Source organism: Scomber japonicus, chromosome 5 (assembly GCF_027409825.1).
Source record: "Scomber japonicus isolate fScoJap1 chromosome 5, fScoJap1.pri, whole genome shotgun sequence".
NCBI classification, from domain to species: Eukaryota; Metazoa; Chordata; class Actinopteri; order Scombriformes; family Scombridae; genus Scomber; species Scomber japonicus.
Window position 1 is genome coordinate 35546 of NC_070582.1, and position 72089 is coordinate 107634.

Sequence of the window (72089 nt, forward strand, 5' to 3'; positions counted from 1 at the left end):
GGACTCAGGCCCAAAACAGGGACGGATGCACTTACAGCTGTACTGTTTTTTCCTTACCACAAACTCTGTCAGTGTGAGATGTCTGACTAGAGACTTCAGGGCTTTTCTGAATTTCTTACAGTTCCTTATTTCCTTCCCTATGCCCTCCACATCCCCTTCCGGATCCTGGTATGTAGGACATGTGTCCATGATACTAGTGTTTCCGTCTGGGTTTCAGGTTTAAAAAGGTGCATTCGGTCTGGTTTCTGGACTTTGACAAGTGACCAGAAAAATCTCTGTGTGTTAATTACCAGAGTACTCACACTGCACAATTAAAGCTCCTCCGGGGGGAGGAATAACCAACTCTGCTCTGTTCAGGAACTCACTAAGAAATAAAACACTCGCGCAGAAAACAAACTAACCTCTCTCTCTCCCTCTCTCACGCACTTTCGCGTCTTTTTTCTTGCGCGCTCCCGCGCATTTTCTCACACACTCGCAAACTCACACTATTTCTCCAGCAACCCCCCTCCCTTAAGAAAATTAAATGAAACTCAAAAAAATCTTTCTCAAACACCAAAATTTTTTTTTGAAATCTTCCTTTATTCTAAAGCAACACAAAAAAGGTTTTTAATCCTTTTTTTCCTTTTTTCAATTTTTTTCCCTTCCCCTTTAAAAGTAAAATAAATGTAAGAAAAATAAAAAAATTAACCAAAAATGTCCATTTCTCTCCCTTAAACCCCATTCCCTTCCACAGGTATATTGGAAATCAACGAAAAAAGACATGGAGGATTTCATGATTCTTGTAAGAGCCCTGGTGCAATTCATCCTGGCGCACTATAAAAACTTGATGCTCCCACAGGAGCCCACAGACCCTCTCCCAGCATTTTTGCGGGAAACAGAGGCCTACCTCATCAGAGCGGTTAATCCATTTAACCCCCTGGAGGAAACAACACTTTGCGCACACCAGAACACAAAAGCCTGGTCATCAGCCACTCTAACACTCCTAAAAGATCACTACAACCAAGTACAGATTAAAGCCAGAGCAACAATTTTGACTCTGTTTGTCCCGGACTGGAAAAGGGCCCTCCTCGTAGCTTCCCGTAAGGCCCGACAGCAATCAAAGGGATTAAAAGACATCTCAATTGATGCGGCCAGTACCATGCTCACGGAGATCATGTCACCTGAGCCTACCCCCATGCTGGAAACACCGGCAACCACTTCCGAATCACGGAACCCAGACACTCCCCCCAGTCAGCCAACCTTAGAAACACCCCAGGGAAATCAATCGGAGGAAACTCCCTACCCTACAACATCCCGGTCAACACAATCCACCCCTAACACCCCTCTGAGGAGTCTTTGCTCCCAGGTAGATTCACCATCTTTCCTACTGGAACAAATAGCGAACATGAGTCCACCAACAGACAACCGGGACAACTTTTCATCAGTAGCTCTGGTCCCACATTCCCTAATGCCACGGTTGTCCTCACCCACCGGAACTGGACACACACCATTCCCATTTACCCCAAAAATCCAAATCATTAAGAGGAACAATATCACACTGTCCTCTGGAAATGGAGACGGACAACAACAGAAGCGAACCAGATTGAATTTGGGCACCCCATCCAATACCCCCTTGTACACCCATCATCCTCACAATGGGGACAAGTACGGTAATTGGTCACTGGAGCCCAAAAGATCTTTCCTTCTTGTTGGAGATTCTAATTTGGCACGCCTCCCAAGCATCCCAGACAACAGGGTTCAAGTTGACTCCTTTCCAGGAGCAAAAATAGCACACGCTACACATTTTCTGAAACACAGAACAACCCGGACCACAGACGTCAAAACTGTGATTTTATCATTTGGCATTAATGACAAGGAGTCCACCAATCCAACCCTCATCAGAAAAAACATCACTTCCCTTTTCAGTGCGGCTAAGACTGCGTTTCCTAACGCAGCCTTATACATGCCGCTACTTAATGCAAGCAGAAATTTGGACACCAAAATCCAACACAACATTCAGCAAATAAACGACTTAATTAAGGAACAAGGATCATTTATTCCACGACTACAGTTAAACAACTTCAAAACAACAGCGGATAATGTACACTGGACGCCACACACGGCCCAGGAAATGTGGAACCACTGGAGGACTTTTTTAGATTAAAAACACGTCCTTCTCCCCACCAAGAAAAGGACAATACAGTTATTAATTTATCCACCCAACATAGCCTCACTTCACACCAGTTAACACTGCTCAGGAAGGGCCTGTCATTCGTACCAACAATGACAGCAGCAACAACAGCTCGCCAGGACCTGGGACTCTCATTAAGAGCTTACCACCGACGCCTTAAACTGAGAGCACACTTTGGTACAAACCAACCCCAGCAAACAAAGAAAACATTTACCCACCCATCAGAATGGGAACCGGCTCACTCCAGCCTTCCCCCATCACTACAGGAAATGTTCAAGAAGGACAAGTTGGACCTCTCACACCTAAAATATACACCAGAGCCCCCAAACTTATCACCGGAGGAACAAAAAGCACTGGGTGACCTTATCAGAACCAGAGGTTTAGTCATTAAACCCGCTGATAAAGGCAGCGCCGTCGTGCTAATGGACCAGTCGGATTATGTTTCGGAGGCTCTCCGTCAACTCAATGACAAAGAATATTACATACCCCTACCGGAACCAATGTATCCACAGACGGCAGAAATAATTAAAAAAGGAGTTAACGGAACTACTAAACAATAAAATCATCAATAGAAAACAATACACTTACCTCATCGGAGATTCACCACCACGAGCCCGTTACTTCTACCTCCTGCCAAAAATACACAAACCAACAAAAAAATGGACGGTACCAGACAGAATCCCACCAGGACGACCCATTGTTTCAGACTGCGGCAGCGAAAGCTACGGAGTGGCTGAATATTTAGATCACTTTTTAACCCCACTATCCATCTTACATAACAGTTATGTAAAGAACACCCAGGATTTCATCTCCCGAGTGACAGCACTACACATCACGGAACCATGTTTCCTGTTTACCATGGATGTTAGTAGCTTATATACCAACATTGAAATCCCCTTGGGTATCCAAGCAGTCAAAAACATCTTGACTCGCTACCCTGATCCACGGAGACCGGACGACGCACTCATAAGACTACTGGACATCAGTCTGAGGCGTAACGACTTTGTCTTCCAGGACAAACATTACCTCCAGATCAAGGGAACTGCAATGGGTAAACATTTTGCACCAGCATATGCAAATATCTACATGGCAGAATGGGAGGAAGGCGTCTTCCAAAAATGTACTCTACTGCCAATAGCATACATGCGCTACCTTGATGATATTTGGGGTATCTGGACTCATCCCAGAGAAGATTTTGACATCTTTGTGCAAACACTAAATTCCCATCATACGTCCATCAAACTGGAACCAGAACTGCATGAAACCCAGGTCAACTTTTTGGACACAACCACATTTAAAGGACCAGAATTCAACACAACCGGAAAATTGGATGTGAAGTTATATTTCAAACCAACAGATACACACTCACTCTTACACAAGAAGAGTTTCCATCCAAAACATGTTTTCACTGGCATATTAAAATCTCAATTATTACGCTTCTCAAGGATCTGCACAAGACCCCAGGACAGTCTGACGGCAAGGAAAATCCTTTTCAAAGCACTCAGAAGGAGGGGATACTCAAGATCATTTCTCAGATCCTCATTAAAAACAATCACTCCAACCGCTCAAAATACACCAGACAAAAGGCAGGGAATCCCATTAGTCGTCCAGTACTCCTCTTTTGGGATACAAGCTGTCCGTACCCTCCGCTCCAATTTTGAGAAATTGTTGGGGGACACAGCTTTAGGACGTGAATGCAGGGTCCTACCTGCCTACAGAAAAAGTCCTAACTTACAACAGCTACTAGTTAGGGCTAAACTTCAACCAGCCACACAACCCACAAAACGGATAGACAGGTTCAAAACAGTGCGCAACTCAAACACCGGATACTCATATGCAATACCTCAGAACCTTTCCAAAAAACAAAACAATTGCATTTACATTATCAAATGTAAAAAATGCAGCAAATTATATGTCGGAGAAACGAGGAATGCACTTAATGCACGACTGAACCAACATAAATATGTCATCCGGACCAGAGAAGAGACCACCTCCCACCTGGCCATACATTTTCGGGAACATGGAATAAACAATTTAACCCTAAAACCTTTGGAACACAACCCAAACTGGACCACCACAGACCGATGGAAAAGGGAAACACACTGGATCCGGACTCTGGATACCCTACACCCAAATGGATTAAACGACAGGAAACCTTGCAGGACCAAATAGAGAGAACCAAGGAACAAGGACATTTGGAGAACACAAAACAAGGTGCGCAGGTGGTCGAGTGGTTAGAGCGCATGCCATATACGCAGCCGACCCCGGTTCGAATCCCAATTGGAGGTCCTTTGCTGCATGTCACCCCCCCCCCTCTCTCTCCCATGTTTCCTGTCGATCTACTGATTAATAAAGGTGTCTATGCCAACAAAATCTTTAAAAAAAAAAAAAAAAGAGAACACAAAACAAAAACAACCCCCCCTTTTTCCTTTTTATCTTCCAAAAACAATTTTATATATGCTTTTCTGTTAATTTCACACATTTTTTTTTTTTTTAAATATTTTAATTTTTTTTGATTTTTTAATATTTCAAACCTTTTAATTAATATTTTTTTAAAAAAACCTTCCCTACTTCTACCCTCTTAACCTAAGCATGTCAACCTAAACCCCCGCCCCCCCTTCAGCCCATCATACTTGCTTCGTATCCATGTACTTCATATATATATATATATATATATATATCTATATATCTATATATCTATATATATATCTATATATCTATATATATATCTATATATCTATATATATATCTATATATCTATATATATATCTATATATCTATATATATATCTATATATCTATATATATATATATATATATATATCTTGCTCTCGCTTTCCCCGAAACAAAAAACAATTCCTTTCAAACATCGCGCCTTTTGTTTGAAACTTTTCCTTTATTTTAAAAGGAACACAAAAAACTCTTTCCCCCCCTTCTTTTTCCTCTCCAAATACTATTCCCCCCCCCCCCCCTCTTTCTTCCCATTCCAAAATAAAAGTAAATTTAAATGTAAAATAAAATTTAAAAAAATAAAAAAATGTTTCCATTTCTCTCCCTAAAAACCCAATTCCCCTCCACAGGTACTTTGCGAACGACGAGTAGAGACACCATGGAAGACTTTGTGATTCTAGTGAGAGCCTTAGTGCAATTCATCCTGGCCCACCACAAACTCTTGATGCTACCACAAGAGCCCACAGACCCTCTCCCAGCATTTTTGAAAGAGATAGAGGCCTACCTCATCAGAGCGGTTAACCCGTTTAACCCCCTGGAGGAAACAACGCTTTGCGCACACCAAAACGCAAAAGCCTGGTCATCAGCCACTTTAACACTCTTGAAAGATCACTACAACCAACTACAGATTAAAGCCAGAGCAACAATTTTGACTCTGCTTGTCCCGGACTGGAAAAGAGCCCTCCTCGTAGCCACACGCAAGGCCAAACAACAATCCAAGGGCCTAAAGGACATCTCAATTGACAGCCAAAACCATGCTCACGGAGATCATGTCACCGGAGCCTAACCCCATGCTGGAAACTCCAATAAACACCTCCAAACCAAGGAGCCCAGACACTTCCCCCAGACAACCAACCGTTGAAACAACCCAGGGAAATCAATCAGATGACACTCCTTACCCCACTACATCCCGATCAACAGACTCCACCCCAAACACCCCTCTGAGGAGTCTCTGTTCCCAGGTAGATTCACCATCTTTCCTACTGGAACAAATAGCAAACATGAGCCCACCAACAAGCAAAAGGGATGACTTTTCATCGGTGACTTTGATCCCACGCTCCCTAATGCCACTGTTGGACTCACCCACCGGAACGGAACACACACCATTCCCATTTACCCCAAAAATCCAAATCACAAAGAGGCACAACACCACACTGACCTCTGGAAATGGAGATAACCAACAGAAGCGTACTAGATTGAATTTGGACATCCCATCCAATACCCCTTTGTACACCCATCATCCTCACAATGGGGACAAGTACGGTAATTGGTCACTGGAGCCCAAAAGATCTTTCCTTCTTGTTGGAGATTCTAATTTGGCACGCCTCCCAAGCATCCCAGACAACAGGGTTCAAGTTGACTCCTTTCCAGGAGCAAAAATAGCACACGCTACACATTTTCTGAAACACAGGACAACCCGGACCACAGACGTCAAAACTGTGATTTTATCATTTGGCATTAATGACAAGGACTCCACCAATCCGACCGTCATCAGGAAAAACATCACCTCACTTTTTAGTGCGGCTAAGACTGCGTTTCCTAACGCAGCCTTGTATATGCCGCTTTTGAACGCAAGTAAAAATTTGGACACTAAAACTCAATATAACATCCAACAAATAAACGACCTAATTAAGGAACAAGGATCATTTATTCCACCCATTCAAAAAAATTAATTAATAATTAAAATTCCAATTTTTCTAATTTCTTTCAAATTTTCAATTTATTTTTTCAATTTTTTAACCTTTCCAAAAATCAACCAGTTACAAGCAACACCAAAACCCACCATTTCACCCATCCATTTCTCATTCTTTCTACTCACTTCTCTTATAACATGGATTATGGAGCAAGTGGGAGGAGGGATGTGTACTGACCTGCGACGGCCCGCGCTATGCCCGGTCCTGCCAGCACCTAGTTTGACATCGGTCAACTCAGGGGGAGGACCTAGAGTTGATCTCTACTAACACCTAACCCTAACCCCTAACCTTAATTCGGATTATAAAATTCATAAAAGTAGAAATTATAAGGGTCAAAATATTTTTATTTGGGAAAGAAGGGGTTAAAAAATTCATGAGTTAATTAATATTTGGCATTATAAGGGTTAATAAATTAATGAAATACATAAATAATTTATCATTTCATAAATAAGACATTTCATTATAATACATGGGTTTTATTCATTCAATTTAATTTGATTCGGTATTTAAGGGGTTAAAAACAAGGTTTATACTATCGACGCCAACAGCGCTTATATAAGGAGCGCAGAGCTGAGAGAGCTCATTTCAACCCCTAACTTTAACCCTAACACCGAGAGAGAAGCAGCGAGACCACTCTAGTTATTTAGTGTGCAGCCTGAGGAAGACTCACCTTCGTCGAAACGTCGCTTTTTTTCATTTTTTTTTCAAAATTTGCACACAAAGAACCTTCCTTAGTCCTTTATTACAATTTGATTTATTATTTTTGGGTTAGGATGGACGGAGGATGGACGGAGACTGGACAGTGGTCCGTTACGGTCGGCGGCGCAACAGGGCCCGCCGACAGCCTCGGGACCAGGGGAACGGACGTCCATGGGGGACGGACCGTGCACGTGCCTCCTCCTCCGGGAGGAGGACCTACTTTTTCTCACCCCCTAACCCTGCGTATGCAAACATCTACATGAGCGAGTGGAACGAGAAGCACTAGCCAAATGCACATTTCAACCTACATTTTACTTTAGATATCTGGATGACATAACAGGAGCTTGGCCTCATGGAATAGCTACACTCAACAGTCACCACCCATCAATAAAGGTTAAATTTGAAATCAACGACAGTCAAATCAATTTCCTAGATACAACTGTTTACTTTCAAAAACCGCACACTAGTGTAAAAAAACTACTCACCAAGGTCTACTTTAAACCAACCAATACACATGCTTTACTCCATAAAACTAGTTACCACCCGAAACACACCTACAGAGGAATAGTAAAGTCACAAATTATCAGGTTTTATAGAATATGTTCAGAAAACACTCACCTACAAGCAGCAATAACCACACTTTTTTCCACCTTAAAACAGAGAGGATATAGCACCCGGTTCTTAAGGAAAATAAAAAACTCCACACTCTCTGCTCTCGCTTCCACTCGCTCTGACCCTGCTCCCCTGGACCTAATCAATTTTCAATCATCCGCAGGTTTGCATCGGGGGGAGAACTGTCCGGCTAACGGGACGGCCGCGTCACGGGAGCCCCTCCTCCTCCCCCTCATAACCACCTTTTCACACAGCTACATCCCTCTACATCAACAGTGGAAAAATAACTTTATGGATACACAGAACACATGCAACCTATTTGACAATTACAAAATCATATCTGCCACACATAAAAACAAGAATCTTAAGGACATATTAACCAGATCACTTTTTTCAGCTACAGGGCGAGGACGACGGACCCGGACGCGTGTTGTCCATTTCCATCCCTCCAGTTCAGTGACCATTATTTACAGTAGGAAAACATTCCCATGGACACATCACACAAAATACCAATAACACGGTTTACTGTATTATCTGTTCACAATGCCAAACTCTATGTGGGCGAAACTGGTAACACCATACAGGTCGGACTCATACAACACCTTTATAGCATAAGGAAGGCCGAGGCAGCCACACCATTGGTCCAACACTTCCAAATGCACTCAATTGACAAACTGTATATATTCAATCTTGAAAGCGTCCCAACTTGGACCCCTGGTCAGAGGAGGAGAGCGGAGGGAACCTGGATCAGGAAACTTCAAACCATTACACCTAATGGCCTGAATGAACGCCTCTTTTCAAATAATCCATAATTTTGTCTTCCACAGATCTGCAGTCCTTGACACAGCACCTATTACAAAAGTGTATATACATAGTGGACTATATACACATGTCCATATGTGTACCACAAGAAACGGCACCGATACCCCCCTTATGGGAATTGGTATGGGGGACGGGATAACGCCCGGGAGATGGCCCATGCACCACACCCCCCCTATCCTTTTTAGGGGGAGGACTTTCACCTCACCTAACCCCTAACCCCTAACCCCATTACTAAAAACAAGTGTACATATATTCAAACCAGGATGCTAAACAAAGATGTGACATTTGGGAAAGCCCAGAACATGTAAAGTCAAACCTAATGAATGTCATTCTTATATATCAATTTTGAACACTGGGTTTAAAAATTATAAATTTTATTCTATTGTATTTGTGATAAAGGATGTTACCTGGCACCAGTTTAGAAGTGCGTGTAAACTTTAGTAACCACACTCAGCAAAAACGGGAGCAACAAGACAAGTCGCAGTACCTCAGAGAAGTCATGAGTACAATGCACTCACACTAATATAAACATGAGTATGGTCCTCCCTCCTCTGTCATAAACCAGTCTACATGCAGTCAGCCAACGTATGCACATTACATCAATTTCACTACATACTGACAAAACTGTGTTCTGGTTTCACTGGCTGGAATAATAGTCAGCAAAGCCCTATCAGTCAACGAGGGCGGGACGTCATTGGTCGTTGCCAACTAGAAACACTGCTGTGATTGGCTTTTCCAATTAACAAGTCCCGCCTACTCAAAGCTCATTGGCACAACGCTCCGTTACTCACCACGAGCTCTCCGTGTATAAACAGAAGCTGCGGCTGCCGCTATTCACTCTGTCGTCACTCTTCAAGAGAGAAAGTCAACACCTTGCACTGGACTATTTTTAAGATGGCATACTCACCAGAGGTGGACGCTCTCAAAGAACAACGCCAATTCCTTTGTTTAAAACTTCAAGATCAATCTTTTGAAAGGGCTCCCCTATACACCAAGGCCATGGACTTGTTTCTCCAACTTTTCAGATTAATGGCTCGATATGTAAGATTGTACCGCTCAATGAAACAAAAAAACAACCACCTCACACACCTGTTGGCAAACGAGAAGAAAAAGGTTGAGCAGCTCGAAATAGCCCAATCTGATTTCACCCCTCCTGACCACGACCCGTTGTTTAGTTGTTACCTTTGTATATTTTTATTTCTTTTTTACATTTGCTACTTTAATTTGATTTTGTGATCATTTATTTTGATTGTTCTATGTTATATTTTTAAAAGATTATTTATTAAATATTAATTAAAAGCAAAGTTTAAACTGCGCAAAAAAGAAACAGGGTCGAAACGTTGTCGGCACACCTTCCTTAGTTGATTATTGGATTTAATTTTTGGATTTTATATTTACATAAAAACAATGATTTGTTTTTTGATAACTTTATTTAAAAACTTTTCTTTTTATTTCATTTTTCTAAAAAAAACAAATATATTGGACACCACCCAATTATGGGTGACTATGATGGTGACTGGGTGTTGGTCCAGCGGGGCAGGAGGCGCCAGCGGACCCGCCAGCCTTTTTGGGACCGGGATAGGGGGAGGTCCGGGGGGGTGGAGCGTGCCCCTCCTATCTCCTTCGGGAGACAGGCTCGATCCTTCCTCCCTAACCCTAAACCCTTTTTTCTTCAAAAAAATCGTAATCAAACCTCTTTCTCAAAAATTTTTAATTTTTAACTTTAAACTTTTCAACCGGACCGCAACAGCTTTCAAACAAACCCCAATTCACAAGAATTTTCCAAAAAGAATCCAAAATTTCAGAAAAACAAACTGGTTAGTGTAGAGTAGTGTGGGACATGCCCCAGAGGAAGGTCACCTCTGGCGGGACCAACCTGGGCTAGGAGTGTCTTGTGGTAAGGCGTCGATGTCCCAGTGAGCATGAACAGACAGAGTAATCAATCGGAAGATTATGCATTTAATCTTTCCGCAGTTGGAGCGTCGTGAGGCCTTAACGGCATCCCGTCCTCTTAAATACAGAAACGAGCTTGCGAGGGGTTAATCAGTTACAGTGATGGGGTGCATGCCGCCTTCTGTCCGGACTCAGATCCAAAACAGGGACGGATGCACTTACAGCTGTACTGTTTTTTCCTTACCACAAACTCTGTCAGTGTGAGATGTCTGACTAGAGACTTCAGGGCTTTTCTGAATTTCTTACAGTTCCTTATTTCCTTCCCTATGCCCTCCCCATCCCCTTCCGGATCCTGGTATGTAGGACATATGTCCGTGATACTAATACTTCCGTCTGGGTTTCAGGTGTAAAAGGTGCATTCGGTCTGGTTTCTGGACTTTTGAAATTAGCACACAGAGATTCTTCTGGTCACTTTTCAGAGTACTCAAAACCCAAGTTTCCTCCGGGGGGAGGAACAACCAACTCTGCTCTGTTCAGAAACTCACTAAGGAATAAACCACTCTCTCATTTTTTTCTTCTCTGAATTCCACCCTAACAACCACAATTAACCTTTTTTCACTCACGCACTTTTTTCACCAAACCAATTACCCTTAACTTTACTCTCCAAACTGCACGAAATCACCAAAACAAAAAAACTTCCGTTTAACAATAATCCAACAAAAACACCCTAACCAATAAAACCATTTTTTTTCCCCATCTCCTTCTGAGGTTGGAAGGACCGTGCACTCTACCCTAACTCTAACCCTTACTTTGATTTAAGGGAAATATCCTTCTTTGAAGCACCTTTAGTTGTTTAATGATAAATATATCTACATAAATATAATTAATTAAAAATAATAAAACCTGGATTGACCTCTGGATTCAAACCCACAACCTTTAACTATAATCTCTGCCCTGTGACCCCTGAACACAACCCCAAGTCAATCAATCTTTATTAGTATAGCACCAAATCACAACAGAGTCATGTGAAGGCTCTTTCCACATAGAGCAGGTCTAAACCGAACTCTTCAGGTTCCTCTGCACGGGTTCTACAACTTTGGACCCTACCCCCAACCTTTCATATTGGACCCTACCCCCAACCGAAAATATCAAACCCTCTCATTTCCAGGTCTGGGACGCAGGTGGATGGTTGTCACCACCAGTAAGGTTCAAAATGTTTTTACAACTTAATTAAATCGTTGAGTTTCAAACTTCTCCCTTCAACCCTGATGTATAAATGAAACGTTACTGTACAACCACTTCTACCACTTGCTGATTGCACCGGAGGCGGAGCCTCATGGGGAATGACGCCAAACACATTTCAACTTTCTTACACATTTTAGGTTTTTTTCCTCAATCGTTCACCTTTTCTTATGATTTCCAACAATGTTATGACTTAATTTTTATGTAGATGCAGAATAAATGCAAGTCTCCTTGATTGTGCACCCCCATCATGAATTATCCCCTCAGACCTTGGCAGCTACAAAGCACGAAGACCGGCTTATTGAAGACGGACATTTGAGGTAAGAAGTTGTAAAACCTTGGAGTGAGATTTTGTCGGGGGTGACCAAAATGTTGTCTTGCACGCAGCCGCACACATTGGTGGCTCAAATATCAGGGAATTGGAATTAATGTGCCGTTGTACCCATGTTGTGCATTCTGGTGGTTTGCAGGGCCCAAAGCCGTTGATAGGGAGGCAGACTGGAGATGGACAACATTGGTTACATTCTGAAGCAAAGACATAGCTGGAGGTCCACCCCCCCCCCCAGGACATTTTGGATGAAGTAGATGTGATTTCCTGCATTCAAGTGGATTTTTGGGTGGTATAATAAAAATGTGGAATACCTGAACTAACTCTGATTCATGTTCATCTGATCATGACTTGTAGGGCCTTCTAGACTTGAAATGTTTTAACAATCATCTTGTAATGAATCAGTTCTACTTTCTAAATATATAATGATCATATGCAGTATGCAGCACTGTAAGAGGTTTCTCCATATAGATATTTTATAGATGAATAACAACCATAAATACTAAAAAGTAAATTAAAGAGTAGAAACAATTGTAATATATAAATATAAATTAAATTAAATAAAGAATCTAATTATCACAAATTATAACAAAATAAAATATAAAATAAATAAAAAAAACAGAAATAAAAGTAAATTGCTTAAATCCTGTATCACATAAATACACAAGTAGAACAAAATATAAATAGTGTTATAATTTTGTAGTGTGACTCATTTTACTTTTGGCATCATTAGGCTTCCATAGCTGCACTAGATTATCTGCTCCTCCTATCTCAGGCTCTCAGTGTAGAGACCAGTCTATGGAGAGACCTGAGACCCCCCCCCCCAGAGACCTGAAGTTAACCTGCTGCTCTCCTCATCTCATACTTCAGACTGAGATCTCCTCAGCAGGTAGAAACTGCTGACGTGACATTATAAAAAAAGAAGACATGACGGGCAAATGAGCGATAGAAAGCCGATCGTCTTGAGAAAATGGATGTATGGCGTGAGTGCGTGAGAGTTGGCAGCTCTGTTACACCTCTAGCATTTCCTGGGCCTTGCGGTGTATGACCACCCTCTGCAGACAGGTCTAGGTGCTCCAGTGAAACTTTGACCTGGAGGGTTAGGGTTGGAGTATGTTATCACACGTGGAAGTTGTCATAAAGTGTATGTGGGACAAACACGAAACATTTTTTGAGGGTCTGAAGTGAATTTCACATTTTAGCGGCCAAAGCTCCTTATCGCCTCTCTAAAGCCCAATTTCCACCAGGAGGCTCTCTGGACGGAGCCGTTTCTAAATCGTGTCAAACTCAACAGAGCAGATCGCACCAGACAGGAAGTCAGACACAAATGTCATTTTTTAAGTTTCCATAATTTTAAAACTTTTAGATTTGTTTGTTTTGTGTGTAAATGTCTCCATGGTGTTGCTCCACCACCGCTGAACGAGTTCATGAGGAAAAGGACTGTGGGAGGTTTGTGAAGGGGGGGGTTAGGGTTGGGGGGGGGTAGTCTTCCCTCCACAATAAGGGAATGCCCCACATACTCTTCTTTTAACTAAAACATCAGCTCCACTGCCTTAATGAGCAGTATGAACTAACTCAACAGATTTCTTTTCTTTTTTATTCTTTTTGTGCTCATCTTTGGTTTTTGCATGTTGTTTGAAATGAGAAGAATACACTGACAAGCAACGTAATAATGGTGAGAGGGATTAAACAAGTCTTGGTCCTTAACCCTCGTCAGCAGTCCCTCTGCTCAGGAAGCTTAGAAAGTAGGAGGCTCTGTACCACTGACCCTAACCCTCAGGAAGCTTAGAAAGTAGGAGGCTCTGTACCACTAACCCTAACCCTCAGGAAGCTTAGAAAGTAGGAGGCTCTGTACCTCTAACCCTAACCCTCAGGAAGCTTAGAAAGAAGGAGGCTCTGTACCACTAACCCTAACCCTCAGGAAGCTTAGAAAGAAGGAGGCTCTGTACCACTGACCCTAACCCTCAGGAAGCTTAGAAAGTAGGAGGCTCTGTACCACTAACCCTAACCCTCAGGAAGCTTGTCCCTCTGAACCTTCTTCCTTCACACAAACACACAAAGTGATCATCGGAGCGACCGGTGCTGGAGCTTTTAAACCTCAGCTGATTACCTTGATCAGAGGCAGGTGGTGAAGCTGATTACCTTGATCAGAGGCAGGTGGTGAAGCTGATTAGCAGCAGCTGTGTGGAGGGTTCGGGTTTATGATGGTCAGAAACAGACTAACACAGAAACATGCTGGATAAATAAATTACAAACCTTTTGACCACATGGATTGAATGAACCTAACCCTAACCTGGAGGCCTTAAAGCTACAGATGCAAAGATAACTGAGGTCCATTAAACTGTAAACATGAAGTTTGACAACTTAATGAAAATAAAAGGATTTAAACAATCAAAAGGCTGCGTGCCATTTATTTAGCTGAGAGGACATTAAATAAAAATCTACTTTCTAAAACCTAACTAATCTTTAATCTGCAGCTCCAGGGATCATAGGCGTTTTTAATTTGTTTTAAAGACAATAAACAATTATTTTAGTATTTATTTCCTGTTAATTGTTTTATGTTCCTGTGTTGTTTTATTTATGTACAGCACTTTGTTTTTTTAAAGTGCTTTATGAATAAAGTTGAAGAAGAAGAAGTAGTCAAGCCAGTTTATCATAATCATAAAAATGACTTTATTTACATGAAATATAAATGTAGTATTATTATTAATACATGTACAGATAAGTCAAATTCATAAACTCATGGTTAGGGTTAGATATGTTAGCGTTAGCGTTAGCGTTAGCATGAAACCACCAGACCCAGAATACACCTTCAACCATAGAATCATGTAAATCTCATATTGGTTTTATTTCTATTTAAACAAGAGCAAGAATATGTTTGGTTACTAAAACATAAAAAACTAAATGAGAATAAACATTATTACAGGGTTAGGGTTAGCACCGTGGTCAGGGTCCGGGTTAGTATTCACCCGAACCCTGACCCTGCAGCGGGTTTTAAGAGGAGCAGTTGATGGGTTAGGGTTTGAAGGGTTTGAAGAGGAGCAGTTGATGGGTTAGGGTTTGAAGGGTTTGAAGGGTTTTAAGAGGAGCAGTTGATGGGTTAGGGTTTGAAGGGTCTTAAGAGGAGCAGTTGATGGGTTAGGGTTTGAAGGGTTTGAAGGGTTTTAAGAGGAGCAGTTGATGGGTTAGGGTTTGAAGGGTTTTAAGAGGAGCAGTTGATGGGTTAGGGTTTGAAGGGTTTTAAGAGGAGCAGTTGATGGGTTAGGGTTTGAAGGGTTTGAAGGGTTTTAAGAGGAGCAGTTGATGGGTTAGGGTTTGAAGGGTTTAAGGGTTTTAAGAGGAGCAGTTGATGGGTTAGGGTTTGAAGGGTTTGAAGGGTTTGAAGGGTTTTAAGAGGAGCAGTTGATGGGTTAGGGTTTGAAGGGTTTTAAGAGGAGCAGTTGATGGGTTAGGGTTTGAAGGGTTTGAAGGGTTTTAAGAGGAGCAGTTGATGGGTTAGGGTTTGAAGGGTTGAAGGGTTTTAAGAGGAGCAGTTGATGGGTTAGGGTTTGAAGGGTTTGAAGGGTTTTAAGAGGAGCAGTTGATGGGTTAGGGTTTGAAGGGTTTGAAGGGTTTTAAGAGGAGCAGTTGATGGGTTAGGGTTTGAAGGGTTTTAAGAGGAGCAGTTGATGGGTTAGGGTTTTAAGGGTTTAAGGGTTTTAAGAGGAGCAGTTGATGGGTTAGGGTTTGAAGGGTTTAAGGGTTTTAAGAGGAGCAGTTGATGGGTTAGGGTTTGAAGGGTTTGAAGGTTTTAAGAGGAGCAGTTGATGGGTTAGGGTTTGAAGGGTTTAAGGGTTTTAAGAGGAGCAGTTGATGGGTTAGGGTTTGAAGGGTTTAAGGGTTTTAAGAGGAGCAGTTGATGGGTTAGGGTTTGAAGGGTTTGAAGAGGAGCAGTTGATGGGTTAGGGTTTGAAGGTTTTAAGAGGAGCAGTTGATGGGTTAGGGTTTGAAGGGTTTAAGGGTTTTAAGAGGAGCAGTTGATGGGTTAGGGTTTGAAGGGTTTTAAGGGTTTTAAGGGTTTTAAGGGTTTTAAGAGGAGCAGTTGATGGGTTAGGGTTTGAAGGGTTTAAGGGTTTTAAGAGGAGCAGTTGATGGGTTAGGGTTTAAGGGTTTGAAGGGTTTGAAGGGTTTTAAGAGGAGCAGTTGATGGGTTAGGGTTTGAAGGGTTTGGAGGGTTTTAAGAGGAGCAGTTGATGGGTTAGGGTTTGAAGGGTTTGAAGGGTTTGAAGGGTTTTAAGAGGAGCAGTTGATGGGTTAGGGTTTAAGGGTTTAAGAGGAGCAGTTGATGGGTTAGGGTTTGAAGGGTTTGAAGGGTTTGAAGGGTTTTAAGAGGAGCAGTTGATGGGTTAGGGTTTGAAGGGTTTGAAGGGTTTAAGAGGAGCAGTTGATGGGTTAGGGTTTGAAGGGTTTGAAGGGTTTAAGGGTTTTAAGAGGAGCAGTTGATGGGTTAGGTTTTGAAGGGTTTAAGGGTTTTAAGAGGAGCAGTTGATGGGTTAGGGTTTGAAGGGTTGAAGGGTTTAAGGGTTTTAAGAGGAGCAGTTGATGGGTTAGGGGTTTAAGGGTTTAAGAGGAGCAGTTGATGGGTTAGGGTTTGAAGGGTTTGAAGGGTTTTAAGAGGAGCAGTTGATGGGTTAGGGTTTGAAGGGTTTGAAGGGTTTTAAGAGGAGCAGTTGATGGGTTAGGGTTTGAAGGGTTTAAGGGTTTTAAGAGGAGCAGTTGATGGGTTAGGGTTTGAAGGGTTTAAGGGTTTTAAGAGGAGCAGTTGATGGGTTAGGGTTTGAAGGGTTGAAGAGGAGCAGTTGATGGGTTAGGGTTTGAAGGGTTTGAAGGGTTTTAAGAGGAGCAGTTGATGGGTTAGGGTTTTAAGGGTTGAAGGGTTTTAAGAGGAGCAGTTGATGGGTTAGGGTTTGAAGGGTTTGAAGGGTTTAAGAGGAGCAGTTGATGGGTTAGGGTTTTAAGGGTTTAAGGGTTTTAAGAGGAGCAGTTGATGGGTTAGGGTTTAAGGGTTTGAAGGGTTTTAAGAGGAGCAGTTGATGGGTTAGGGTTTAAGGGTTTTAAGAGGAGCAGTTGATGGGTTAGGGTTTAAGGGTTTGAAGGGTTTTAAGAGGAGCAGTTGATGGGTTAGGGTTTAAGGGTTTTAAGAGGAGCAGTTGATGGGTTAGGGTTTAAGGGTTTTAAGAGGAGCAGTTGATGGGTTAGGGTTTAAGGGTTTGAAGGGTTTGAAGGGTTTTAAGAGGAGCAGTTGATGGGTTAGGGTTTGAAGGGTTTAAGAGGAGCAGTTGATGGGTTAGGGTTTGAAGGGTTTTAAGAGGAGCAGTTGATGGGTTAGGGTTTAAGGGTTTGAAGGGTTTGAAGGGTTTTAAGAGGAGCAGTTGATGGGTTAGGGTTTGAAGGGTTTAAGAGGAGCAGTTGATGGGTTAGGGTTTAAGGGTTTTAAGAGGAGCAGTTGATGGGTTAGGGTTTAAGGGTTTAAGAGGAGCAGTTGATGGGTTAGGGTTTAAGGGTTTTAAGAGGAGCAGTTGATGGGTTAGGGTTTAAGGGTTTTAAGAGGAGCAGTTGATGGGTTAGGGTTTAAGGGTTTGAAGGGTTTGAAGGGTTTTAAGAGGAGCAGTTGATGGGTTAGGGTTTGAAGGGTTTAAGAGGAGCAGTTGATGGGTTAGGGTTTGAAGGGTTTTAAGAGGAGCAGTTGATGGGTTAGGGTTTAAGGGTTTGAAGGGTTTGAAGGGTTTTAAGAGGAGCAGTTGATGGGTTAGGGTTTGAAGGGTCTTAAGAGGAGCAGTTGATGGGTTAGGGTTTGAAGGGTTTGAAGGGTTTTAAGAGGAGCAGTTGATGGGTTAGGGTTTGAAGGGTTTTAAGAGGAGCAGTTGATGGGTTAGGGTTTGAAGGGTTTAAGGGTTTTAAGAGGAGCAGTTGATGGGTTAGGGTTTGAAGGGTTGAAGGGTTTTAAGAGGAGCAGTTGATGGGTTAGGGTTTGAAGGGTTTGAAGGGTTTTAAGAGGAGCAGTTGATGGGTTAGGGTTTGAAGGGGTTTAAGGGTTTTAAGAGGAGCAGTTGATGGGTTAGGGTTTGAAGGGTTGAAGGGTTTTAAGAGGAGCAGTTGATGGGTTAGGGTTTAAGGGTTTTAAGGGTTTAAGAGGAGCAGTTGATGGGTTAGGGTTTGAAGGGTTTTAAGAGGAGCAGTTGATGGGTTAGGGTTTGAAGGGTTTGAAGGGTTTTAAGAGGAGCAGTTGATGGGTTAGGGTTTGAAGGGTTTGAAGGGTTTTAAGAGGAGCAGTTGATGGGTTAGGGTTTAAGGGTTTTAAGGGTTTTAAGAGGAGCAGTTGATGGGTTAGGGTTTAAGGGTTTTAAGAGGAGCAGTTGATGGGTTAGGGTTTGAAGGGTTTGAAGGGTTTTAAGAGGAGCAGTTGATGGGTTAGGGTTTGAAGGTTTTAAGAGGAGCAGTTGATGGGTTAGGGTTTGAAGGGTTTGAAGGGTTTTAAGAGGAGCAGTTGATGGGTTAGGGTTTAAGGGTTTTAAGGGTTTAAGAGGAGCAGTTGATGGGTTAGGGTTTGAAGGGTTTAAGAGGAGCAGTTGATGGGTTAGGGTTTGAAGGGTTTTAAGAGGAGCAGTTGATGGGTTAGGGTTTAAGGGTTTAAGAGGAGCAGTTGATGGGTTAGGGTTTAAGGGTCTTAAGAGGAGCAGTTGATGGGTTAGGGTTTGAAGGGTTTGAAGGGTCTTAAGAGGAGCAGTTGATGGGTTAGGGTTTAAGGGGTTTAAGGGTTTTAAGAGGAGCAGTTGATGGGTTAGGGTTTGAAGGGTTTAAAGGGTTTTAAGAGGAGCAGTTGATGGGTTAGGGTTTGAAGGGTTTAAGGGTCTTAAGAGGAGCAGTTGATGGGTTAGGGTTTGAAGGGTTTAAGGGTCTTAAGAGGAGCAGTTGATGGGTTAGGGTTTAAGGGGTTTAAGGGTTTTAAGGGTTTTAAGAGGAGCAGTTGATGGGTTAGGGTTTGAAGGGGTTTAAGGGGTTTAAGAGGAGCAGTTGATGGGTTAGGGTTTGAAGGGGTTTAAGGGTTTTAAGAGGAGCAGTTGATGGGTTAGGGTTTGAAGGGGTTTAAGGGGTTTAAGAGGAGCAGTTGATGGGTTAGGGTTTGAAGGGGTTTAAGGGTTTAAGAGGAGCAGTTGATGGGTTAGGGTTTGAAGGGTCTGAAGGGTTTAAGGGTTTTAAGAGGAGCAGTTGATGGGTTAGGGTTTGAAGGGTTTGAAGGGTTTGAGGGTTTAAGAGGAGCAGTTGATGGGTTAGGGTTTTAAGGGTTTGAAGGGTTTAAGAGGAGCAGTTGATGGGTTAGGGTTTTAAGGGTTTGAAGGGTTTAAGAGGAGCAGTTGATGGGTTAGGGTTTGAAGGGTCTGAAGGGTTTAAGGGTTTTAAGAGGAGCAGTTGATGGGTTAGGGTTTGAAGGGTTTGAAGGGTTTGAGGGTTTAAGAGGAGCAGTTGATGGGTTAGGGTTTTAAGGGTTTGAAGGGTTTAAGAGGAGCAGTTGATGGGTTAGGGTTTGAAGGGTTTTAAGGGTTGAAGGGTTTAAGAGGAGCAGTTGATGTATCCTTCAGCCCGTTTCGAGATGTCCTGGCGAAGAGAATCCACTTCCTTTAAGAGTTCGGCCACTTCAGCGACTTTCTCCTGTTTACGTCTGATCAGCTGGTTGATGTTCTTCTCCACGTCTGCAACACACAATACACACATATTACACTACTACACAACTACACACACACACACTGCACTACTACACAACTACACAACACACACACTTCACGACTACACAACTACACAACACATACTTCACTACTACACAACTACACACACATACTTCACTACTACACAACTACACACACATACTTCACTACTACACAACTACACAACTACACACACACACACTGCACTACTACACAACTACACAATACACACATATTACACAACTACACAACTACACAACACACACACTTCACTACTACACAACTACACAATACACACATATTACACAACTACACAACTACACAACACACACACTTCACTACTACACAACTACACAACACACACACTTCACTACTACACAACTACACACACACACTGCACTACTACACAACTACACACACACACACGCTGCACTACTACACAACTACACAACACACACACTTCACTACTACACAACTACACAACACACACATATTACACTACTACACAACTACACAACACACACACTTCACTACTACACAACTACACAACACACACACATACTTCACTACTACACAACTACACAACACACACGCTGCACTACTACACAACTACACAACACACACATATTACACTACTACACAACTACACAACACACACACTTCACTACTACACAACTACACAACACACACACATACTTCACTACTACACAACTACACAACACACACACATACTTCACTACTACACAACTACACAACACACACACTTCACTACTACACAACTACACAACACACACACTGCACTACTACACAACTACACACACATACTTCACTACTACACAACTACACAACACACACACTCCACTACTACACAACTACACACACATATTACACTACTACACAACTACACAACACACACGCTGCACTACTACACAACTACACAACACACACACTGCACTACTACACAACTACACACACATATTACACTACTACACAACTACACAACACACACACTCCACTACTACACAACTACACACACATATTACACTACTACACAACTACACAACACACACGCTGCACTACTACACAACTACACAACACACACGCTGCACTACTACACAACTACACAACACACACGCTGCACTACTACACAACTACACAACACACACGCTGCACTACTACACAACTACACAACACACACACTGCACTACTACACAACTACACAACACACACACTGCACTACTACACAACTACAGACACATATTACACTACTACACAACTACACAACACACACACTTCACTACTACACTACTACACAACTACACACACACACACTTCACTACTACACAACTACACAACACACACACTTCACTACTACACAACTACACACACACACTGCACTACTACACAACTACACACACATATTACACTACTACACAACTACACAACACACACACTTCACTACTACACAACTACACAACACACACACTTCACTACTACACAACTACACAACACACACACTGCACTACTACACAACTACACAACACACACACTTCACTACTACACAACTACACAACACACACACTGAACTACTACACAACTACACACACATACTTCACTACTACACAACTACACAACACACACACTGCACTACTACACAACTACACACACACACACTGCACTACTACACAACTACACACACATACTTCACTACTACACAACTACACAACACACACTGCACTACTACACAACTACACAACACACACACTGCACTACTACACAACTACACAACACACACTGCACTACTACACAACTACACAACACACACACTTCACTACTACACAACTACACAACACACACACTGCACTACTACACAACTACACAACACACACACTGCACTACTACACAACTACACACACATATTACACTACTACACAACTACACAACACACACACACTGCACTACTACACAACTACACACACACACACTGCACTACTACACAACTACACAACACACACACACTGCACTACTACACAACTACACAACACACACACTGCACTACTACACAACTACACAACACACACACTGCACTACTACACAACTACACACACATACTTCACTACTACACAACTACACAACACACACTGCACTACTACACAACTACACAACACACACTGCACTACTACACAACTACACAACACACACACTTCACTACTACACAACTACACACACATACTTCACTACTACACAACTACACAACACACACACTGCACTACTACACAACTACACACACATACTTCACTACTACACAACTACACACACATACTTCACTACTACACAACTACACAACACACACACACTTCACTACTACACAACTACACAACACACACACACTGCACTACTACACAACTACACACACATACTTCACTACTACACAACTACACAACACACACTGCACTACTACACAACTACACAACACACACACTGCACTACTACACAACTACACACACATACTTCACTACTACACAACTACACACACACACGCTGCACTACTACACAACTACACACACATATTACACTACTACACAACACACACACACTTCACTACTACACAACTACACAACACACACACTGCACTACTACACAACTACACACACATACTTCACTACTACACAACTACACACACACACGCTGCACTACTACACAACTACACACACATATTACACTACTACACAACTACACAACACACACACACTTCACTACTACACAACTACACACACACACGCTGCACTACTACACAACTACACACACATATTACACTACTACACAACTACACAACACACACACACTTCACTACTACACAACTACACACACACACGCTGCACTACTACACAACACACACACGCTGCACTACTACACAACTACACACACACACGCTGCACTACTACACAACTACACACCACACACACTGCACTACTACACAACTACACACCACACACACTGCACTACTACACAACTACACAACACACACACACTTCACTACTACACAACTACACACACACACGCTGCACTACTACACAACACACACACGCTGCACTACTACACAACTACACACCACACACACTGCACTACTACACAACTACACACACACACGCTGCACTACTACACAACTACACACACACACACTGCACTACTACACAACTACACACACACACACACACTGCACTACTACACAACTACACACACACACACTGCACTACTACACAACTACACACACACTTCACTACTACACAACTACAGACACATATTACACTACTACACAACTACACAACACACACACTTCACTACTACACAACTACACAACACACACACACTGCACTACTACACAACTACACACACATACTTCACTACTACACAACTACACAACACACTCACTTCACTACTACACAACTACACACACACACTGCACTACTACACAACTACACACACACACTTCACTACTACACAACTACACAACACACACACTGCACTACTACACAACTACACAACACACACACTGCACTACTACACAACTACACACACATATTACACTACTACACAACTACACAATACACACATATTACACTACTACACAACTACACAACACACACACATACTTCACTACTACACAACTACACAACACACACACACTTCACTACTACACAACTACACACACACACACTGCACTACTACACAACTACACAACACACACACATACTTCACTACTACACAACTACACACACACACTGCACTACTACAAAACTACACACACATACTTCACTACTACACAACTACACAACACACACACATCACTACTACACAACTACACACACATACTTCACTACTACACAACTACACACACATACTTCACTACTACACAACTACACAACACACACACTGCACTACTACACAACTACACAATACACACATATTACACTACTACACAACTACACAACACACACACATACTTCACTACTACACAACTACACAACACACACACTTCACTACTACACAACTACACAACACACATACTTCACTACTACACAACACACACACTTCACTACTACACAACACACATACTTCACTACTACACAACTACACAACACACACACTGCACTACTACACAACTACACACACATACTTCACTACTACACAACTAAACAAAACACACACTTCACTACTACACAACTACACACACATACTTCACTACTACACAACTACACACACACACACACTGCACTACTTCACAACTACACAACACACACACTGCACTACTACACAACTACACACACACATACTTCACTACTACACAACTACACACACACATACTTCACTACTACACAACTACACAACACACACACTTCACTACTACACAACTACACAACACACACACTGCACTACTACACAACTACACACACACACTTCACTACTACACAACTACACAACACACACACTGCACTACTACACAACTACACAACACACACACTGCACTACTACACAACTACACACACATACTTCACTACTACACAACTACACACACACACACATACTTCACTACTACACAACTACACAACACACACACACTTCACTACACAACTACACACACATACTTCACTACTACACAACTACACACACACACATACTTCACTACTACACAACACACACACTTCACTACTACACAACACACATACTTCACTACTACACAACTACACAACACACATACTTCACTACTACACAACACACACACTTCACTACTACACAACACACATACTTCACTACTACACAACTACACAACTACACACACATACTTCACTACTACACAACTACACAACACACATACTGCACTACTACACAACTACACACACATACTTCACTACTACACAACTACACAACTACACACACATACTTCACTACTACACAACTACACAACACACACACTGCACTACTACACAACTACACACACATACTTCACTACTACACAACTAAACAAAACACACACTTCACTACTACACAACTACACACACATACTTCACTACTACACAACTACACACACACACACACTGCACTACTTCACAACTACACAACACACACACTGCACTACTACACAACTACACACACACATACTTCACTACTACACAACTACACACACACATACTTCACTACTACACAACTACACAACACACACACTTCACTACTACACAACTACACAACACACACACTGCACTACTACACAACTACACACACACACTTCACTACTACACAACTACACAACACACACACTGCACTACTACACAACTACACAACACACACACTGCACTACTACACAACTACACACACATACTTCACTACTACACAACTACACACACACACACATACTTCACTACTACACAACTACACAACACACACACACTTCACTACACAACACACACTTCACTACACAACACACACACACTTCACTACACAACACACACACACACTTCACTACTACACACAACACACACACACATCACTACTACACACAACACACACACACACTTCACTACACAACACACACACACACTTCACTACACAACACACACACACACTTCACTACTACACACAACACACACACACACTTCACTACTACACAACACACACCACTACTACACAACACAACACACACCACTACTACACACAACACACACACATCACTACACAACACACACACTTCACTACTACACAACACAACACACACCACTACTACACACAACACACACACACACCACTACTACACACAACACACACACAACACAACACACACACACACATCACTACTACACAACACACACACACATCACTACTACACACACACCCTAACCCTCCAGTAAAAGGTGCCGTAGAGACAAAGGTGTGAATGAAGGCTTTAAAATCTTAACTCAACATTTATCTGAAATCCCGCCCGGGCTGGTAATTTAGATTATTAGCCAGGTGTCTCATAAAAGTAAAAGAAAGTAATAATAATGGAGGAATTTGATGAAAGTATTGAAATGAAAGGTAATAGTAGGAAAACACATATAATAATAATAATAATAATAATAAGAATACCTTCTATGAGTCGCTGTTTGTCCTCCACTTGCCGCCTCAGCATCTCGACCTCCTCCACGATGTTCTTCAGACGTTTTCCAGCTTCGTCCTGAACTGACTCGTTCCCTTTTTGCTGCTTTAAAACCTCAAACAGCTTTCTCACCTTGTCCAGCTCCTGTTAAAGAGACAGAGTATCACCATAGCAACAATACTGCAGGTAATAAGTCAGAGTATCACCATGGCAACAGTACTGCAGGTAATAAGTCAGAGTATCACCATGGCAACAGTACTGCAGGTAATAAGTCAGAGTATCACCATAGCAACAATACTGCAGGTGATAAGTCAGAGTATCACCATAGCAACAATACTGCAGGTAATAAGTCAGAGTATCACCATAGCAACAATACTGCAGGTAATAAGTCAGAGTATCACCATAGCAACAATACTGCAGGTAATAAGTCAGAGTATCACCATAGCAACAATACTGCAGGTAATAAGTCAGAGTATCACCATAGCAACAATACTGCAGGTGATAAGTCAGAGTATCACCATAGCAACAATACTGCAGGTGATAAGTCAGAGTATCACCATGGCAACAGTACTGCAGGTAATAAGTCAGAGTATCACCATGGCAACAGTACTGCAGGTAATAAGTCAGAGTATCACCATAGCAACAATACTGCAGGTAATAAGTCAGAGTATCACCATGGCAACAATACTGCAGGTGATAAGTCAGAGTATCACCATGGCAACAGTACTGCAGGTAATAAGTCAGAGTATCACCATAGCAACAATACTGCAGGTGATAAGTCAGAGTATCACCATAGCAACAATACTGCAGGTAATAAGTCAGAGTATCACCATGGCAACAATACTGCAGGTAATAAGTCAGAGTATCACCATGGCAACAGTACTGCAGGTAATAAGTCAGAGTATCACCATGGCAACAGTACTGCAGGTAATAAGTCAGAGTATCACCATAGCAACAATACTGCAGGTGATAAGTCAGAGTATCACCATAGCAACAATACTGCAGGTAATAACAGGTGGAACTAACAAAACTGACATAACCATGAGTAAAACTACTGATCATGTAGTGATAACTAAGGATTACTTCATTTCAGTGATCTTTAAAGTAAGAGACTGAGAACAGCCAACTGGGATCTTTATGGATGACTCAGCAAAACACTGCAGACACCAACGAAACAGCAAACAGTAAAACAGCCCCGACCCTTCAGACTCTTTACTACCGTCGCCGTGTGGATGTCATTAGTTATTGTGTGTGTATCAGGTCAACCGGACCCGGCGTGTTCCAGCCAAGATTCAGTTTCCTGGAGGCCTAAACAACTTCCTGGTAAGAGTTGGCATCCTGATCTCCGTTGGGGATCGATACGGTAAAAACACCTCTTTAAAAGTCTCGTTACGATCCCCAACCTGGTACAACTATTGACCTTTCAGCTCTCTTCTTGTTCTCACATTTCACTACGATGCACATATCTGCCTCTACAATCACTCCAACCCTAACCCTAACCCTGCACTGTGGTACTTCCTGTCTGCGGGTTAGGGTTTGAGTCTGTAATCTTACCGTCTCTGCATCTTTACTGCTGCCTGTAGCTGCGTCTGCAGCCTCTTTGGCCTCTTTAGCTTGTTCTCTGTTCTGTTCAGTTTTCCTTTTGAGCGCTTCTATGTTGTCCAACAGCTGTTTGGGTCGAGGGCTCATAAGCTTCTTCTCATCATCGTCCAGTTTGTCTGTAATCTGAGGACACGAACGTGTTCAAACAGGATGAACATACATTTAAAATGTTTTATATTTATCAATCTTTACTTCTCGGAGTCGGTCTTTGGCCATGTCCTTGTCTCCACTGGCTGTCTCCAGGTCGTCGTTGGCTTTGCTCTGAGCTTTCTCTGCTTCATAAATATCTTGGCTGATCTTGTTCATATCAATGTTCTTCGTCTGTTCCCTAAACAACAAAACACAACAACATGGCTTCAACAAACAGATTTCTCCACTGGGAAGTCGGATTAGTTCATTATAGAGGAAGGTAACAGAGGGTTAGGGTTAGGGATCTGTGTTTAACTTTAAAGGTTTTGTGTTACAGTTACAGTTAATTGTTTTGTAGACAAATGTTTTTTTATGGTTATTTCATGTTTTCAGACACCAACTTGAGCTCCAGGGCTTTCTGCAGCAAGTCCTGGGCCGTCTTGGCCTGCTGTTCCAGCTTCTTCATGTCCTCCTGGAAGTTGGCGGCATTGGACAGCAGATCATTGATGTTATTGATCATGGATCGAATCTCATCAGGTGATCGTGGTAACTGGATGTCCAGCACTGCTCGGGCCATTTTCTCAATATCCTCAGGAGGAACCATCTCATCTGTCACATGAACAGTAACCAGGTTACAGCGGCACCAGGATCAGTACATTAACTCTGAGATTGAACACTGACCCAGCAGGTAGTCTCTGACACGCTGAATGAGCTCCTTGGTTTTGTTCTTGTCTCTCTCCCAGGTGTCCATGTTGTTGTTGATCCGATCTTGGAGGTTTTTGGTCAGAGCTTTAGTGTCCTGAGCCACCTGTTGGGCGTCATTGATCTGAAACAGAAGGAAGGCGGTGAAGAGTCTCATTGTTTTCTGTGTATGAGTGTTTATCTAGTATACCTACTCCATGAAATGTGTTTCTGCTACAGATTCACATCTGGGAACAGCCAGCATACATCATATTAGTGTGTTAATGTGTTCATAGATAGTCTCAGTACTGTTGATGTGACATCATAAATAATATTTAGTTTAGAATAATGTAGTTGTATTGTAGTCTGACCCTTCAAATTAAAAGCCCCTTCATCTGCTCCCAGTACTCCCAGTATGAACCTGCCTTGTTCTTGGACTCCTGCAGTTTGCCAGAGAGCATGATGAGTTTCTCCTTGGCGTTATCTGCCGTGTCTGAAGCTTTTTCACCCAGAGGAACGATGCCATCACAGTTTGGACCGCCACACTTCCTGTTTCCCAGAGGCAGACGACAGAGAGCGCCACCACATCCTGAACAGTCCTCCTGTCCTACTCCTGGTTCTCCACAGATCTGCATCAGACCACAACAGACAGCCTTCATGTTTCTGTCAGATTCTCCTGCTGGAGGACAGTTTGTTAAACTGACGATAATACGCACCTTGTTTGTGAGGTCACAGTAAACTCACCTTACGGTTGAGGCTGACCACACTCAGCGCTTTGACCGACTTCTCCAGAGGCGCCAGGTCTCCTCTGCTGCTGCACTTGCTCAGTTTGTGTTTGACCTCCTCTCTGGTGTCCATGGAGTCCTCCAGAGCTTCGTTAGCATTCTTCACTCTCTTCTCATCAGACAGGAAGTCTTTGTGAAGCTTCTGGATCTCATCCAGCAGTTCTACACATCACAGTTTCCAAAGAAAGACGAATATAGATATAGATAGATGGATGGATAGGTGGATGGATGGATAGATGGATGGATGGATGGATGGATGGATGGATGGATAGATAGATAGATAGATAGATAGATAGATAGATAGATAGATAGATAGATGGATAGGTGGATAGATGGATGGATGGATGGATGGATGGATGGATGGATGGATGGATGGATGGATAGATAGATAGATAGATAGATAGATAGATAGATAGATAGATGGATGGATGGATGGATGGATGGATGGATGGATGGATGGATGGATGGATAGATAGATGGATAGATAGATGGGTGGGTGGATAGATAGATGGGTGGGTGGATAGATAGATGGATGGATAGATAGATAGATAGATAGATGGATGGATGGATGGATGGATAGATAGATGGGTGGGTGGATAGATAGATGGATGGATGGATAGATGGATAGATGATGGATGGATGGATGGATGGATGGATGGATGGATGGATGGATAGATAGATGGATGGATGGATGGATAGATGAATAGGTGGATAGCACCAAGTAGTAAGCATCACTGTGCATATCAGAGTTAAATGGCAGACACATGGTTGAGGATGTGAGATAAAGAATCTAAATTGAAGGACAATAAATTAGAGTTGTGATCGATGACTGAAACTAAAGAATCGATGTTTGAACCACGAGTAAATGTCCAGAGATCTCTGTTATGTGTCGGGCTGATATATGCAGAGATTATCAAACTGCCACAAACATCATTAATATTAATTTAAAAATAGTGTAACAATGCTTTAAATCAGTAACTGTAACTAACCTCCCACATTATGCTACAGATTAGTTTTTTGATAAATTAAATTTACTTTTGTGCAATTAACTCTATATTCAATCAGTCATAATGTCAAAGTTTCGCTTCTTGTCTCTTTGATCATATTTGAGATAAGAGGGTTAGAACTGGATTAGACTCCAGCTGTGAGTTTTAATATTTATTCTGTACCCTGCAGGTCTTCATCATCGCCATCATCATCATCGGGCAGCCCCATGAGCTTCTCCTTCAGGTTGTTTAGCAGCTTCTTGAACTCGTGATGAATGTTGTCTATTTCAGTGTTGAGCAGTGAGGTCGGGTTGATGAGGATCACGTTGGGGTCGATACTGTCTTTCAGCTTCCTGTGAGAAGAAAATGCAGTTTCACTTCTTACAAAGAGCACAGATCTGCTTCACCCCTAAAAACAGGTTCAGTCACTTAAAACACTAAACTCTGTGTGACTGAATCAGATCTAACCCTAACCCTGTTAGATTAGATCTAACCCCTCTAACCCTGAAGCAGCTTGTTCTAACCCTAACCTCTGATTTTAAAGACAGTAAAGTCGAGACAAAACATGAGACATTCAGACTCCATCAGTCATTCTACAACTTATTAAAATACTGTATTTTCATCATGTTAAACACACAAGTGTCAATAATAATAATAATAACTTTATTTTGTAAAGCGCCTTTCATGAAACCCAGACAAAGTTTATTAAATGTTCTTTATTATTTATTTATTTAATTAATCTTTCAGTTACTGATTTCTGGCTTCACTCATGAATTCTTGTTTAATCAGCAGCGTGGGAAAATCTTATTTTACTGTTAGATAATAAGTGAACAACGTACCCGATCTTCTGATACAGTTTTGCCATCTTGTCCACCTTCGGCGGGGAAAGTGCCGTCAGGTTGGTGAGACCTTCCAGCTTAGAGTGCATCTCCAGCATCCTTTGCCGGTGGCGATTATGTCCGGGCTGATTGTCACCCTGGCGAGGAATGAAGGTTCTCATCCTCTGAGCCGCTCGCTGCACGTCGGTAACGTTTTGGGCCCAGAGGGTCGTGCAGGGGTGACACTCCTTACAGGCGGGGAACGCTGAGTCGTAGCCAGGAGCGCACTCATCACAGAAGATACCGGTGACACCGGTCCGACACATGCACTCGCCCGTTTCAGGGTCACATGACGGGCGCACGGTTCCCTCCATGTTGCAGTCACAAGCTAAGAACAAGATGAGGGTTAGGGTTAGGTGATACAGAAAGGTTTAAAGAAATATTGGAGGTGTTTGTGTTTTCTCTCACAGATGCACTGCAGGTCAGGGTTCCCAAAATGATTTTCTCCACATTCATCACACTGTCTTCCTCCGAACTCAGGACGGCAGGGACACTGTCCCGACACCTAAACACATGCATGTTTCACTTTGTGTTCAGCAGTTAATAAATGTGTCAGCATGTAAAGGACAGCTCTGTGATTGGTGGTGAGGGTCTTGCCTTGTTGCAGATGTTGGAGAAAGAGTTTGCAGGATCACAGCTGCAAGGCTGACAGCCTGACGCTCCGTCCAGGTTCCAGTATCCGTCCTCACACTCGTCACAGAGGACGCCCATCGCACCTGTCCTGCAGGGGCACTGTCCGGTCGCCTGATCACAGAAACAGGGACTCCCCAGAGGACACCGAGTCACCTCTGTCCCCCGCCGGTCACAGGAGCATTCTGGGAAATCAATCAGAAGCAAATATATGAAACACAACACATATACAAACACATTCAGACTTATTAAAGTAAGTCCAGGCATTTAAACCCCCCTCCTTACTTTTTAAGCCCTCATTTAAAATATTTTAAACTCTTACCTTTGCAGTCTTGCTCTAGGGCGTTGCCATAGTAACCCGGTTTGCAGTTTTGGCAGTTTGGTCCCATCGTGTTGTGGAGACAGTGCAGACATTTTCCGGTCACACTGTCGCAGGCGTCTCGCTCGTCTGGGTCGATGTTGTTGTTGCACGGACACTCTTCACAGCGGGAACCCGTCAACGTCAGGTCGCCATAGAAACCAGGACTGCATCTGTTGCACTGTGGACCTGAGAGCCAGTGTCAGCTAGAGTTTGGTGCATTTTGACTGTGTTGAACTCTCTAAACACACGACTCACAGGATGAATGCTACCTGACCTGCAGGACCCTGAACTCCTGAGTGAAAGCAGAGTAAGTACAGGCTCCTACCTTTGTGCCCCTCCCAGCAGTTGCAGGTCAGACCAAGGGATTGTGGGTTTTGGTTGCAGGAAGAGGCGAAGAATCGTCCGCTGCCCTGAATGTCTGGACACAGGCATGGCTGACAGGGCTGTCTGGAGGCTGGGTTACCATAGTAACCCTCCACACACCTGCATCAGTACAACAGGTCAGAGTTCTGGGTGCTGGGTTACCATAGTAACCCTCCACACACCTGCATCAGTACAACAGGTCAGAGTTCTGGAGGCTGGGTTACCATAGTAACCCTCACCACACCTGCATCAGTACAACAGGTCTATAAGACTGGAGGCTGGGTTACCATAGTAACCCTCCACACACCTGCATCAGTACAACAGGTCAGAGTTCTGGAGGCTGGGTTAGGGTTATATATGTGACCTGTCACAGTGTTTTATATTTATAGATATATAATATATATTTATATATATTTATAGATATATAATATATATTTATAGATATTTATAGATATATAATATATATTTATAGATATTTATAGATATATAATATATATTTATATATATTTATAGATATATAATGTATTTATGTATCTGACCTGTCACAGCGAGGTCCGGTGGCGTGCTCTCTGCAGGTCTGGCACTCTCCGCTCTGTTCATCGCAGACGTCGGACAGGCCGTTGCACTCGCAGGGTCGGCAGTGAGGGAAACCCCAGAATCCCGCCTGACAGCGTCCACAGTGCCGACCGGTCACCCCTGAGCGACACGCACACTGACCTCTGACCTGATCACAGAGCTCTGACACTGAGCCGCGGGGGTCGCACTGACACGCTGCGGATAAACCAGGACAGGAAGTCACTCACTGAGTTTCTTTAGGGTAACCCTAACCCTATTAAAGCTGAATGTAGTTCAGAGTTAGGGTTCAGGTTTAGGGTTAGGGTTCAGGTTTAGGGTTAGGGTTCAGGTTTAAGGTTAGGGTTCAGGTTTAGGGTTAGGGTTCAGGGGTTTGCAGTATTTCAGTTTCTCACGTTTGCAGCCGTCAGGTCCAAATCCAAAAGTCTGTGGCGCACAGGTATCACAGCAACGGCCAATCACGTTGGGTTTACATTCACACAACCCGCCCACTTTACTGCAGGACGGTCCGAGAGAGCCAATCACGTTACACCTGCAGGCTGGACGGGAGAGTTACAGTTAGAGGACCTTACAGAGGAGATAACCATCAACCCTTTGTGTTAAAGAACTTACGAACAGCTCCGTTGTGGATCCGGGCCGACATGCTCCCGATTAGACCTTCACAGACTTCCGGCAGCGACTCCTGCGAGTCGAGTTCGACGGTTAATCCGACGCAGCGGAAGCGTCGGAAAGAGTCGAGCTCGCTCTGGGAGCAGAAGTCACGGATGGATTCGATGATGGGAATCAAACCCATCTGAAAAAGTCAAAGAATAGACATCGTCACACGTTAGTTCTGATCGGTCAGAGACGGGTTCGGGTTCGAGGACTCACCGAGTCGATGAGGATGTGCGAGGCTTCGGGTCCGGACTGAACGTTAAACGAGACGTCCACCAAGTATCGAGCCGCCGCGTTCAGACACAGCGGAGAGTCCAGAACGCCGCCTCTGCAAACAACACGAGAGTCATGTGACCTGCACGCCGGAACCACGTGAGCTCTGAGGTCAGAGGTCAGCGGTCAGAGGTCTCACCTGGTGTTTCCGGGGAGAATCAGAGTTTTACTTCCTGTCGGGTCGCTGCTGCAGCCGCCATCGCCGGGCGACAGCGTGATGACGCTGACTGATGCCAACCAATCAGATGGAGTCTGAGGAGGTTAAAACATTTCAGAATATATATAATTTTATTAAATGAAGCTTCTGGTTAATAGGGTTAGGGTTAGGGGTTAGGGGTTAGGGGTAGGCTTAGGGGGTAGGGTTAGGGGTTAGGGGTTGGGGTTGGGGTTGGGGTTAGGGGTTAGGGGGTAGGGTTAGGGGTTAGGGGTTGGGGTTAGGGTTAATGACAGGTTGGTTCACCTCGGGCTCGTAGCGGATCACCAGCCGGTACTCCATGGAGGAAGGGTTAGGGTTAGGGTTAGGGGTTGGGGGTAGGGGTTGCGGGTAGGGGTTGGGGGTAGGGGTTAGGGGTTGGGGGTTGGGGTTAGGGGTTGGGGGTAGGGTTGGGGTTAGGGGTTAGGGGTTGGGGTTGGGGTTAATGACAGGTTGGTTCACCTCGGGCTCGTAGCGGATCACCAGCTGGTATACCATGGAGGAAGGGTTAGGGTTAGGGTTAGGGGTTAGGGGTTGGGGGTAGGGGTTGGGGGTAGGGGGTTCGGGTTGGGGTTAAGGGTTAGGGGGTTAGGGGGTTAGGGGTTAGGGGTTAGGGTTAATGACAGGTTGGTTCACCTCGGGCTCGTAGCGGATCACCAGCCGGTACTCCATGGAGGAAGGGTTAGGGGTTAGGGGTTGGGGTTGGGGTTGGGGTTAGGGGTTGGGGTTAATGACGGGTTGGTTCACCTCGGGCTCGTAGCGGATCACCAGCCGGTACTCCATGGAGGAAGGAAGGTTGTCTACAGTGAACCTAAGCCCCGCCCCATCCAGGACTCTGACCAATCCCAGGCCGCTCCATGTGACGGACTGGCCGGGCGTCCTCTGGCGGGGGATGATCTGCAGGGCGTGACCCGGTTCCAGCGGGATCCGGCCCGGCTGCAGAGTCTGCCTCCTGAGGCGGGCCCGCCGAGTCCTCCGGATCAGAACCACTCGACCCTTAGAGAGCTGGAAGCCGAATCCTCGTTCTCTGTAATACTGCACGCAGTCCGGTGGGACGGTCGGGTCCCGCTGAGAACACGCACACAACATACAACGTTAAATACGCTAAACACGTTAAACACGTTAAACACGCTAAATACGCTAAACACGCTAAACACGCTAAACATGCTAAATACGCTAAATACGCTAAACACGCTAAACACGTTAAACACGCTAAACACGCTAAACACGCTAAACACGTTAAACACGCTAAACACGCTAAACATGCTAAATACGCTAAACACGTTAAACACGCTAAACACGTTAAACATGCTAAACACGCTAAACACGCTAAACATGTTAAACACGCTAAACACGTTAAACACGCTAAACACGCTAAACACGCTAAACATGCTAAACATGCTAAACACGCTAAACACGTTAAACACGTTAAACATGCTAAACATGCTAAATGCGCTAAACACGCTAAACACGTTAAACACGCTAACATGCCTAGCCCCAGGGACGGATTGAGGAGCAGGGTTAGCAACGCTTCTAGGATGACATCACTAACAGCTGTGATGCATCAGAGACCCGAACCGTCATTATTACTGCAACGAATGATTCATTCTTATTAGCGCCCCCTGCTAGCGCCCCCTGCTAGCGCCCCCTGCTGTTTATCGGACTTCTTGGTTAATGAACCAGGCAGCGGACCTGTGGAGCTCCCTGATTGGCTACATCTGTCTACCTGTATGACCCAATCCCTGGACACGGCTGCAGGAAGTCCCGCCTTGATGAGAGAAGTGACAGATTGAACTTTGAGCTTAGCATTGCTGCTTTAATCTGTTCCCTGTGTGACATCATCAGTGACATCATCAGTGACATCATCATGTGTTTTACACACCAGAGCAGCAGCAGAGTTCCCATCATGCAGCGCGGCAGCGAGCTCCGCCTCATACAGGAAGTAGTCCAGCGGCGGCAGGAAGTGGCCGGCGGTGGGTTCGGTGCAGCGCCGACCGGCCATGTTGGGCAGACAGGTGCACTGACCGCCATGAGGAGAACACCTGAGGAGACAGGAAGTGATCACATCACCTGTTTCCTGTTTGCACCAATCAGCTGCGAGGGTTTAATTAAATTAAAGAAGAACGTACGCGTTGCTTCGGGATCCTCCGACATCGCAGTCACACGGAGAACACCTGAACCCCGAGTCCCCCAGACCCCAGAACCCTGCCTGGACACACACACACACACACACACACACATTAATGTACCACACACACACACACACACACTCGTTAACATACCACACACACACACACACACACACACACGTTAACATACCACACACACACACACACACACACACACACACACACACACACATTAACGTACCACACACACACACACACACACACACACACACACACACACACACACACATTAACGTACCACACACACACACACACACACACACACACACACACACACACACACACACACATTAACGTACCACACATCGGTCACACTGCTCTCCGCTCGCCAGTCGGTCACATTCACATCTTCCTGTCAGCTGATCACATGACCCCAAACTTCCCAAAGCGTGACACGTGCACTCTGCAAATACACAAAATACACAAAACACACACAACACACAACACACACAACACACAAAATACACACAACACACAAAGGTCACTAATTATTTATCAACTCTTACTGTTATATATACACATTTATACATTTATATATTTATACATTTATACATTTATATGTTTATATATTTATATATTTATACATTTATATATTTATACATTTATATATTTATATATTTATATGTGTGTGTATATATATAATTAATATAACTATAATAATATAAATAATATAATTATATAATATAAACTATATGATAATAAACTCACTCTGGCAGCCGGCCGGGTCTTCGTGTCTCAGACCAAAGAATCCGTGTTTGCAGCGGTCGCATCGTTGCCCCTCGACGTTTCCTTTACAGACACACTGACCGCTCAGAGGGTCACAGAGACCCCCCCCCTCTGACCCCCCCGCATCACAGTCACACGCTGCAACACAGAGAGCATTACGTCATCATTACGTCATCACTACGTCATCATTACATCATCACTACGTCATCATTACGTCATCACTACGTCATCACTACGTCATCACTACGTCATCATTACATCATCACTACGTCATCACTACATCATCATTACGTCATCATTACGTCATCATTACATCATCACTACGTCATCATTACGTCATCACTACGTCATCATTACGTCATCATTACATCATCATTACATCATCATTACGTCATCACTACATCATCATTACGTCATCATTACGTCATCATTACGTCATCACTACATCATCATTACGTCATCATTACGTCATCATTACATCATCACTACGTCATCACTACGTCATCACTACGTCATCACTACGTCACCATTACGTCATCATTACATCATCACTACGTCATCACTACGTCATCACTACGTCATCACTACGTCACCACTACGTCATCATTACGTCATCACTACGTCATCACTACGTCATCATTACGTCATCATTACATCATCACTACGTCATCACTACGTCATCACTACGTCATCACTACGTCACCACTACGTCATCATTATGTCATCACTACGTCATCACTACGTCATCACTACGTCACCACTACGTCATCATTACGTCATCACTACGTCATCACTACATCATCATTACGTCATCACTACGTCATCATTACGTCATCATTACGTCATCATTACGTCATCACTACGTCATCATTACGTCATCACTACATCATCACTACGTCATCATTACGTCATCATTACATCATCATTACATCATCATTACGTCATCACTACGTCATCACTACATCATCATTACGTCATCATTACGTCATCATTACGTCATCACTACGTCATCATTACGTCATCACTACGTCATCATTACGTCATCACTACATCATCATTACGTCATCATTACGTCATCACTACGTCATCATTACGTCATCATTACGTCATCACTACGTCATCATTACGTCATCACTACGTCATCATTATGTCATCACTACGTCATCACTACGTCATCACTACGTCATCATTACGTCATCACTACGTCATCACTACGTCATCATTACGTCATCACTACGTCATCACTACGTCATCATTACGTCATCACTACGTCATCACTACGTCATCATTACGTCATCACTACGTCATCACTACGTCATCATTACGTCATCATTACGTCATCACTACGTCATCATTACGTCATCATTACGTCATCACTACGTCATCACTACGTCATCACTATGTCATCACTACGTCATCACTATGTCATCATTACGTCATCACTACGTCATCATTACGTCATCACTACGTCATCACTACATCATCATTAGGTCATCACTACGTCATCACTACGTCATCATTACGTCATCACTACGTCATCATTACGTCATCACTACGTCATCATTACATCATCACTACGTCATCACTACGTCATCACTACGTCATCATTACGTCATCATTACGTCATCATTACGTCATCACTACGTCATCACTACGTCATCATTACGTCATCATTACGTCTTCACTACGTCATCATTACGTCATCATTACGTCATCACTACGTCATCATTACGTCATCATTACGTCATCACTACGTCATCATTACGTCATCATTACATCATCATTACGTCATCACTACGTCATCACTACGTCATCACTACGTCATCACTACGTCACCATTACGTCATCATTACATCATCACTACGTCATCACTACGTCATCACTACGTCATCACTACGTCACCACTACGTCATCATTACGTCATCACTACGTCATCACTACGTCATCATTACGTCATCATTACATCATCACTACGTCATCACTACGTCATCACTACGTCATCACTACGTCACCACTACGTCATCATTATGTCATCACTACGTCATCACTACGTCATCACTACGTCACCACTACGTCATCATTACGTCATCACTACGTCATCACTACATCATCATTACGTCATCACTACGTCATCATTACGTCATCATTACGTCATCATTACGTCATCACTACGTCATCATTACGTCATCACTACATCATCACTACGTCATCATTACGTCATCATTACATCATCATTACATCATCATTACGTCATCACTACGTCATCACTACATCATCATTACGTCATCATTACGTCATCATTACGTCATCACTACGTCATCATTACGTCATCACTACGTCATCATTACGTCATCACTACATCATCATTACGTCATCATTACGTCATCATTACGTCATCACTACGTCATCATTACGTCATCATTACGTCATCACTACGTCATCATTACGTCATCACTACGTCATCATTACGTCATCACTACGTCATCACTACGTCATCACTACGTCATCATTACGTCATCACTACGTCATCACTACGTCATCATTACGTCATCACTACGTCATCACTACGTCATCATTACGTCATCACTACGTCATCACTACGTCATCATTACGTCATCACTACGTCATCATTACGTCATCATTACGTCATCACTACGTCATCATTACGTCATCATTACGTCATCACTACGTCATCACTATGTCATCATTACGTCATCACTACGTCATCACTATGTCATCATTACGTCATCACTACGTCATCACTACATCATCATTAGGTCATCACTACGTCATCACTACGTCATCATTACGTCATCACTACGTCATCATTACGTCATCACTACGTCATCACTACGTCATCATTACATCATCACTACGTCATCACTACGTCATCATTACGTCATCATTACGTCATCATTACGTCATCACTACGTCATCACTACGTCATCATTACGTCATCATTACGTCTTCACTACGTCATCATTACGTCATCATTACGTCATCACTACGTCATCATTACGTCATCATTACGTCATCACTACGTCATCATTACGTCATCATTACATCATCATTACGTCATCACTACGTCATCACTACGTCATCACTATGTCATCATTACGTCATCACTATGTCATCATTACGTCATCACTACGTCATCATTACGTCATCACTACGTCATCACTACATCATCATTAGGTCATCACTACGTCATCACTACGTCATCATTACGTCATCATTACGTCATCACTACGTCATCATTACGTCATCACTACGTCATCACTACGTCATCATTACGTCATCACTACGTCATCACTACGTCATCACTACGTCATCACTACGTCATCATTACGTCATCATTACGTCATCATTACGTCATCACTACGTCATCATTACGTCATCACTACGTCATCATTACGTCATCATTACGTCATCACTACGTCATCACTACGTCATCACTATGTCATCACTACGTCATCACTACGTCATCATTACGTCATCACTACGTCATCACTACGTCATCATTACGTCATCACTACGTCATCACTACGTCATCATTACGTCATCACTACGTCATCACTACGTCATCATTACGTCATCACTACGTCATCACTACGTCATCATTACGTCATCACTACGTCATCACTACGTCATCACTACGTCATCATTACGTCATCATTACGTCATCACTACGTCATCATTACGTCATCATTACGTCATCACTACGTCATCACTACGTCATCACTATGTCATCATTACGTCATCACTACGTCATCACTATGTCATCATTACGTCATCACTACGTCATCATTACGTCATCACTACGTCATCATTAGGTCATCACTACGTCATCACTACGTCATCATTACGTCATCACTACGTCATCATTACGTCATCACTACGTCATCACTACGTCATCATTACATCATCACTACGTCATCACTACGTCATCACTACGTCATCATTACGTCATCATTACGTCATCACTACGTCATCACTACGTCATCATTACGTCATCATTACGTCTTCACTACGTCATCATTACGTCATCATTACGTCATCACTACGTCATCATTACGTCATCATTACGTCATCACTACGTCATCATTACGTCATCATTACATCATCATTACGTCATCACTACGTCATCACTACGTCATCACTATGTCATCATTACGTCATCACTACGTCATCACTATGTCATCATTACGTCATCACTACGTCATCATTACGTCATCACTACGTCATCACTACATCATCATTAGGTCATCACTACGTCATCACTACGTCATCATTACGTCATCACTACGTCATCACTACGTCATCATTACGTCATCACTACGTCATCACTACGTCATCATTACGTCATCACTACGTCATCACTACGTCATCACTACGTCATCATTACGTCATCATTACGTCATCACTACGTCATCATTACGTCATCATTACGTCATCATTACGTCATCATTACGTCATCATTACGTCATCACTACGTCATCATTACGTCATCACTACGTCATCACTACGTCATCATTAGGTCATCACTACGTCATCACTACGTCATCATTACGTCATCATTACGTCATCACTACGTCATCACTACGTCATCATTACGTCATCATTACGTCATCACTACGTCATCATTACGTCATCACTATGTCATCATTATGTCATCACTACGTCATCACTACGTCATCATTACGTCATCACTACGTCATCATTACGTCATCACTACGTCATCATTACGTCATCATTACGTCATCATTAGGTCATCACTACGTCATCATTACGTCATCATTACATCATCACTACGTCATCATTACATCATCATTACGTCATCATTACATCATCAGGTCACATAATAAACCATCTTCAGGTGTTCCAGCTCTGACAGCAGGGGGCAGCGTTTCCTCTACTGTAATCCAAACAGTGGGGGGGGGGGGGGGGTTAGGGGTTGGGGGGGGGGGGTTGGGGGTTGGGGGGGGGGGGTTAGGGTACGTACGTATGCAGGCGTCGGGGTCCTGGGGGGCCCGCCGGGGGTCCTGGAACAGGAACGGCCGACAGCGCTCACAGTGAGGTCCGACCCGGTCGTGGCGGCAGCCGTCACACACGCCGCCGCTCCGCCCCCCCGACGCCTCGAACCGAGCCGCGTCGAAGTGGCACGAGTCAGAGTGACCGTTACAGTCACAACCTGCAGGAGGGGAGGGGGGGGGGGTTAGAGACCCTGACCCTGGGGGGGGGGGTTAGAGACCCTGACCCTGGGGGGGGGGGTTAGAGACCCTGACCCAGAACCATATTATTACATTAATAATGTGTGTGTGTGTGTGTGTGTGTGTGTGTGTGTAATGTGTGTGTGTGTGTGTGTGTGTGTGTATGTGTGTGTGTGTGTGTGTGTGTGTGTATGTGTGTGTGTGTGTGTGTGTGTGTGTATGTGTGTGTGTGTGTGTGTTGTTACTCCTGCAGACGTGTCCTTCCCCTCCGGGCCTCCAGGGGGCGTCGTGGTGAAAGTCTCGACAGCGCTCACAGTTCTCTCCGGCCGTGTCGTGCTGACAGACGCATCGGCCGTGGACCTGAACACAAAGCACCTCTGACCTTTGACCTTTGACCTTTGACCCCTGACCTCTGACCTTTGACCTTTGACCCCTGACCCCTGACCTCTCTGGAGTTTAATGTTATTAACTGTTATAATGTGTTAGTGTGTAACAAATTATAGTGTATAATATATACTATACTATATACACTATTATATATACTATATATACTTATATACTACTATATATACTACTATATATACTACTATATATACTATTATATATACTATATATACTTATATACTACTATATATTATATATATACTATATATACTATATATACTACTATATATACTACTATATATACTATTATATATACTATATATACTTATATACTACTATATATTATATATATTACAGTAGAGAGTAATGTACCATGCCGGCCTGGGTGTAGACGTCCCCCCGTCCAGAGGCATGCACTGGCTGGCTACTATATATACTATATATATATTACTATACTACTATATATACTACTATATATAGTATATATAGTAGTATATATACTGGCTGGCTACTATATATACTACTATATATACTATATATACTACTATAGAGTAATGAGGGTACCATGCCGGCCTGGGTGTAGACGTCCCCCCGCCCTCCGTCCAGGGGCATGCACTGGCTGGCGTGGCCGTTGCAGAAGCAGCTTCCTCGCACCACCATGTTGTAAAGGGCGTAGTAATATTTGTCCTGCGGGTTCCTGCGGCGGCGGCCCAGCAGAGTGTCGCCCAGCGTGAAGAGGCGGGTGAAGTTGATCCGGATGTTGGTGATGGTGATCAGCTCTGAGTACGTGGGTGGTGTAACTGGGTTAGTGGAGCTGATGGTGTAACTGGGTTAGTGGGTGGTGTAACTGGGTTAGTGGAGCTGATGGTGTAACTGGGTTTGGGTTAGTGGAGCTGATGGTGTAACTGGGTTTGGGTTAGTGGAGCTGATGGTGTAACTGGGTTAGTGGAGCTGATGGTGTAACTGGGTTAGTGGGTGGTGTAACTGGGTTAGTGGAGCTGATGGTGTAACTGGGTTAGCGGGTGGTGTAACTGGGTTAGTGGAGCTGATGGTGTAACTGGGTTTGGGTTAGTGGAGCTGATGGTGTAACTGGGTTTGGGTTAGTGGAGCTGATGGTGTAACTGGGTTAGTGGAGCTGATGGTGTAACTGGGTTAGTGGGTGGTGTAACTGGGTTAGTGGAGCTGATGGTGTAACTGGGTTAGCGGGTGGTGTAACTGGGTTAGTGGAGCTGATGGTGTAACTGGGTTAGTGGAGCTGATGGTGTAACTGGGTTTGTGGGTGGTGTAACTGGGTTAGTGGGTGGTGTAACTGGGTTAGCGGGTGGTGTAACTGGGTTAGCGGGTGGTGTAACTGGGTTAGTGGATGGTGTAACTGGGTTAGTGGGTGGTGTAACTGGGTTAGTGGGTGGTGTAACTGGGTTAGTGGGTGGTGTAACTGGGTTAGCGGGTGGTGTAACTGGGTTAGTGGGTGGTGTAACTGGGTTAGCGGGTGGTGTAACTGGGTTAGCGGGTGGTGTAACTGGGTTAGCGGGTGGTGTAACTGGGTTAGTGGGTGGTGTATCTGGGTTAGTGGGTGGTGTAACTGGGTTAGTGGGTGGTGTAACCTACCTTGGATCTCTGGTGCGTACGGATTCTCTATTTCAAAGATTGGATCCAAAGCTTTTAGCACCACCTGGTGGAGGAGACACGTTCTGTATAAACCAGTATAACCAGTATAGACCAGTATAACCAGTATAGACCAGTATAACCAGTATAGACCAGTATAACCAGTATAAACCAGTATAACCAGTATAACCAGTATAACCAGTATAACCAGTATAACCAGTATAGACCAGTATAGACCAGTATAAACCAGTATAAACCAGTATAACCAGTATAGACCAGTATAACCAGTATAAACCAGTATAAACCAGTATAACCAGTATAACCAGTATAACCAGTATAACCAGTTACCTCTCCGTCAGACGAGGGCTCGGACCCCGAGTACCGGCTGTCACAGACCACGTGTTCGATGCCGTCGGCCGGCCGACGCGACGCCGTCGGGAAATGAAGCGAACAATCTTCCGCGAAGTATCGGAACACTTTCCACGTTCTCCCGAAGTCCTTCGAGCGCTCCACCAACATGGCCGCCGGGCGGAAGCTCTGCAACACACAACACAGGAAGTGACATCACAGACAACACAGGAAGTGACATCACAGGAGGTCCCCGTCTGAGGACTGGTTCTGATGGGCTTGATCAGGTCAGGGAGACCATCATTGGCCCAGACCAGTATGAACCAGTATGAACCAGTATGAACCAGTATGAACCAGTATGAACCAGTATGAACCAGTATGAACCAGTATGAACCAGTATGAACCAGACCAGTATGAACCAGACCAGTATGAACCAGTATGAACCAGTATGAACCAGACCAGTATGAACCAGTATGAACCAGTATGAACCAGTATGAACCAGACCAGTATGAACCAGTATGAACCAGTATGAACCAGACCAGTATGAACCAGTATGAACCAGTATGAACCAGTATGAACCAGTATGAACCAGACCAGTATGAACCAGACCAGTATGAACCAGACCAGTATGAACCAGTATGAACCAGTATGAACCAGTATGAACCAGACCAGTATGAACCAGACCAGTATGAACCAGACCAGTATGAACCAGTATGAACCAGTATGAACCAGTATGAACCAGTATGAACCAGTATACCTTGAAGCTGAGGACCAGATGGCTGAACTGGAACACGGTCTCCAGATCCAGCTGGATGCTGACCTGGTGGACTCCTGCAGACACACACACACACACACACACACACACACACACACACACACACACACATACACACACACACACACACACACACACACACACACACACAGACATACACACACACACACAGAGATACACACACACACACACACACACATACACACACACACACACACACACACACACACACACATACACACACACACATATTTATTTATGTATCTCAGGGTTAGGGTCAGAGGTCATATACAGAGTTAGGGTCAGAGGTCAGGGTTAGGGTCAGAGGTCATATACAGGGTTAGGGTCAGGGGTCAGGGTTAGGGTCAGAGGTCATATACAGGGTTAGGGTCAGAGGTCAGGGTCAGGGTTAGGGTCAGGGGTCAGAGGTTATCTCACCGTTCTCAGACTGCCACCACTTCATTTTACGCTCGGGGTCAAAGGTCGTGATGGCGTTCTCGATGCGGTGGCTGTCGGGGTTGCTATGGCGATCGTACGGCAGCCGAGAGTCACACGTGAAGCACTTCTGCTCCTCCTGATGGAGACACATTCAACCAATCAGATCATCCCACCAGGAGGGAGACCCCCCCCCCAACCCCAACCCCCCCCCCAACCCCTAACCCCCCAGGAGGGATGAGGGATGAGGGGTGTGTGTGTGTGTGTGTGTGTGTGTGTGTGTGTGTGTGTGTGTGTGTGTGTGCTGCCTTTACATATCTAAACACAAAGCCTGTTTATTTCCCTTTTAAATGGAGCCGCATCAGTGAGGAACACCTTCAACCGGGAGGAGCTGCCAGGCTGTTCCTCCAGCAGGGGGAGGAGCTGCCAGGCTGTTCCATCGTTCCTCCAGCAGGGGGAGGAGCTGCCAGGCTGTTCCTCTAGCAGAGGGAGGAGCTGCCAGGCTGTTCCATCGTTCCTCCAGCAGAGGGAGGAGCTGCCAGGCTGTTCCTCCAGCAGGGGGAGGAGCTGCCAGGCTGTTCCATCGTTCCTCCAGCAGGGGGAGGAGCTGCCAGGCTGTTCCTCTAGCAGAGGGAGGAGCTGCCAGGCTGTTCCATCGTTCCTCCAGCAGGGGGAGGAGCTGCCAGGCTGTTCCTCTAGCAGAGGGAGGAGCTGCCAGGCTGTTCCATCGTTCCTCCAGCAGGGGGAGGGAGGAGCTGCCAGGCTGTTCCTCCAGCAGGGGGAGGAGCTGCCAGGCTGTTCCATCGTTCCTCCAGCAGGGGGAGGGAGGAGCTGCCAGGCTGTTCCTCCAGCAGGGGGAGGAGCTGCCAGGCTGTTCCATCGTTCCTCCAGCAGGGGGAGGGAGGAGCTGCCAGGCTGTTCCATCGTTCCTCCAGCAGGGGGAGGAACTGCCAGGCTGTTCCTCCAGCAGGGGGAGGAGCTGCCAGGCTGTTCCTCCAGCAGGGGGAGGAGCTGCCATGCTGTTCCTCCAGCAGGGGGAGGAGCTGCCAGGCTGTTCCATCGTTCCTCCAGCAGGGGGAGGAGCTGCCAGGCTGTTCCTCTAGCAGAGGGAGGAGCTGCCAGGCTGTTCCATCGTTCCTCCAGCAGGGGGAGGGAGGAGCTGCCAGGCTGTTCCTCCAGCAGGGGGAGGAGCTGCCAGGCTGTTCCATCGTTCCTCCAGCAGGGGGAGGGAGGAGCTGCCAGGCTGTTCCATCGTTCCTCCAGCAGGGGGAGGAACTGCCAGGCTGTTCCTCCAGCAGGGGGAGGAGCTGCCAGGCTGTTCCTACAGCAGGGGGAGGAGCTGCCATGCTGTTCCTCTAGCAGAGGGAGGAGCTGCCAGGCTGTTCCATCGTTCCTCCAGCAGGGGGAGGAGCTGCCAGGCTGTTCCATCGTTCCTCCAGCAGGGGGAGGAGCTGCCAGGCTGTTCCACAGATCTCAATGGACTACATGAACCTTCAGCTTAATGTTTGGTAGCACACACTGTGGAAACAATAACTAATCAATAACTTCCTGTAACCATGAACCAGATCCCTGACCCCTGACCCCTGACCTCTGACCTCTGACCTCTGGCAGAGACACTGGCCATTACGTTGTTTATCATGATGTCACAGTCAACACATCCGCTGCCAGAAGCAGCAAACAACCAAAATGTGTGACTGAAGGGAACTTTACTTTGAAGGCCACATTTCATTTCCTGTAAACCAGGCATCTCAAACTCATTCCACAAAGGTTCATGTGGCTGCAGGTTTCATTCCAACCAAGCAGGAGCACACATGCGCACCAATCAGCTGACTGAAGAGTGAGTTAGGTTGGAATGAAAACCTGCAGCCACATGAACCTTTGTGGAATGAGTTTGAGATGCCTGCTGTACCATGACATCATCACCAAAAAGCTCCATGTTGGTCTGTCCACAGGAAGTTCTCCATGTTGGTCTGTCCACAGGAAGTTCTCCCACAACGATTTTCGCTGTGTGTGTGTGTGTGTGTGTGTTGTAGTCACAGATGCAGTAAGGAATATTGAACCCCTCCAAAGATTGTAAGGATTTATCAATGAACGTTTTTTCAGAGCTAGATTTGCTTGAAAGATGAACGTGATTCCTTCTGTTGAGAAACTGAACCTTGGGGATCATCAGACTCTCCAGGAAGACAATGATCCCAAAAACTCCTCCAAGTCAACCAGAGTTTGGGTTAGAAATCAAAATCTGAGTTTTTCACTGTTCTAGAGTCCAGTAGCTGCTTTACACCGCTGCATCGACGCTTTGCACCTGGTGATGTTTGGCTTGATGCAGCTGCTCAGCTCTCTGCACTCTGCTCTTCATCTGAAGGCCTCATGAAGTCTGGAGGTCTGCAGCACTCTGCTCTTCATCTGAAGGCCTCATGAAGTCTGGAGGTCTGCAGCACTCTGCTCTTCATCTGAAGGCCTCATGAAGTCTGGAGGTCTGCAGCGGGTTAGGGTTAGGGTTAGTTGGTGAACTCTGAGCACGCTGCGCCTGTCGTTCCCAATCGCTTCCACTTTGTTATAACACTGACAGTGACTGTGGAATATTTAGGAGCGAGGACGTTTCCTGCCTGGACTTGTTGTGCAGGTGGCCTAACCCTAACCCTATCACAGGGTCAGGGTTAGGCCACCTGTACCTAACCCTGACCCTAACCCTATCTCAGGGTTAGGGTTGGACCACCTGTACCTAACCCTGACCCTAACACAGGGTCAGGGTCAGGGTTAGGCCACCTGTACCTAACCCTGACCCTGACCCTATCGCAGGGTCAGGGTTAGGCCACCTGTACCTAACCCTGACCCTATCACAGGGTTAGGGTCAGGGTTAGGTACAGGTGGCCTGACCCTAACCCTATCGCAGGGTTAGGGTCAGGGTTAGGGTACAGGGTGGCTGTACCCACCCTGTACCCTAACAGCTGATTTCATTTATTTGGATGGGTGAGTGTATATATACACATATTCTATAAACCTGCACACAAAACAATGATTACCTGTGTGTGTGTGTGTGTGTGTGTGTGTGGGTGTGTGTGTGTGCGTGTGCGTGTGTGTGGGTGTGTGTGTGTGTGTGTGTGTGTGTGTGTGTGTGTGTGTGTGTGTGGGTGTGTGTGTGTGCGTGTGCGTGTGCGTGTGCGTGGGTGTGTGTGTGTGTGTGCGTGTGTGCGTGTGTGTGTGTGTGTGACCTCTAAGTATCCGAGGATGCAGTAATTATTGGGTCCATGCAGGCCGCAGGTGGAGGAGGCTGAGAGCTGAGGGGCCCGACCCACCATGAGGTCACCGAGCTGCGGATTACAGGAGCCGCGAGGACACTGGTCCTGCTGGTCCTGCTGGTCCTGCTGGTCCTGCTGGAGCTGGGCTGCTGGAAGAAGACCTGCAGACAGCAACAGAAAGCTCAGGAAGATGTAAACATGGATCAGAGATACGGGTAAAAGTATATTTCCATGTGATGGAGCCATAAACTTTCATTATTACATATTAATATTCCACTCATCCTGATCATCTGTGATCAGAGACAACATTTAATCTGGGTCAGGGTTAGATAGGGGGAGGGGGGGGGGTAGATAGATTGGGTCAGGGTTAGATAGAAGGGGTTAGGGTTAGGTGGGGGGGGGGGGGGTTAGGGTTAGGGTTAGATGGGGGGGGGGGGGGTAGATAGATTGGGTCAGGGTTAGATAGAAGGGGTTAGGGTTAGGTGGGGGGGGGGGTTAGGGTTAGGGTTAGATGGGGGGGGGGGGGGGGGTTAGGGTTCCTGTCAGCAGGAAGGTTTGGTTAGAAGAACAAATGGAGGGTTAAGGTTAGATAGAAGGGGTCAGGGTTAGGTGGGGGGGGGGGGTTAGGGTTAGGGTTAGATGGGGGGGGGGGGGGTTAGGGTTCCTGTCAGCAGGAAGGTTTGGTTAGAAGAACAAACGGAGGGTTAAGGAAGAGAAGAAGAAAAGAAGAGGAATGTGTGAGTCAGACAGCGTGAGGCAGAACAAGCAGCAGCAGGTTAAATATTCTCCATCACAGATCAGCAAGTGATCACATGTCTGCTGAGAGAGGCGTACCTGTCCCTGTCCCCGGCCTACTCACCTGTCTGTCCTACCGTCCTACCGTCCTACCGTCCTACCGTCCTACTGATACTGTCCTACCGTCCTACTGATACTGTCCTACCGTCCTACTGTCCTACTGATACTGTCCTACCGTCCTACTGTCCTACTGATACTGTCCTACCGTCCTACCGTCCTAGTGTCCTACCGTCCTACTGTCCTACTGATACTGTCCTACCGTCCTACTGATACTGTCCTACCGTCCTACTGTCCTACTGTCCTACCGTCCTACTGTCCTACTGATACTGTCCTACCGTCCTACTGATACTGTCCTACCGTCCTACCGTCCTACTGATACCATCCTACCGTCCTACTGTCCTACTGATACTGTCCTACCGTCCTACTGTCCTACTGTCCTACTGTCCTACTGTCCTACTGTCCTACTGTCCTACTGTCCTACTGATACCATCCTACCGTCCTACTGATACTGTCCTACCGTCCTACCGTCCTACCGTCCTACTGATACTGTCCTACCGTCCTACTGATACCGTCCTACTGATACTGTCCTACCGTCCTACCGTCCTACTGATACCGTCCTACTGATACTGTCCTATCAATCAATCTTTATTTATAAAGCTCCAACAGAGTCATGTGAAGGCTCTTTCCACATAGAACCCTAACCCTCAGAACCAGACTCAGAGTGGGAGAACATCTTTTAACAGGAAGAACCCTCAGAACCAGACTCAGAGTGGGAGAACATCTTTTAACAGGAAGAACCCTCAGAACCAGACTCAGAGTGGGAGAACATCTTTTAACAGGAAGAACCCTCAGAACCAGACTCAGAGTGGGAGAACATCTTTTAACAGGAAGAACCCTCAGAACCAGACTCAGAGTGGGAGAACATCTTTTAACAGGAAGAACCCTCAGAACCAGACTCAAAGTGGGAGAACATCTTTTAACAGGAAGAACCCTCAGAACCAGACTCAGAGTGGGAGAACATCTTTTAACAGGAAGAACCCTCAGAACCAGACTCAGAGTGGGAGAACATCTTTTAACAGGAAGAACCCTCAGAACCAGACTCAGAGTGGGAGAACATCTTTTAACAGGAAGAACCCTCAGAACCAGACTCAGAGTGAGAGAACATCTTTTAACAGGAAGAACCCTCAGAACCAGACTCAGAGTGGGAGAACATCTTTTAACAGGAAGAACCCTCAGAACCAGACTCAGAGTGGGAGAACATCTTTTAACAGGAAGAACCCTCAGAACCAGACTCAGAGTGGGAGAACATCTTTTAACAGGAAGAACCCTCAGAACCAGACTCAGAGTGGGAGAACATCTTTTAACAGGAAGAACCCTCAGAACCAGACTCAGAGTGGGAGAACATCTTTTAACAGGAAGAACCCTCAGAACCAGACTCAGAGTGGGAGAACATCTTTTAACAGGAAGAACCCTCAGAACCAGACTCAGAGTGGGAGAACATCTTTTAACAGGAAGAACCCTCAGAACCAGACTCAGAGTGAGAGAACATCTTTTAACAGGAAGAACCCTCAGAACCAGACTCAGAGTGGGAGAACATCTTTTAACAGGAAGAACCCTCAGAACCAGACTCAGAGTGGGAGAACATCTTTTAACAGGAAGAACCCTCAGAACCAGACTCAGAGTGGGAGAACATCTTTTAACAGGAAGAACCCTCAGAACCAGACTCAGAGTGGGAGAACATCTTTTAACAGGAAGAACCCTCAGAACCAGACTCAGAGTGGGAGAACATCTTTTAACAGGAAGAACCCTCAGAACCAGACTCAGAGTGGGAGAACATCTTTTAACAGGAAGAACCCTCAGAACCAGACTCAGAGTGAAGAAGTTTATCTTATTGATGCATTAATAGAACATGAATGTTAATGGATATAGATGGATGGATAGAGAGAGAGAGGGAGGAGGAGAGAGGATAGATGGATGGATAGAGAGAGAGAGGGAGGAGGAGAGAGGATAGATGGATGGATAGAGAGAGAGAGGGAGGAGGAGAGAGGATAGATGGATGGATAGAGAGAGAGAGGGAGGAGGAGAGAGGATAGATGGATGGATAGAGAGAGAGAGGGAGGAGGAGAGAGGATAGATGGATGGATAGAGAGAGAGAGGGAGGAGGAGAGAGGATAGATGGATGGATAGAGAGAGAGGGAGGAGGAGAGAGGATAGATGGATGGATAGAGAGAGAGAGGGAGGAGGAGAGAGGATAGATGGATGGATAGAGAGAGAGAGGGAGGAAGGAGAGGAGAGGATAGATGGATGGATAGAGAGAGAGAGGGAGGAGGAGAGAGGATAGATGGATGGATAGAGAGAGAGAGGGAGGAGGAGAGAGGATAGATGGATGGATAGAGAGAGAGAGGGAGGAGGAGAGAGGATAGATGGATGGATAGAGAGAGAGAGAGAGGAGGAGAGAGGATAGATGGATGGATAGAGAGAGAGAGGGAGGAGGAGAGAGGATAGATGGATGGATAGAGAGAGAGAGGGAGGAGGAGAGAGGATAGATGGATGGATAGAGAGAGAGAGGGAGGAGGAGAGAGGATAGATGGATGGATAGAGAGAGAGAGGGAGGAGGAGAGAGGATAGATGGATGGATAGAGAGAGAGAGGGAGGAGGAGAGAGGATAGATGGATGGATAGAGAGAGAGAGGGAGGAGGAGAGAGGATAGATGGATGGATAGAGAGAGAGAGGGAGGAGGAGAGAGGATAGATGGATGGATAGAGAGAGAGAGGGAGGAGGAGAGAGGATAGATGGATGGATAGAGAGAGAGAGGGAGGAGGAGAGAGGATAGATGGATGGATAGAGAGAGAGAGGGAGGAGGAGAGAGGATAGATGGATGGATAGAGAGAGAGAGGGAGGAGGAGAGAGGATAGATGGATGGATAGAGAGAGAGAGGGAGGAGGAGAGAGGATAGATGGATGGATAGAGAGAGAGAGGGAGGAGGAGAGAGGATAGATGGATGGATAGAGAGAGAGAGGGAGGAGGAGAGAGGATAGATGGATGGATAGAGAGAGAGAGGGAGGAGGAGAGAGGATAGATGGATAGAGAGAGAGAGAGGGAGGAGGAGAGAGGATAGATGGATGGATAGAGAGAGAGAGGGAGGAGGAGAGAGGAGCCCAGTGCATCATGGGAGTCCCCCGGCAGTCTAAGCCTATAGCAGCATAAACTAGGAGCTGGAACCCCAACTAGAAGCTTTATCACAAAGGAACGTTTGAAGCCTCTTAAACGTAGAGAGGGTTCTGCCCCCCGGAACCAATCTGGGAGATGGTTCCACAGGAGAAGAACCTGAGAACTGAAGGCTCTGCCTCCTGTTCTACTTTTAGAGATACTAGGAACCACAAGTAGGCCTGCATGCTGGGAGCACAGTGTTCTAGTAGGTTCATAAGGTTCTATGAGCTGGGAGCACAGTGTTCTAGTAGGTTCATAAAGTTCTATGAGCTGGGAAGGCAGTGTTCTAGTAGGTTCATAAGGTTCTATGAGCTGGGAGCACAGTGTTCTAGTAGGTTCATAAGGTTCTATGAGCTGGGAGCGCAGTGTTCTAGTAGGTTCATAAGGTTCTATGAGCTGGGAGCAGTGTTCTAGTAGGTTCATGAGGTTCTATGAGCTGGGAGCGCAGTGTTCTAGTAGGTTCATAAGGTTCTATGAGCTGGGAGCGCAGTGTTCTAGTAGGTTCATAAGGTTCTATGAGCTGGGAGCGCAGTGTTCTAGTAGGTTCATAAGGTTCTATGAGCTGGGAGCACAGTGTTCTAGTAGGTTCATAAGGTTCTATGAGCTGGGAGCGCAGTGTTCTAGTAGGTTCATAAGGTTCTATGAGCTGGGAGCGCAGTGTTCTAGTAGGTTCATAAGGTTCTATGAGTTCTTTCAGATATGATGGAACCTGATCATTAAGAGCTTTGAAAGTGAGGAGAAGGATTTTAAATTCTATTCTGAATTTTACAGGAAGTGAAGACTGATACCGTCTGACGAGAAACATGGAGGTGATCTCACCGATGAAGATGAGGATGAAGATCATGGCGATCCGTCTGCTGGTCTCAGCCGGACTGAACCTGGCGATCCGTCTGCTGGTCTCAGCCGGACTGAACCTGGTGATCCGTCTGCTGGTCTCAGCCGGACTGAACCTTGTGATCCGTCTGCTGGTCTCAGCCGGACTGAACCTGGTGATCCGTCTGCTGGTCTCAGCCGGACTGAACCTGGCGATCCGTCTGCTGGTCTCAGCCGGACTGAACCTGGCGATCCGTCTGCTGGTCTCAGCCGGACTGAAGCTGCAACCAAAACCAGAATCATTAAAGTGGGTTACGCTTTAAATCCTTCACGTGTCCCAACGGGAGCCAGGCCCATAAATATCTGGACAGTTTTAGTTTTAGTGTCTCTGTAGATCATCACAACCCCGAACCCGCTAACTCTGGTGGTCTATGAGACGCATCAACCATCACACACGGCCCAAGTCTTCAGGTTCTGGTTCTGGTTGATTAGAGTTACTTCGGTTCCTGAACTGAGCTAAGTCTAATCTGGCACCTTAAGGTGAACCCTGTCTGAGGTCTTTGCACCTTAAGGTGAACCCTCTGTCTGTCTTTACGGTACTATACCACCCGGAGAGGGGTCGGGTTCTTATTAACCATGGAAGGATCCACTGTTGTCTTCTGTAGAACATCCTGAGGTCACCAGAATAATAATAACCCTGATGCTCTCCTAATGTTCTCCTGATGTTCTCCTAATGTTCTCCTGATGTTCTCCTGGTGTTCTCCTAATGCTCTCCTAATGTTCTCCTGATGTTCTCCTGATGTTCTCCTAATGTTCTCCTGATGTTCTCCTGATGTTCTCCTGATGTTCTCCTAATGCTCTCCTGATGTTCTCCTGATGTTCTCCTGATGCTCTCCTAATGTTCTCCTGATGTTCTCCTGATGTTCTCCTAATGTTCTCCTGATGTTCTCCTAATGCTCTCCTAATGTTCTCCTGATGTTCTCCTGATGTTCTCCTAATGTTCTCCTGATGTTCTCCTAATGCTCTCCTAATGTTCTCTGTCTGAGGTCTGAGTCTTACTAACCCTAACCCTCAACACAGAGCCGTGATATTAGCTTACTAACCCTAACCCTCAACACAGAGCTGTGATATTAGCTTACTAACCCTAACCCTCAACACAGAGCCGTGATATTAGCTTACTAACCCTAACCCTCAACACAGAGCCGTGATATTAGCTTACTAACCCTAACCCTCAACACAGAGCTGTGATATTAGCTTACTAACCCTAACCCTCAACACAGAGCTGTGATATTAGCTTACTAACCCTAACCCAACACAGAGCCATGATATTAGCTTACTAACCCTAACCCTCAACACAGAGCTGTGATATTAGCTTACTAACCCTAACCCTCAACACAGAGCTGTGATATTAGCTTACTAACCCTAACCCTCAACACAGAGCTGTGATATTAGCTTACTAACCCTAACCCTCAACACAGAGCAGTGATATTAGCTTACTAACCCTAACCCTCAACACAGAACCATGATATTAGCTTACTAACCCTAACCCTAACCCTCAACACAGAGCTGTGATATTAGCTTACTAACCCTAACCCTCAACACAGAACCATGATATTAGCTTACTAACCCTAACCCTAACCCTCAACACAGAGCCGTGATATTAGCTTACTAACCCTAACCCTCAACACAGAGCCGTGATATTAGCTTACTAACCCTAACCCTCAACACAGAGCCGTGATATTAGCTTACTAACCCTAACCCTCAACACAGAGCCGTGATATTAGCTTACTAACCCTAACCCTCAACACAGAACCATGATATTAGCTTACTAACCCTAACCCTAACCCTCAACACAGAGCCGTGATATTAGCTTACTAACCCTAACCCTCAACACAGAGCCGTGATATTAGCTTACTAACCCTAACCCTCAACACAGAGCCGTGATATTAGCTTACTAACCCTAACCCAACACAGAGCCGTGATATTAGCTTACTAACCCTAACCCAACACAGAGCCATGATATTAGCTTACTAACCCTAACCCTCAACACAGAGCTGTGATATTAGCTTACTAACCCTAACCCTAACCCTCAACACAGAACCATGATATTAGCTTACTAACCCTAACCCTAACCCTCAACACAGAGCCGTGATATTAGCTTACTAACCCTAACCCAACACAGAGCCGTGATATTAGCTTACTAACCCTAACCCAACACAGAACTGTGATATTAGCTTACTAACCCTAACCCTCAACACAGAGCTGTGATATTAGCTTACTAACCCTAACCCTCAACACAGAGCTGTGATATTAGCTTACTAACCCTAACCCTCAACACAGAGCTGTGATATTAGCTTACTAACCCTAACCCTCAACACAGAGCTGTGATATTAGCTTACTAACCCTAACCCTCAACACAGAGCCATGATATTAGCTTACTAACCCTAACCCTCAACACAGAGCCATGATATTAGCTTACTAACCCTAACCCTAACCCTCAACACAGAGCTGTGATATTAGCTTACTAACCCTAACCCTAACCCTCAACACAGAGCTGTGATATTAGCTTACTAACCCTAACCCTCAACACAGAGCTGTGATATTAGCTTACTAACCCTAACCCTCAACACAGAGCTGTGATATTAGCTTACTAACCCTAACCCTCAACACAGAGCTGTGATATTAGCTTACTAACCCTAACCCTCAACACAGAGCTGTGATATTAGCTTACTAACCCTAACCCTCAACACAGAGCTGTGATATTAGCTTACTAACCCTAACCCTCAACACAGAGCCATGATATTAGCTTACTAACCCTAACCCTCAACACAGAGCTGTGATATTAGCTTACTAACCCTAACCCTGGAGACAAACAGCACAAATATGAATCATTAATATTCATAAAGGATCACTAATCTGAGCTCTAAACATTTTAAGATGTTTAAACTGCTTTTTATTTGTTGAGGTCGGATCATTTACTTTGTGGTTCATCAGAACCTTTTATTTATTTTTCAATAATTTTAATACCAATATTATTTCACTCCATACATGAGTGTGTTGATTTAAACCTAACCCCTCACCTTAACCCTTCAGAGCAGCCGTGTCAGTGTCATTGTGAAGTTATGAGATCATCTTTCTCATCTTTCTCTCTGCAGCCTCTGAGCTTTGACTTTGAGCTCAGCAATAAAGCTGCTTCGTGCTGAGTGGAGGAGAACATGGAGAACCCGGAGAACCCTGGAGGGACTGATGAACTTTAGCAGGAATGTTTGGGCCCCAGCTGTAATTGAGGGGATTTACTGAACTTCAGAGTTTTTCTGCTTATAATCCGACTGTTAGAATAAAGGGTTAGACTGACAGGCTCCTTCCTGTTCCTGTGTTACTGCAGCTGATAAATAAATACATTATATATAAATATAATAAATATAATAAATATATAAATGATATAAATATAATAAATATAATAAATATATAAATGATATAAATATAATAAATATAATAAAGTTGTTAATGAAAGAACAAACTGCTCTTTAATGCTCCACTGGGGGGCGCTCCCACTGGGGGGCGCTACCACTGGGGGGCGCTCCCACTGGGGGGGCGCTACCACTGGGGAGCGCTCCCACTGGGGAGCGCTCCCACTGGGGGGGCGCTACCACTGGGGGGCGCTACCACTGGGGGGCGCTACCACTGGGGGTCGCTACCACTGGGGAGCGCTACCACTGGGGAGCGCTCCCACTGGGGGGGCGCTACCACTGGGGGGCGCTACCACTGGGGGGCGCTACCACTGGGGGTCGCTACCACTGGGGAGCGCTACCACTGGGGGGCGCTACCACTGGGGAGCGCCCCCCATATATAAATATATATATGTGTATGTATCCCAAACATGTTGGTGATCATCAGCTGCAGCTCTGAACAAAGTGACAGAGCTTCATATCAACTGAATATATATATAATTATGTATATATATATATATATATATAATTATATATATATATATATATAATTATGCTTGATTTGTATAAATGGGTAATATATAAAATCTATATTCTGATGAATGAATCTCTCACACTTCATCACTAATAAACCAGCTCACATGTTTAAAGTGAAATAACTTCTTTAGGGTTAGGGTCTCCTTCCTTTGACCTGCTTTTAGTTTGAAAGTCTTTGACCTGCTTTTAGTTTGAAAGTCTTTGACCTGGTTTTAGTTTGAAAGTCTTTGACCTGGTTTTAGTTTGAAAGTCTTTGACATATGAACGAGCTTTAACAGCTTCAGGAGGCAGCGGGTCGGGGCGAGGCGACGCTGCAGAGGAATCAGAGCTTTTCTCTCAGCTGCTGAAAGAAATCCTGCAAAACTGCATTTTGTTCTTATTTTCTATCCGGATGCATTAAGATCCCCACGAGGTCTGCAGTTATAGTACTCACCTGGTCATCTAACCCTAACCCTCACCTGGTCCTTCACTAACCCTAACCCTCACCTGGTCCTTCACTAACCCTAACCCTCACCTGGTCCTTCACTAACCCTACCCCCCCCCTTGGTCCTTCTCTGACCCTAAAGATGAAACATCATCTATAGCAGATATATAATAAGACATAAAAGATCTTTACATGTTAAAATGAGAGCAAATATGAGCCTACCTGTCTCTGTGTCTGCAGCCAACTGAGACTCTGAACACATCTGGGCAGGTAACAGCACACCTGAGCCAGATGTAGCCTGAGGCTGTGTGAGCGGAGCGGGGCGGGGGGGGGGGGGGGGGGGTAGAGAGGGAGGAGAGAGAGTACTTTATATTTACATTATTTCAGACAGGTCTCATCTCTATCTGAGACAAACTTTAAATCTCTGATCAGAAGCTAAAAACTCTCTAGTTTAAGATTTGGTACTTAGATCCTCCACCGCCGGGTCGGAGGGTCAGATCCTCCACCGCCGGGTCGGAGGGTCAGATCCTCCACCGCCGGTTCGGAGGGTCAGATCCTCCACCGCCGGTTCGGAGGGTCAGATCCTCCACCGCCGGTTCGGAGGGTCAGATCCTCCACCGCCGGTTCGGAGGGTCAGATCCTCCACCGCCGGTTCGGAGGGTCAGATCCTCCACCGCCAGGTTGGAGGGTCAGATCCTCCACCAGTTTGCCGGTTCGGAGGGTCAGATCCTCCGGGGGGGGCTTGTAGAGAGTCCTGACTGTGTCCCCCAGTCAGTCTGTCAGAGGACTGCTGAGCTCTTTGGACTCCAGGCTCAGGTGGAGAACATGTGTAGGTTCGGGTTAAAAGGGTTCGGGTCAGCAGAACCCTACTGACCCTCCACCAGCATGTCGGTGGGCGACTGGTTGGAGCCACATACGCAGCCGACCCCGAATCCTGATCGGAGGTCCTTTGCTGCCCCCCCCCCCCCATGTCTCCTGTTGGTGTACTGATAAATAAATGTATGTTATGTGTTAACGTTCAGAGTCCTGCTGTATAAAGATGTTTTAATGCTTTATTAAACGACTCTAACCTCAGTAAGAGAAGTAGAATCAGATGGAAGCAGAGAGTTTATGGATCATTAAACATTAAACATGTGCGCCTCTTTAAAGTGAAAGAGTTCAGGGTTAGGGTTTATAAAGGTGTGTGGAGCCACCTGGTGGACAGCTGGAGAACAGCAGCAGATGATTTAATGTTTAATGTAAAACACAAATGTGTAACTCTGAATGAAGGGTTAGGGTTAGGTTTCCCTATCGGTGACCTCTACATGACCTTCATAAGAAGTGTTTCTGTGATTAAATACTTTTTACATTTAAACACAGATATCGTAAAATCACATTAAACTTTAGAAGTTAAAGTTTAAATAGTTTCATTAACAGCAGATTGATCTCATCTCATCTGTCTGATGACAGATGAGATGAGAGCAGTATATGCTCCTCCCGTCCTGAAGGTGGCGCTGACGCTCCCGAGGGACGACACAACACTGCAGATAATCAGGGACAGGAAGTGAAGGGTCTGAAATGAGAATAAAACAGGAAGTGAAGGGTCTGAAATGAGAACAAGACAATAAGACAAAAAACAAAAACAAAACACAAACATAAGACAGTCAGAGGTTTTTACAAATCATTTGCACAAAATTTCTCCATAATAAAGTACGTTTAAGTTTTGGCAGCTTTCTTATTAGTGATATCCTTGATTGTGGCTATTAGTACTAGTATTAGTATTAGTTATAACGGTGCAGTTCATGTTTAAAGGGTACGATGTTCGGTTTAGATTTGGCCCATTTGTTTTTGTGGATGTGGAATTTCCCCAAACTCAAGACTAACTGACAGAAGAAGCACAGGTCTTTGTCTCGGTCATCATAATGAATAAAAATATGTTTTTCATGGAAATGAATCATTCTTCCTGTTTTCTCTTGCACAAGGTGTTGAACATCATTCCAAAAAGTTTTACTGTAGGCACAATGATAAAACAAGTGAGAAATGGTTTCATCTTCAAGTCCACAAACATCACATACATATTCAATGTCTAATTTAAATCTTTCAAGGGTTTTCTTTGCAGGGTAGATTTTATGTAAAATTTTAAACAAGATTTCTTTCACCTTATTATTTTTCACTAACCAACCACCCACCCAACCACCCAACCACCCACCCAACCACCCACCCAACCACCCAACCACCCAACCACCCAACCAACCAACCACCCAACCAACCAACCAACCTACCACCCAACCAACCAACCACCCACCCACCCGCCCAACCAACCAACCACCCACCCACCCACCCACCCGCCCAACCAACCAACCACCCACCCAACCAACCAACCACCCACCCACCCAACCAATCAACCACCCACCCAACCACCCACCCAACCAACCAACCAACCAACCACCCAACCAACCAACCACCCAACCAACCACCCAACCAACCAACCACCCAACCACCCACCCACCCGCCCAACCAACCAACCACCCACCCACCCGCCCAACCAACCAACCACCCACCCACCCAACCAATCAACCACCCACCCAACCACCCACCCACCCGCCCAACCAACCAACCACCCACCCCCCAACCAATCAACCACCCACCCAACCACCCACCCAACCAACCAACCAACCAACCAACCAACCACCCAACCACCCAACCAACCAACCACCCACCCAACCAACCAACCACCCAAGCAACCAACCAACCAACCAACCACCCAACCAACCAACCAACCACCCAACCACCCAACCAACCAACCAACCAACCAACCAACCAACCAACCACCCACCCAACCAACCAACCAACCAACCAACCACCCAACCAACCAACCAACCAACCACCCAACCACCCAACCAACCACCCAACCAACCAACCACCCAACCAACCAACCACCCACCCAACCAACCAACAAACCAACCACCCAACCACCCACCCAACCACCCACCCAACCAACCAACCAACCAACCACCCAACCACCCACCCAACCAACCAACCAACCACCCAACCAACCAACCACCCAACCAACCAACCAACCAATCAACCACCCACCCAACCAACCACCCAACCAACCACCCAGGCACAATGATAAAACAAGTGAGAAATGGTTTCATCTTCAAGTCCACAAACATCACATACATATTCAATGTCTAATTTAAATCTTTCAAGGGTTTTCATTGCAGGGTAGATTTTATGTAAAATTTTAAACAAGATTTCTTTCACCTTATTATTGAAACAGCATTTTTCACTAACCAACCAACCAACCACCCACCCACCCAACCAATCAACCACCCACCCAACCACCCACCCACCCGCCCAACCAAACCAACCACCCACCCACCCAACCAATCAACCACCCACCCAACCAACCAACCAACCAAAAAACCACCCACCCAACCAACCAACCAACCAACCACCCAACCAACCAACCAACCAACCAACCAACCACCCAACCAACCAACCAACCAACCAACCAACCAACCAACCAACCACCCAACCAACCAACCAACCAACCACCCAACCACCCAACCAACCACCCAACCAACCAACCACCCAACCAACCACCCACCCAACCAACCAACAAACCAACCACCCACCCAACCACCCACCCAACCAACCAACCAACCAACCACCCAACCACCCACCCAACCAACCAACCACCCAACCAACCAACCAACCAATCAACCACCCACCCAACCAACCACCCAAGCAACCAACCGACCAATCAACCAACCACCCAACCAACCAACCAACCAACCACCCACCCAAGCAACCAACCAATCAACCACCCACCCAACCAACCAACCACCCAAGCAACCAACCAACCAACCAACCACCCAACCAACCAACCAACCAACCAACCAACCACCCAACCAACCAACCAACCAACCAACCAACCAACCAACCAACCACCCAACCAACCAACCAACCACCCACCCACCCAACCACCCACCCAACCAACCAACCAACCACCCAATCAACCAACCAACCAACCACCCAACAAACCAACCACCCAACCACCCAACCACCCAACCAACCACCCAACCAACCAACCAACCACCCAACCAACCACCCACCCAACCAACCAACAAACCAACCACCCAACCACCCACCCAACCAACCAACCAACCAACCACCCAACCACCCACCCAACCAACCAACCAACCACCCAACCAACCAACCACCCAACCAACCAACCAACCAACCAATCAACCACCCACCCAACCAACCACCCAACCAACCAACCAACCAATCAACCACCCACCCAACCAACCACCCAACCAACCACCCACCCATCCAACCAACCAACCACCCAACCACCCACCCAACCAACCAACCAACCAACCAACCACCCAACCAACCAACCAACCACCCACCCACCCAACCACCCACCCAACCAACCAACCAACCACCCAACCAACCAACCAAACAACCGCCCAACAAACCAACCACCCAACCACCCAACCAACCACCCAACCAACCAACCAACCACCCAACCAACCACCCACCCAACCAACCAACAAACCAACCACCCAACCACCCACCCAACCAACCAACCAACCAACCACCCAACCACCCACCCAACCAACCAACCAACCACCCAACCAACCAACCACCCAACCAACCAACCAACCAATCAACCACCCACCCAACCAACCACCCAACCAACCAACCAACCAATCAACCACCCACCCAACCAACCACCCAACCAACCACCCACCCATCCAACCAACCAACCACTCAACCACCCACCCAACCAACCAACCAACCAACCAACCACCTGTTCTGTCAGGTCCAGATCGGATGCAGGAACAGATCCAGGAAGTCCTACAGCGGAGATGAGGATGAGCCCCCCCCCCCCCAGGGAGACAGGTAACCAACCAACCAACCAACCAACCAACCACTCACCCAACCAACCAACCACCCACCCAACCAACCAACCAACCACCCACCCACCCAACCAACCAACCACCCAACCACCCACCCAACCAACCAACCAACCAACCAACCACCCACCCACCCAACCAACCAACCAATCAACCACCCACCCAACCAACCACCCAACCAACCAACCAACCAATCAACCACCCACCCAACCAACCACCCAACCAACCACCCACCCATCCAACCAACCAACCACCCACCCAACCAACCAACCAACCAACCAACCACCTGTTCTGTCAGGTCCAAATCGGATGCAGGAACAGATCCAGGAAGTCCTACAGCGGAGATGAGGATGAGCCCCCCCCCCCCAGGGAGACAGGTAACCAACCAACCAACCAACCAACCACTCACCCAACCAACCAACCACCCACCCAACCAACCAACCAACCAACCACCCACCCACCCAACCAACCAACCACCCAACCACCCACCCAACCAACCAACCAACCAACCACCCACCCACCCAACCACCCAACCAACCAACCACCCAACCACCCAACCAACCAACCAACCAACCAACCAACCAACCACCCACCCACCCAACCACCCACCCACCCAACCACCCACCCAACCAACCAACCAACCACCCAACCAACCAACCAACCAACCACCCAACCAACCAACCACCCAACCACCCAACCACCCAACCAACCACCCAACCAACCAACCACCCAACCAACCAACAAACCAACCACCCAACCACCCACCCAACCAACCAACCAACCAACCACCCAACCACCCACCCAGCCAACCAACCAACCACCCAACCAACCAACCAACCAACCAACCACCTGTTCTGTCAGGTCCAGATCGGATGCAGGAACAGATCCAGGAAGTCCTGCAGCGGAGATGAGGATGAGCCCCCCCTCCCCCCAGGGAGACAGGTAACCAACCAACCAACCAACCAACCAACCACTCACCCAACCAACCAACCACCCACCCAACCAACCAACCAACCAACCACCCACCCAACCAACCAACCACCCAACCAACCAACCAACCAACATGCTTTATTCCAGTTAATTTCTCCAAATTGTGCAGCCCATTTAGTTTGACGTCTAGGTAGAATCTTGGTTTGTAAGCAGCTTCTTCAGGGTCTTTTTGTAATATCTACTCCGCCCACAAAAATATCACAAGTATAATTTTGTGGACCAGCAGTAATGGGTTAGGGTTAGGGTTAGCCCTGGTTGGAGAGAAATGATGTTTGTAGATCAGTTTCCAGGACAACAGGACAGGAAGTTTTTCAGTGTTATAGTTACATTTCATCGTAAAGCGTATACCACCTAATGAATTAAATACATGTGTAGCTAAGGAGTTCCAGAAGTTGGTCTTTTGTCTTCATAACTTACTTAACCAACATTTCAAAGGTTAACACATCCAGACCACCATCCCTCTCGGAGTTACACAAGATATCTTTTTTAAGTAATGGCATCTGCTCTTCCCGATAAAGTTGAATAAGATTAGATCTAATTTTGGAAGTGAAGGGTCTGAAATGAGACTAAAACAGGAAGTGAAGGGTCTGAAATGAGAATAAAACAGGAAGTGAAGGGTCTGAAATGAGACTAAAATAGGAAGTGAAGGGTCTGAAATGAGACTAAAACAGGAAGTGAAGGGTCTGAAATGAGAGTAAAACAGGAAGTGAAGGGTCTGAAATGAGAATAAAACAGGAAGTGAAGGGTCTGAAATGAGAATAAAACAGGAAGTGAAGGGTCTGAAATGAGACTAAAACAGGAAGTGAAGGGTCTGAAATGAGAATAAAACAGGAAGTGAAGGGTCTGAAATGAGAGTAAAACAGGAAGTGAAGGGTCTGAAATGAGAATAAAACAGGAAGTGAAGGGTCTGAAATGAGACTAAAACAGGAAGTAGGGTTAGGGTTTGTGTGTAGTAGTGTGTAGTGTGTACTAGTGTGTAGTAGTGTGTAGTAGTGTGTAGTGTGTAGTAGTGTGTAGTAGTGTGTAGTAGTGTGTAGTGTGTAGTAGTGTGTAGTAGTGTGTAGTGCGTAGTAGTGTGTAGTAGTGTGTAGTGTGTAGTAGTGTGTAGTAGTGTGTAGTAGTGTGTAGTGTGTAGTGTGTAGTAGTGTGTAGTAGTGTGCAGTAGTGTGTAGTAGTGTGTAGTGGTGTGCAGTAGTGTGTAGTAGTGTGTAGTGTGTAGTGTGTAGTAGTGTGTAGTAGTGTGTAGTGTGTAGTAGTGTGTAGTGCGTAGTAGTGTGTAGTAGTGTGTAGTGTGTAGTAGTGTGTAGTAGTGTGTAGTGCGTAGTAGTGTGTAGTAGTGTGTAGTGTGTAGTAGTGTGTAGTGTGTAGTGTGTAGTAGTGTGTAGTAGTGTGTAGTGTGTAGTAGTGTGTAGTAGTGTGTAGTAGTGTGTAGTGTGTAGTAGTGTGTAGTAGTGTGTAGTAGTGTGTAGTGTGTAGTAGTGTGTAGTGTGTAGTAGTGTGTAGTAGTGTGTAGTAGTGTGTAGTGTGTAGTAGTGTGTAGTAGTATGTAGTGTGTAGTAGTGTGTAGTGTGTAGTGTGTAGTAGTATGTAGTGTGTAGTAGTGTGTACTAGTGTGTAGTAGTGTGTAGTGTGTAGTAGTAGTGTGTAGTAGTGTGTAGTAGTAGTGTGTAGTAGTGTGTAGTAGTGTGTAGTGTGTAGTAGTGTGTAGTAGTGTGTAGTAGTGTGTAGTGTGTAGTGTGTAGTAGTGTGTAGTAGTGTGTAGTAGTGTGTAGTGTGTAGTAGTAGTGTGTAGTAGTGTGTAGTGTGTAGTGTGTAGTAGTGTGTAGTAGTGTGTAGTGTGTAGTAGTGTGTAGTAGTGTGTAGTAGTGTGTAGTGTGTAGTAGTGTGTAGTAGTGTGTAGTAGTGTGTAGTGTGTAGTAGTAGTGTGTAGTGTGTAGTAGTAGTGTGTAGTAGTGTGTAGTGTGTAGTAGTGTGTAGTAGTGTGTAGTGTGTAGTAGTGTGTAGTTTGTGTGTATTTTGTGTAGTTTCCATTCAACTGTTAATGTTTGTTTTGAGCTGTTCTCTGATTGGCTGAGCTCGGCTCTGCAGGCCGCCACACGTTCACAGTCATCAGCGTGGGGGGGGGGGGGATTAGATTCCCCTCGGGGGGGGAGGGGGGGAGGGGGGCGGTGGTGGGGGGGGTGTTAGAGCTGCACTCCTCCCCCCAATGAAATCTCACTCACCTGTAGTCATGAAGGAGGAGGGGGGGGGGGGGGGGTAGGAATGTCCTTTGTCTGATCCTTAGAGAAGTGTGTGTGTGTATTGGGGGGGGGGGGGGGGGGGCTAGGAATGTCTTCTGTCTGATCCACAGTGTAGTGTGTGGGCTGTGGGGGGGGGGGGGGGTCACAGCTGGATGCTTTTTAACTTTAAATTAAAACTCACAGACTGCAGATAACGTGTGTGTGTGTGTGTGTGTGTGTGTGTGTGTGTGTGTGTGTGTTTGTGTGTGTGTGTGTGTAGTGTGTGTGTGTGTGTGTGTGTGTGTGTGTGTGTGTGTGTGTGTGTAGTGTGTGTGTGTGTGTGTGTGTGTGTGTGTGTGTGTGTGTGTGTTTGTGTGTGTGTGTGTGTAGTGTGTGTGTGTGTGTGTGTGTGTGTGTAGTGTGTGTGTGTGTGTGTGTGTGTGTGTGTGTGTATGTGTGTGTAGTGTGTGTGTGTGTGTAGTGTGTGTATGTGTGTGTGTGCGTGTAGTGTGTGTGTGTTTGTGTGTGTGTTTGTGTGTGTGTGTAGTGTGTGTGTGTGTGTAGTGTGTGTGTGTAGTGTGTGTGTGTGTGTGTGTGTGTGTGTGTGTGTGTATGTGTGTGTAGTGTGTGTGTGTGTGTAGTGTGTGTATGTGTGTGTGTGCGTGTAGTGTGTGTGTGTGTGTGTGTGTGTGTGTGTAGTGTGTGTGTGTGTGTGTATCTCATGTCTTGAAGCTCCTCTGATTCTTCTTCTTCTTTGAGTCCAAACAGGAAGTAGATCAGGTTTCAGTCCGACCGCAACAAAAGAAGCAGCTCGCTGTGTGGAGTCACACACACTCACACAGGAAGTCCCTCACACGCCTTTCACAATAAGAGCTCCGACCAATATCCCTCTATACAGTTATACTACTAACCCTCACCCTGAGACTCACAGTGGTACCGGTCCAGTTCCCTTTGGGTTGGGGGGGTTGGGGGGGGTGGGGGGGTTGGGGGTTAAGGGTTGGGGGGGATCTGGATCCGTGTTTCTGAGAGTAAACTCTCTGTTTCTGCTCAACCTGTCAGAGGCAACCCTGAGTACAGTCGGGTTTGAGGTAATGTGAGTGGGGGGGGGGGACTGGCCCTAGTGTGAGTGAAGGCCTGTGGGGGGGGGGGGGGACTGGCAGTGGGGGGGGGGGGGGGGGACTGGCCCCAGTGTGATTGGGAGCCAGTGGGGGGGGGGGGTGCTCCCTTAGAATTGATAAAGTTGTGAGACTGTAAACTTGTCCGACCGGTTTTATTTTGAAAGTCCCAGCAGGATGTTGCCGGCTGTGTAAGTGGCAGTGAGTCGGGGGGGCGGGGTCTAGGTCTGCAGGTCTGTGGGGGTGTAAGTGGCAGTGAGTCGGGGGGGGCGGGGTCTAGGTCTGCAGGTCTGTGGGGGTGTAAGTGGCAGTGAGTCGGGGGGGCGGGGTCTAGGTCTGCAGGTCTGTGGGGGTCTCTGCTGGTCTCAGAGTTCAGTTTGCAGATGTTGAAGATGTTCGTGCTGCTGCTGCTCGGTGAGTCTCAACTACCCCGAACCTCTACCCCCCCCCCACCTCCCTACCCCCCCCTACCCTCTACTACCCCTAACTACCCCGAACCTCTACTAACTCTACCTCTCAGAACAAAGGGCTCATTTCAAGGGTTAGAGTTAAAGTTAAAGTTAAAGTTAGGGGTGGGGGGGTAGGGGGGTAGGGGGGTGGGGGGGGTTAAAGTTACAGATCTGTGGTGTTTGCTGTGATTCTGCTTTTCTTTGTTAGAGATCAACAATCAGTTAAAGTTACAGTTACAGTTCGGGTTCTCTGATGTTCTCGGTTCTCTGATGTTCTCTGTTCTCTGGTGTTCTCTGTTCTCTGGGTTAAAGGGTTAGGGTTCTCTGATGTTCTCTGTTCTCTGATGTTCTCTGTTCTCTGATGTTCTCTGTTCTCTGTTCTCTGATGTTCTCTGTTCTCTGGTGTTCTCTGTTCTCTGATGTTCTCTGTTCTCTGATGTTCTCTGTTCTCTGTTCTCTGATGTTCTCTGTTCTCTGATGTTCTCTGTTCTCTGGGTTAAAGGGTTAGGGTTCTCTGGTGTTCTCTGTTCTCTGATGTTCTCTGTTCTCTGATGTTCTCTGTTCTCTGGTGTTCTCTGGTGTTCTCTGTTCTCTGATGTTCTCTGTTCTCTGATGTTCTCTGTTCTCTGATGTTCTCTGTTCTCTGATGTTCTCTGTTCTCTGGGTTAAAGGGTTTCACATCTTTTTCCTCTCAGCTGATTTTAATTCAGTTTTTATTCATTTATTAATGAAATCCAGTTTATACTGTTATATTATACTGCTAACCGTAACCATAGTAACCATAGTAACCATAGTAACCCTAGTAACCCTTATATATATATATATATATATAACTTATATTATTATACTACTAACCGTAACCATAGTAACCCTTATATATATATAAGGGCTATTATGTGAAAGCTTCAGACGATAAAAGAACGTAATAAACTTAAATTATTAGTAATGAAAAGTTTCAAAGTTTATTTGTTAAAGTTGTTTTTAAAGTTTTTAAAGTCAAAGACAATAAATAAAGTGATAGAAGAAGAAGACAATAAATAAAGTGATAGAAGAAGAAGACAATAAATAAAGTGATAGAAGAAGAAGACAATAAATAAAGTGATAGAAGAAGAAGACAATAAATAAAGTGATAGAAGAAGAAGACAATAAATAAAGTGATAGAAGAAGACAATAAATAAAGTGATAGAAGAAGACAATAAATAAAGTGATAGAAGAAGAAGACAATAAATAAAGTGATAGAAGAAGAAGACAATAAATAAAGTGATAGAAGAAGACAATAAATAAAGTGATAGAAGAAGAGTGTGATGTAATCAGTCAGTGATTGGTCAGACTCAGTAATCCCATCTCTTCTTCGTTGGTGTAATTATTAACCAGCCAATCAAACGTCTGCTCTCAGCTCTACAGGCGCTCACCTTGGTCCAGGTGGTGGCCCAGGAGGAGGGGGCCCAGATGGGGGGGGGCCAGGAGGGGGGGGGGCAGGTGGACGGCAGCCTCCCGGAGCTCAGTGACGTCTGCACTGAAGGCAGCTGTTACCCAGCAACAGGAGACCTTCTGATTGGACGAGCCCACCAGCTGTTTTCTACCTCCACCTGCGGACTGAACCGGCCCGAACCGTTCTGCATCGTCAGCCACCTGCAGGTACGCTCACCTTTACACTGATGATGTCACTGATGATGTCATCGTCAGCCACCTGCAGGTACGCTCACCTTTACACTGATGATGTCACTGATGATGTCATCGTCAGCCACCTGCAGGTACGCTCACCTTTACACTGATGATGTCACTGATGATGTCATCGTCAGCCACCTGCAGGTACGCTGAGGGTCTAAGTGGGATCATTTAGCCCACATGGACCTGCTGGCTGATTTATACTTACTATGGTGTGAACCCTAACCTAGCGTAACCACGCGGCGTGCCCAGGCGGCGTGCCCAGGCGGCGTGCCCAGGCGGCGTGCCCAGGCGGCGTGCCCAGGCGGCGTGGGTACGCGGCGTGCCCAGGCGGCGCTCTCTGTGTCGGACCGAAGCAGCAGACCACGGCAGTCCCTTTATTTATTACTAACTGACTGATAGAGACTCCTCTGAAACCACACACACACACACACACACACACACACACACACACACACACACACACACACACACACACACACACACACACACGCACACACACACACACACACACACACACGCACACACACACACACACACACACACACACACGCACACACACACACACACGCACACACACACACAGTCAGACCCCCTAGCAATCAGATCCAGATCAGCTGAGTCCGTGTTGCAGACGGAGTCTTTCTGCCCCTTCAATAATAATTAAAGCTGCAAGCAGCGATGTGTGTGTGTGTGTGTGTTAGTGTGTGTTAGTGTACCTGTGTGTGTGTGTGTGTGTTAGTGTGTGTGTGTGTGTTAGTGTGTGTGTGTGTGTTAGTGTGTGTGTGTGTTAGTGTGTGTGTGTGTGTGTTAGTGTGTGTGTGTGTGTTAGTGTGTGTGTGTGAGATGGGCCGTTAGTCTGGAGTACTTCCTGTGGAGGATGCGCCCGTATAAGGTCGTGTTGATCTTGGAGCAGCTGCTTCCTGCTCGGTGTGAATAAAACTAAAGATCAGAGGAATGTGAGGAATGTCTCTCATCATTACCCCCCCCCCCCCCCACTCTGTGTTTCTACCCCCCCACTCTGTGCCCCCCCACTCTGTGTTTCTGCCCCCCCCCCCCCCCCAGGAGGAGAAGAAGTGCTTCGTGTGTGACTCCGTGGAGTCCTACGATGAGCTGACCAATCAGACGAGCAACCATCGAGTCGAGAACGTCGTCACAACATTCGCTCCAAACAGGCTGAAGACCTGGTGGCAGTCAGAGAACGGTGAGGGGGGGGGGCAGTCAGAGAATGGTGAGGGGGGGGGGGGGGCGGTGGCAGTCAGAGAATGGTGAGGGGGGGGGGCGGGGGGGGGGGGCAGTCAGAGAACGGTGTAATGTCACTAGTTACCTTCTGAGAACACACACAGACCTTCTGAGTTGCTGAACCCGGTTTGAGTCCTGGCCAACGGACCTTTCTGCATGCCCCCCCCCCTTTCTGCATGCCCCCCCCCCTTTCTGCATGACCCCCCCCCCTTTCTGCATGCCCCCCCCCAGATTGGAGGACACAGTGTCTGTGATTAAACACACTGTGTAATGAATGAGAAGCTTCTCACAGAGATAATGAATGAAGCCTCAGGCCTTCATAAATCCAGATTAGAGGTTCTCAGAGTGTGGGGGGGGGGGAGGGAGTAGGGGAGGGGGGGGGGGTAGAGGAGGGGGAGTGGGGGGGGGCAGGAAGTCAGAGTTTAGTTTAATTTGAAGCAGGAACACACATGTTGCTCCAAGTGTAACATACTTGTGGTTTGATACTCAGACACAAACACACAGCTGCTTCAACTTGTTCAGTCATCCATAAACAAAGAAGAACCTAACCCCCCCCCCTCCCCTAACCCCTCCCCCCCCCCCCAACCCAACCCCCCCCTCCCCTAAACCCAGAGCAGCTCAGACTGAACTCTTTAATTTAATATACAGACATTCAACATTCCTCCATGAGCAGGAAGACGCAGGCTTCACTGGCTGAGAGGCAGAAGTCTACGTTAGTGAACGTATTAATGTCACATGAGAACAAAGACTCAGAAACGCCCCTATCCATCCTACCCCCCCCCCCTCCAAACCCACCCCACCCCCACCCAACTCTTAAACATAGAGAACGTTTCCAGCAGACTTTCACTTCAACACAGTTTTTACAGAATTAGTTTTCAGCACCATCTGCTGGACAAGAGAGGAACTGCAGCTGAGATCAGGGTTAGGGTTAGATCATTGATCTGTAGATTATTGATCTGTAGATTATTGATCTATAGATTATTGATCTGTAGATTATTGATCTGTAGATTATTGATCTATAGATTATTGATCTATAGATTATTGATCTGTAGATTATTGATATATAGATTATTGATCTGTAGATTATTGATCTGTGTAATCTGATGCTGTCTGCAGGTCTGGAGAACGTCACCATTCAGCTGAACCTGGAGGCCGAGTTTCACTTCACGCATCTCATCATGACGTTCA

The 72089-nt window shown here is 45.6% G+C and overlaps 2 protein-coding genes across 3 annotated transcripts in view; one reads left to right on the forward strand and one right to left on the reverse strand.

Moving 5' to 3' along the window:
* Window positions 1–19779: 19779 nt before the first annotated feature.
* On the reverse strand, window positions 19780–53929 carry lamb4 (laminin, beta 4). The gene is made up of 34 exons (XM_053319294.1): window positions 53905–53929; window positions 49054–49241; window positions 45845–45980; window positions 45389–45462; window positions 44632–44820; window positions 44287–44350; window positions 43243–43457; window positions 42540–42654; window positions 42087–42275; window positions 37067–37222; window positions 36658–36761; window positions 36299–36378; window positions 36052–36211; window positions 35896–35937; window positions 34917–35237; window positions 34116–34228; window positions 33920–34031; window positions 33662–33842; window positions 33445–33588; window positions 33016–33247; window positions 32439–32596; window positions 32075–32299; window positions 31720–31937; window positions 31531–31627; window positions 31084–31450; window positions 30428–30597; window positions 29218–29420; window positions 28899–29102; window positions 28474–28618; window positions 28194–28401; window positions 27856–27991; window positions 27616–27786; window positions 26052–26205; window positions 19780–19919 (listed from the first exon to the last, which is right to left on the reverse strand). Exons 1-34 carry the CDS (start codon window positions 53927–53929, stop codon window positions 19780–19782), a joined length of 5436 nt encoding a protein of 1811 aa, XP_053175269.1.
* Window positions 53930–67925: 13996 nt separating this feature from the next.
* The window catches only part of lamb1a (laminin, beta 1a), a 26629-nt gene continuing 22465 nt past the window's right edge, over window positions 67926–72089 (forward strand). For both annotated transcript variants that reach the window (XM_053318689.1, XM_053318691.1), the window contains exons 1-4: window positions 67926–67956; window positions 69388–69629; window positions 70725–70863; window positions 72018–72089. The exon at window positions 72018–72089 is cut by the window's right edge and continues 2 nt beyond it. In XM_053318689.1, the coding sequence (XP_053174664.1) occupies window positions 67926–67956; window positions 69388–69629; window positions 70725–70863; window positions 72018–72089 (484 nt within the window). The remainder of the gene's footprint in view (window positions 67957–69387; window positions 69630–70724; window positions 70864–72017) is intronic.

Bases quoted from the DNA above. Each gene is read 5' to 3' on its own strand.
- lamb4 (XM_053319294.1), bottom strand. From the start codon at position 53,929: ATGATCTTCATCCTCATCTTCATCG. The intron at 42,276-42,539 runs GTAACAACACAC...CCCCTCCTGCAG, and splicing joins GGAAGGACACGTCTGCAGGA to GTTGTGACTGTAACGGTCAC. The intron at 31,628-31,719 runs GCAAGACCCTCA...GCATGTGTTTAG, and splicing joins TCTCCAACATCTGCAACAAG to GTGTCGGGACAGTGTCCCTG.